Source organism: Manis javanica, chromosome 2 (assembly GCF_040802235.1).
Source record: "Manis javanica isolate MJ-LG chromosome 2, MJ_LKY, whole genome shotgun sequence".
Classification (NCBI taxonomy): domain Eukaryota; kingdom Metazoa; phylum Chordata; class Mammalia; order Pholidota; family Manidae; genus Manis; species Manis javanica.
Window position 1 is genome coordinate 139,907,029 of NC_133157.1, and position 72,089 is coordinate 139,979,117.

The following is a 72,089-nucleotide window of genomic DNA, read 5'->3' on the forward strand; positions in this document are numbered from 1 at the left end:
GAGGGGTATTATGATTAGTACACATGGTGTGGGGGGATCATGGGGAAGACAGTGTAGCACAGAGAAGACAAGTAGTGACTGTGGCATCTTACTACACTGATGGACAGTGACTGCAATGGGGTATGAGGGGGACTTGATAGTATGGGTGAATGTTGAAACTACGTTTTTCATGTGAAACCTTCATAAGAGTGTATATCAGTGACACCTGAATAATAATAATAAAAAAGGCTGCAGGCTTATGATGGGGATTATGTTGAATCTACAGCTGATCTAGGGAGAACCGAAATCCAGTTGAATTTTGGAATCCCTGAACATGCCACCTCTCTTCATTTATTCTTCTTTAATTTTTCTCAGGAATTAAAAAAATGTTTGTTATTAATAACAATGTTATGAAGGATTCACATAAGCAACATTGCGGTTACTATATTCACCCATGTTATCAAGTCCCCGCAACACACACACACACACCCCTTTACAGTCACTGTTTGTCAGACTAGTTAGATGCTGCAGTGTCACCACTTGTCTTCTCTGTGCTATGCTGTCTTCCCCGTGACCGCCCTACATTATGTTGTGTTAATCGTGTTGCCCTTTAATTCCCTTCTCCCACCCTCCCCATCCACGCTTCCTCAGTAATGTTTTATGGTTGGTTCAAACCACCCTCTCCCTAGCAACAAGGTTCCCGCCATAGAGCGAGCGGCTCTGGGTGTAAGGAAGGTGGTGCCTTAAAGCCGTGAGTGTCATTAGCCAGGGTTGGTGCGGAGAGAAGCGGAGGAAGTGGCTCGAACATTCGGGCGGCCGCAGGAGGAGCAGACGGATTCCCCCAGGTGTGAGCGCAGACTGCAGGCGAGCCCGCGGCGCAGTAACGGTGAGTAGCGGGAGGGACCGGGTAGCGGCGGAGTCCGGCAGCCGGGGCGACCCGGGGGTTATGGGGGCGAGGCGGCCGGAGCCGGGACGGCCAAGTGGGTCGTAGCGCTCTCTGCCCGCCTCCGCCGCCGCAGCTGCCCGACCCGCGCCGCGGCCCCTCCGCTCGTCCTGACCCGTTAAGTCTGACCTGGTTTCTCTCCCGCCGGCCGCTCCTGCCGCCGCTGCCGCCCCCCCCCCCCCCACCACCCCCCGGGACGGTTCGCCGCCGACGCCGCATCCCCGGCGCTGGGCGAGCGGCTGGGACGCGGCCGGCCAGCTTTCTGGTGTGGGTGGAGCGGCTTGTTGCTTCTCTCCGCGCGTTTCCCCACTCTGCTGCCCCTCGGCGCCTCCTCGTCTCCTCATCCCCGTCCGTGTTAGCCTCCCTCAGCGCGGAGGCCCCCGGGAGCCGGGGAAGTAACTTGTGCCTGGCGCGGACCCTGCAAAGTGCTTGCCGCGCGCCGCGGCCCCGGCCGTCGTGGTCGCTGTCACTCGGCCCCGCGTCTTGGGCCTGCCGGGGCTGCGGGCGCGCGGCGTGTGGCGGCGGATTGCGGGCTGCGTTTCGGCCGGGCGCGCGGGGGCGCGGGTCCCCGCCGGGTGTCAGTTAGGAACTGAAGCAATTGGTAGGAGACTGTAGAGTATGGAGTCGTGGGAAAAGCTTCAACGTCTGTTTTGCAGTACCAACTACATGTGTGCTGGAATTACTAGTTACAGATGCTTGTGACCACTTAATTCCCTCTCCCCTCCCTCTCTTTCCCCATCCATACTTAAAATTAAATGTGAATGGAAGATAAACGTGGGAATTAGGTCAATTTCTTATTTTTATTGCTGTATTCTAAGACTGTTCAAAGATCTTTCTCTTTTAAAGTATTCTAATTTCGAATTTTCAGATAAGTTTATTCCAATTTTGGTTTTTAGATATCTTAAATAATCCAGTTTCAAATTTCTTTTTGTAAAATGTGATACTGTTGTTATTTAGATAGCTCAGTTACTATTCGTGGTCATCAATGGACAATATATCCTAATTTTCCTAATCTAAGATCTTTATATCTATTCAGTCTACATTCTAATTGAATGTTTGGGTTTTTTGTTAAATGCTCAGTGTGAAGAGTTTTGATTAGAAAATTCATGATTCTCTTGGAATCTTACATTTTTAATATGGAAGGCATCCTCAGAGGTCCGTCCCTTTTTATCTGAAAACTGATACAGATAAGCTCAAATTTAGGGTCTTTCAAGTTAGAAGCTGCTTAAGAGGCTTTCACATGGCTTTGAGGAGGAGTCATAGTCACGTGTGGGACAGGGCACAGTGATACTCTTCAAAGAATAGATGGTGCTAACTTGGGCTCAGGATAAACTTACTCTGCCTTAGATCTTGAAAAGGCTGTACAAAATCACTGTTTCTCTTTAATGTTTTCTCCTTTCCACCCTAAAAAACTAAGTCGGAATTAGTTTTGTAATAAAGTTGCTATTACTGATGTAATAAACATTCGTTTTTTAACCTCCATCAAGGTTAAAATCTAGACATGCTCATACCATACTGAAGTTTCTTGTCAAAACTGATGTCCCGATAATGCTTCCTGTAGGAACTAAGTTCCTATTCCTTCATTTCTTTTTTAGCCCTCTTTTGATACTCTTGCTTTTTGCTTCTTTTTTTTGTGGGGGTTGCTGGGGGGATAGTTGGAGGAGAGAAAGTAATTGCATATTAATAAATATTGATTAAGAAAATTAATGAAATAATTTTGGAGCTGTAAGAATTTGGATAATAAACCAAATCCATTTTTGCAGGTAAGAAAACAGATTGAAGACATAAAAGGACTGCTCAAGTGCTAGTACTACTTAGTATATATAGTAAGTACTAGGTTATAGCTTTTCATATTCGGAGCTCAGTATTCCTCTTATTAGACTGTTTGTAACAGCTGAGAACTAGATGCCATGGATTTTCAAATTTATCATAGTTCAGACCAAGATGTTTAGAATGCTTAGTCATTTCAGGTAGAAGTATTTCTAACCACTTGCCAAAATTGTATCAAATTTAGTAGTTGGTGTGACTAACAAAATATTTGAGTTGTAGAGAGTATTGCTTATAGGCATATTCCTATTTGGATTACAATTTTTACTTTTCCCATTCTCAACTGCCATTCACTCTGTCCATCCCAATCCTCACTTGTACCCCATCTAATGTGTTTTATATATGTTCTTGGTTATGTCTCTGTCCTTGTAAAATTATCTAGTTCTTTTGTGTGTTTTGCATCTGCAAAGCTGCCATTTTGCTATATATTTTACTTTGTTCACTCAGCATTCTTTGAGATCTGGTCATGTATGTACATCTAGGTCATTGCTACTAACTGCAATATTTCATGGTTTACTTTATCATAAATGCACAAATGGTCACAGTGACCTCTTTTTCCAAAGGTGAATTGATAGAATCATAAAATAAAGTCAAAGTTTAACAGTAGCAAGTAGAAGTTTTGGAAAGCAATCTTTGATTCAGGGATGTTGACATGACACTTTGGGGAAATTCTATAGACTGTGAGGAGAATGTTGGATAATTTTAAGTGATTTATGAAGAAGGTAGTAGTACTATTCAAGAGTAGGCACCAGGGGTAAAGAGAGAAGACTTAGATCTTTCAGAGCAGTTGTTCTTCATCCCCTGAGGACCACATTCTTTTGAGACTCTGATGTTAGCTTACAGAAATTTCCATATAAATTCTACAGTTTCACAACTACATGAAAGTCTTTCTATGTATGGGTCAATGCCTAACCCTTTTCCCACTTAGAACCTGTACTTTAGAGGTTCTTGAGAGGTTTTATCCTGTAGCTGTATGCTCATGATAAATGTCTCTAAGATAATTTCAGCTGTTGTTTTATTAGCTACTTCAAGTAGTTTAACTTTCAGTGGCACTTGGTTTTATCAGGCAAAACAGAGGACTGTTACTGATTTTTACTTTAGAGCTGAAACTATGTATATGGCCTAATTCACTTTCAGAGATCCTTCAAAGAGACAGTATTCCGTCCTTAATTTACTTGAGTGGCCTGTTTTTCTTTTGTAAAACTAATAAGTACGTATGTTACTTGCTTTGTTTGTTTTGTGGTTGTTTTTGCACTTTTTAAAAATTTTGGTATCATTAATATAAAATTACATGAGCAACATTGTGGCTACTAGATTCTGCCCATTATCAAGTTCCCACCACATACCCCATTACAGTCACTGTCCGTCAGCATAGTAAGATGTTATGGAGTCACTAGTTGTCTTCTCTGTGTTATGCTGCCTTCCTCATGCACCACCCTACGTTATGTGTGCTAATCATAATGCCCCTTATTCCTCTTCTCCCTCCCTCCCTTCCCACCCACTCTCCCCTGTCCCTTTCCCTTTGGTAACTGTTAGTCCATTCTTGGGTTCTGTGAGTCTGCTGCTGTTTTGTTCCTTCATTTTTTTGCTTTCTTCTTATGGTCCACAGATGAGTGAAATCATTTGGTGCTTGTCTTTCTCCACCTGGTTTATTTCATGTATGTTACTTTTAAATAAGAAAAGCTCTTGCAGCTGAATAAAGACATTTATTTTTTAAGGATATGTATAAATGTATAGCAGTTTACAGCTTTGACCATCAGATAATTTGGGATGTTAACAAAGAATTCTGGGTAATTATGACAGGTCCCACCCACTTCTCTGCTAGGGAGACTAGGTCATGTAACATATGGTATTTTAAATTGTTCTGGATTAATCCATCTCAACAGCACAGGAGAGTAAAGTATACCGTGGTAGATATTGTGGTATAACCTTCATAAAGTGTTTCACAGAAAATAAGTATTTCTTGATTATATTTTTGAAAATAATGCAAAATTGCTGTGTTACTATGTAATTCACTTGTGTGTGTTAGTGTGAGGACCGTAAGAATCTGAACTTTTTCCACTTCAAAATTGGGCCAAATGAGTCCTCTCGGGTGATTACATTATTTTATCTGTGTCTTGAAGTTCCCAAGTTCCTCCCTTCCCCTACCAAGCATATCTTTCTTTCAGAAGTCAAAACAGGGGGATTCATTTTATGAATTATTAACTTATTCTTTTGGTACACACAGGAAACCATTTGTATGATAAACTATAGCAATTTAAAGTTTGGTTTTTGTCGATGGAGCTGCAGCTAATCTTTAAGACCCACTGATAATGTTTTAGTAATAGCAGTTAACATTCCGAAAGGAACAGTAAATCACCTTACTTTTCATTTTCAGATTTGTATAATTTTACAATTTGGTACTCGATGACATTCTTTGTAGAAGATGAGATAGTATAATGTATCAAACATTAAATGATTGCCTAATGTGTTGTAGGACTCCTAAGTGCTAGGGATACAATGGTGGAAAAAACTGGTTTTGCACATATGGAGCTCATGGTCAAATGGCGGATAGAGACATAGAGACAGATACTGTTAATACAGTACAGTCACTAAAATATAGAGAAATGGAAAGAATGGTCAAAGAAAACATTACCTGGAGAGATAATGTCCAAACTGAACATTAAAGGATCAGAGAGAGAGAAGGTGTGTGTGTATGTGTATGTAAGAATCGAAGTGAGGGGCACAGGGGGATGGAAGCACAGGACCAACCGAGAGGAGAACAGGAGCAAAAGCACATTGCAAATAAGGGGCAGAGAGTGATGGAGAGGTATTGAGGCAGACTGTGGAGGGTTCTTTATGCCATGTTTAGAAACTTAGACTTCATCTCTGATTCTATGGTTTTGGGAAGCCATCAAAGAGTTTTAAGCAGGAGCCTGATCTGATTGTAGTTAGGTTTAACAGATTACTCTGGTAGCTGTTGTGGATTATAAATTTGAAGGGAAAAAGATTTGAGGCAGGGAAGCCATTTGGAAGATAGTGGACTTAATGAGAACTGATGAGGGTTTAGATTCACGCTCAGTTCATAGAAATGGAGAAGAGGGACAAACTTCAGATTATTTACCTTTGTTGTTGGTAAGTAAGAAATTCAGTAGGACTTGATGCTTGCAAGTAGTCAGTGGAGAAGTAAACAAGCTTAACTCCAAACTGGGTTCTAGCTGGGGTGACCGCATGGAAGGTAATGACACCAAACTTAGAGAGAATTTGTATGGATCAATTTAGAAGCTCAGGAAGTCAGTTTGGGATGTTGTGAGTTTGAGATGGTAGTGAAATATCCAGTGCAGGGTGTCTAACAGGGCATTTGGCCTTTTGAATTTGATACTGTGGGATGTGACGGGCTCTGGGCTGGAAAAATCAGTGTCTGAAACCATGGGACCATATAGGGCGTGTATGTGGGCTCAGGAGAAAAAAGAGAGCAGAAGACAGCAGCTTGGGGACCATCAGTGTTTCAGAGTCAAGCAGAGGAAGGGAAGTCCCACAAAGGAGAGAAAGTGCTAACCAAGGACAAGTGAAGTAATGAGTGATCACTATTGGATCAAAGTGAGAAGAGAAACTATGCATTGTTAATGAAACAGGTTGGTACAGTTGTGATTTCTTTAGTTGCCCTCTGTAGCCTAAATGAGTGATGGAGATCAGGAGGTAGCATTCATCTAAGGACTGAGGTTTTACCAGGCTGGTACAGTGAAAAATGATGTGTAGGGAAGCTAAGGTATTGATTTAGAGCAGTTTAGACGATCCATTGTAGCAAATGTTGCATATTATGTTCTGTGTATTATTCTGTATAAATATTAACCTATTTAATCCTCGCAACAACTGTAGTTGTCACAGAAGATTGTAGAATGTAAATTCCATGAGGGCAAGGAGGTATTTTTTTATTTGTGTATTCCCAGTGCCTGGCATAAAGAATGGGCTCGAATACTTGTTAATGAGTAGATACGAAGTGTACATATTATCCCATTTTACAGGTGTGGAAGATGTAACTTATGCTACTTAATGGCAGAGCTAGTAGGGGGAAGGAAGTGAGTCTAGGAGAGGGAGCTGGGATTCTAGGACTGGAGATCTCTACGAGGTGTCCTAGAAATGGAAGGTAAGAGAGATAAGAGGAGGAAGTATGGTCAGAGAGCGCAGTGTTGGATTCTACCTTTTTGAGGTGGAGTTGTTCTGGGTGATGACAAAGGGACAAGTTTTAGGACTGGAGTAGAACAGAGGATATTTCATTGTTGAAGCTCAATGGGACAATACGTAGATGTTGAGAGATTCCTAGGGTTTAAAATAAAAGTTTAGGTAGAGAGGAAGATTATGAGCAGTCCTCAGTAAGTGGGGAGCTATTACATGGAAATGTATAGGTGAGGAACAATAGAGAATAGTTGTGGGATTTGCATATAAATCAAGTATAAAAATCAAATGAATAATTATATCTGACTTGATTGTTTATAGTTCATGATGTGTGAACAAACCCAAAAGATTCTATGATATGCCTGCCCTTGCATTTTCCACCATGAAAGAACTTGTTCGTTATACTTCAGAAGATTGGAGACTGTTGAGAGTTAAGGTTTAGGGTTGATTAATGATTGTGTATTGAGTCCCCTATACAGAATTTTGTTGTTGTTAACAACCATTTGATCAATAAATATGAAAGGTGCCCTCTCAGCACCACTCTTGCACAGTTAAGCCTCGAGTCCCCTGGTTTGTCCTTTCAGATCTTCGATATCTCATCGAGTCTCTTCCATTATCTGCGGGTCAGAGGCAGGGAGGGATTCAACAAATAGAATAGATGAATGTCTATTTCTTTGAATCCAGGTTTTTAACATAGGTTGGGCTTAGATCTGGTTTGCTGAAAAGACTGGAATAAGCTGAGCTTGCTGAATATGATTTAGTTTTCCCTCCTGGATATGGATTATCCTTTTGGAAGACTTCAAAACTACTCAGAATATAAATATGAAAGTTTATAAGTTTGCCCGATACTCCAGCCATACTTAAGGTATGAATTCTAAATGTTACATTTTCCCCTTCAAAAATCCTACCTCACTCTTTTTATATAGTAGTAGAGAGAATTTTGTGTCTGTATCTGCAGCATGGCCCACCTCTGTGTTCGGAAATGGTTGGGTACACATCCCAAGGATAGTAAAAACAGAATACATGTGCTCTTCTAAATCTTCAGCCACTGCCCAGTGGATCCTCATTTGTTCCCTTGCTGACCCTTTTACCCTCCTTCTCCTCCAAGTATCTTTTTGAATCCTTTTGTTTCAAGAAGCTCTTGAGAGCTCTCTTTCTACATACATTGTGTGACAGAAGAAAAGTAAAAATTCATTTCAACAGTAACTGATACTTAATATTAAGTTGAACACTTTCAGAATGTTTCAGTAAACCTAAGCAATTAATCCTGGTTCATTTTTAAGATTACTGAATCTCATATTTCACTTGCTTGGAAAGGCTCTCGTGTAATTTCATAGATTTCAATAGCATTGTAATTTCTGTCCTGATTTATTTCCTTTCAGAAAAATATGAAAACCCAGTGATTTATTATAGGTTTATATTAAACCTAATTTCATTATTTATTGTATTGATTTAAAGCACTGATTAAAGTACCTGATTTATGGAATTTATCATTTTGTGGTTGAATACTTATGCCTGCTTGTCCTTTTGTTTGTGTATGTATGTGTGTCTTTCCCACAAATTAGTGAGTGCTCTTAGGAAATCACAAGTTAATCAAATGTGGTATGAAATATGTTTGTATAATTAAAAGTTTGGAGGAGATGATTTTCAAAGATGCCTTTTAGAGCAGATATACCATCATTTTGTGGTTCTCTGTGCTCTGTCCACTTCACTCTTCGTAGGCAGCAGCTGCAATACTACTAAAGGACCTTTGACACAGAGCCCATGAATACCCCAAGTATGATTTTACTTCCACCTCCCTCTTTGGAGACCTAAATGTTTGTCAAATCAGATGTGTGTTGAGGAGGAGAACAAATCATGGGGTCAACTTGGCATAATCCCCACATTTATCTTTATTATAGAGGTCTATTGGGGGATGGGGTGACAGTTCTTTCTGAGGAAAAAGTGCAAGTGAATGTAGGTGGACTTGCTGTCATCTTCATAATTTTCCCTGCAGCCTCACCAGCCTGGTGATTTCCATACATTAACATAGAGTAGAGTAGGTGGTATCTCTAGTCTCCATTTGATCCAAGTACTGTTACAGGAATATTACTTGACAAATTAAGGCACTGTATTTGGAAGTATTTAGCTTTCCCCCTATCAGTAGACTAGATTAGATTACCTCACATTAGTTATTATCATGAGGCCTTTTATTTGTTCAGGTATGTGTATAGTATGTATTAAAATATTTTGTGTGTAAATTTTTGTGAGTCTGGTAACTTTACCAATTCTGAAGTATAAAATATTTAAATATAAACATACTTCAATAAGTACTTAATACCTAATGGGAATTAAATTTTATACTAATAAAAATGGAAAATTCTTGAACTTTCTTTTATCCTTTAAACTTTCTGAATTAGGTTCTGATAATCTGTTTGAAAATTAGGAATATGCTTAGACTCACATGACTTTTACTGGCAGAAGCTACTGTGTCTTTACTGATTATAATCGATTAGAAGCTGCAAACAACAATCGCTAATTGTTAAACTGTATGAACATTGCAGAGAACCATATGACCAAAGTAGTTAGCTTTACAGTTTGTTCACTGTACCCTATACTCTTTGTTTCAGAAGAAAGGCTCTATTCAGTGTCTTGTGAGAAGACCCTTACTCCCTTTAGACAAGGATTGTGGGAAATTGCAACTAATTCATTTTTTTCTTGTTTTGCTGAATCAATAGTCTTGTGACTAAAACTTTTGCTGTTTTAACAGATTTAATAAAGAAATATTAATTTGAAACTCAATAAGTGTTACGTAGAGTCCAGTACTTTTGACTTTGGAGATCATAGAAATCAAGGTATTTAAATATTGGTTCAGATAGTAAGTTTGGAGTAGAAGGAAATATTTTCTACCAGAGGAACTGGTTTTGATATTAACAACTTGGGGTCGAGAGGAGTAAATTGGGGAGGTGGTTTAGCCCAGATTAACCACTAACATGCTAAAAATCCAAATTCATAGGCATTATACTATTTATATTTTCAACATTTTCATTGACTAGTCTTTTTATTTCAGGCCTCCCAACTTTATCCGTAACTCCATTTACAGCTTTATCCGTAACTACATTTAGCTGAAGATGAAGGCATAGATTTTGGGGGAGTTGTTTTATACAATGTAAAAATTCTTTCACAGCTATTTAAAATAGAAACATTAATTTCAGCTTCAGAATTTACTTAAAGGTCAACTGATAACCTAAAACTCATATTTTTTCTCTAAGTTTGTCACATTTTTCAGGAAATGTGGTGACTGGAGATCCTATGTGCTATTGTCCAGCTGTACAAAACTACTTTCCAGAAGTCTTGATGTTTCCCATAAAGGTATATAGACAAATCAAAATCTTAACACTTTCTATGGGTTATGAGACTCATCTTGACTAAGAAGAATATCTTTGGGACCACGAGTCTAAAGGGAGAATGTTAGCAGAAAAAGGAAGCTGTTACCACAGACAGTGTCATTAACCTTTAGGAATCATCATGCTACAAGGGAAATCAGCTCCTCTATATTGTAAGGAGGGTTTTGAACATGCTGGAAGAGCTCAGAAATCTTTGCTGTGCGGGCTTCAGAAAAAGACAAGCACATATTCTTTCACTCTTTAGTGCCCTAATCACTTTTGAAAGGGATTTGAAAAAGTCTGAGGGAAATGAAATAGTAGATTTTTAGGTTGGAAACAAATTTTAAGGAATCAATCTGATCTGGTCATTTTATAGGTAAGAACTGAGAGCCTTAAAAAGTTGTGTGATTTGGTGAAGATTATAGAGCTAGTTTGAATTAAAAGCTGTAATTCCCCTACTAGGTTTGGTTGGTTAAAAGTGTGAAGTCACTTTTAAAATGTAAGGTTATGTGGGACCATATGACAGAACTACTAGCCAATTTTACAGTTTGTTCACTGTACCTCCTCATCTACTTTGTTTCAGAAGAAAAACTGTTCAGTGACATGGGTGAAAGACTATGACCTTCGCACAAATTAAAATTGCTGGAGAGTTCTTGCTAACTTGATATTTCAACTACTTCAGGGTTATTTCTAGGACCTAGATAGTTATACTTCAGAATCCTGGTTGAGGGGAGATGTAATAGCAAATGAGTTTAAGAGTCATTGATATATGGAAACCATAGACCCAAATTAAAGAATGATGTGAGTTTAGTACTTAACATTTGAATGCAACAATACTTTTTTGAGATGTTTTATCAGTTGCCCTTACCAATTTATCTTAAAACTAGATTGGCTTGAGGGTAATGATAATTCTTTTGGCAAGAAGTACATAAATGGATCTTATATACGTATCCATTTTTACTTTTTTTCATGTGGATAAGGCATTCTGATGTTCTTAGCAAGTATGTCTTGATAAGTCAGGCATAGACCACTTGTTGAAGAGAATAATGAAATGATAACTAAAGTAGAAAAAATCCCATTAGAAAAAATAAAAATTCTTTTCACTGTGTTTTTATCTGGTTATTCTTTATTGTATAAAGGCAACTTAAACAATCTTGTCAACCTTCACATTTCTTCCTGCCTTAGAGATATAACCATACATGTTCAGTGATGTCAGTTATCAGGTCTTCTGTCACTATCTGGCGGGAGCCATGCTACTCAGCTGTGTAGCAAAGCTCAGGCTGGAGGAAGACCCTTGCAAAGCAGGGGCCTTCATAGCTGGTTCCCCCTATTACCACCTTGATTTTGTTATTCTCCATTATACTATTGGCTTTGCTTTTGCTTGCATTTTTGCCAAAGACGAAGCTAACCTTTGATAAGCAGCATGGAAAGGAGGAGAACATAAACTTCCCCAAAGCTTTTCAGGACAGTGCTCCTTTCAGGACAGATGGCTATCTTGGCATAGAATACCAAAACCTGCAGTTAGTCAGTCAAACATTGACTACCCCATCTCCACTTAAGTGGGAATGCCTCCCTCATTTGCAATGCTAGTGAAATTAGTGATGAAGAGTTTTATAGGAAAATTAGAGAAATAGAGTTATGAGAGATTACTGAATAGAATAACCCTGTCTGACACTTAATCCATCTTCTCATGTTTTCTTCTATTTGCTACTTCTACAACTTTTCTTCCTTTGTCATTACAGCCATTTACTAAAATTCATGCCTTATATATGAAATTACCAAGTACCATAATTTTCCAAGAAGTAAAGATACCTCAAGACAAGTGCAGGGCCGGGAAGCCACAGGGCATAAATCTTCAAAGAAGTAAAAAGCTAACATTTTCAAAGAACATTACTTCTCTCTCAGTCACCAGCTTTACATCTCCCTGTATGGCCCCGGAAGATGGCTGGTTAGCCAGAGACGGGTAAGATTCCTCAAGGGAGGAACAACCTAAGACACGCACAGTCGCAGGGGGGCCATCAGGTGAGAAAATGGGGGCCAACAGAGGTGAGGCTTAGAGCCACACACCCCCAGTTTTGAGAGAAATTGTCTACACCCGTGGATGTTTTGTTGCCCTTGTCTGGCTTGGATTAATACCTAGTCTATAGGCACAGACCTGATCATCTACACTTGCCGTCTTACAGCACTAAATCATGCTTTCCATCTATATCTTGCATCTACCTACATCAACATTTTATTAGAAATGTAAAGGAGAAAATGTGAGATTCACATATAAAGTATAAAAATCAAATGAATAATGATACATGATATTTGACTTGATTGTTTATAGTTTAAGATTTGTAGTTAAAACAGAAACAGTTTCTATGACATGAATGCCCTTGCATTGTTCACCATGTAAAAACTTGTTTAGACCCTGCAGTAGTGGAGTCATGGAGACCTGTATATTATATGTCAGGGAGATTTTGGTATCCACACAGAAGAAAGAGAAATGTAGATAAGAAGGGGAAATTTAGTTTGCTGCTTACTGTGCCCTATAAAGGGGTGTATAATGAAGATATGAGTTTATGATTTTAGATTGATTATAAATTAATTAAAGCCTCTAAGAATATTTTTGTGGGAAAGAATCATAGCCAACTGTGGCAGTAGGTGACCTGTATTTCACCCTGAGCTGATAGACTCCATAGTCACTGCTACATACTGCACGCTCCTATGGTCACATGCACTACTTAGAAACTGTGTTGCATAGAAATGTAAACCATGAAAGACTACATGTTGCTAGGAAAAGTTTTGGTCAAGGAACAGAAAATGATCACCTAACACTTGACCAACCATGAATAGATTAGAAAGAAGAAAGATGCCTATACCTATTAATGAACTGCCCATACCAATTAATCAACAGAACAATAAAAAATAATCATATCCTTGTGCAAAATGGTATAAATAAAGCTGTCATTGACACTTTGTCGAGAGATCACTTCCATCTGACTCTCTGTCCTGTCTCTCCATGCACCGACACCGTCTCATCCTTTTGGGTTTCACACACACCCCTGGACTCCGGCAACTATCGGTTACAAAGTAAATAAATATTTAAATCTTAAATCTTTAAATGAAGAGACATGGCACTTTTTTTTGCACCACTTGATAATACTTGCACAAAATACTTGTCTATCCTCAGACAGTACTTCTGCTAACTCAGCCCTTTCCTTGGGGTTAAGATTAGACAGGATTTACACAGCTTTAAGAGTGTGATTTTTTAAGAAATTCAGATGACCAGCAGGCACATGAAAAGATGCTCCATATCGCCAATCATCAGAGAAATGCAAATTAAAACCACAATGGGATATCACCTCACACCAGTTAGGATGGCCAACAGCCAAAAGACAAACAACAAATGCTGGTGAGGATGTGGAAAAAGGGGAACCCACCTTCACTGCTGGTGGGAATGTATATTAGTTCAACCATTGTGGAAAGCAGTATGGAGGTTCCTCAAAAAAACTAAAAAAAGAAATATCATTTGACCCAGGAATGCCGCTTCTAGGAATTTATCCTAAGAAAACAGGCTCACAGTTTCAAGAAGACATATGCATCCCTATGTTTATTGCAGCACTGTTTACAATGGCGGAGCTATGGGCAACCTATGTGTCCATCAGTAGATGAATGGATAAGGATGTGGTACATATACACAATGGAATACTATTCAGCCATAAGAAGAAAACAAATCCTACCATTTGCAACAACATGGATGGAGCTAGGGGGAATTATGGTCAGTGAAATAAGCCAGGTGGAGAAAGACAAGTACCATATGATTTCCCTCATCTGTGGAGTACAACAACAAAGCAAAAACTGCAGGAACAAAAGAGCAGCAGACTCACAGAACCCAAGAATGGACTAGGTATGGTGGGTGGGAAGGGAGGGATAAGGGGATTAAGGGGCATCATGATTATTGTCACACAAAATATAGGGGGGGCATGAGGAAGGCAGTATATATAGCACACAGAAGACAAGCAGTGACTCTATAGCATTTGACTATGCTGATGGACAGTGACTGTAATGGGGTATGTGGTGGGGACTTGATAATAAGGGGAAGGTAGTAGCCACAATATTTCTCATGTAAAACCAGAGCATAAGATTGTATATCAGTGATACAATAAATACATAAATAAATAAATAATTTTTTAAAATGGCATAGAGGTCATAAAAGGCCTCAGGAAAAAAAAAAGTGTGCTTTTTGAAAGGCCTCTAGCTATTGAGGACCATTTGAAGCCTTGATAAGCGATATTTAGTGCTTTAAATGAAGAATTAAAAAAAACTCTCTCAAAAGACTTGTAAGATCTTTATTCCAATTCTAAGTAAAACCCAAATCAGCTTTAGATAAGGAGCATTATGAAGTGTGGTTTTTTTTTTGTCTTGGAATAATTTCTGGTTTCATACCTTTGTGGTCTGAGAAGCTGGTTGGCATGTTTTTAATCTTCTCAATTTACTGAGGCTCTTTTTGTGGCCTAGTATGTGATCTGTTCTGGAAAGTGTTCCATGTGCACTTGAGAAAGCTGTGTATCCTGCTGCTTTTGGGTGGAGTGTCCTTAGATGTCTGTTAGGCCCAGCTGTTAGGTCCATCTGTTCTGATGTGTTCAGTGCCTCTGTCTCCTCACTTATTTTCTGTCTGGTTGATCTGTCCTTTGGAGTGAGTGGAGTGTTGAAATCTTCTAAAATGAATGCATTGCATTCTATTTCAGCCTCTAATTCTGTTAGGAACATCCAAATACATGAAACAAATACTATGTTGAGTACATAGATATCTGTAGTGGTTATATCTTATTGTTGGACTGACTTCTTTGTCATTACATAATGTCTGTCTTTGTCTCTTGTTACTTTTTTTGTTTTTGAAGTCTATTTTTCTGATACAAGTACTGCAACTCATGCTTTTTTCTCCCTATTATTTTCATGAAATATCTTTTTCCATCCCTTCACTTTTAGTCTGTGTGTGTCTTTGGGTTTGAAGCGAGTCTCTTGTAGGTAGCATATAGACGGGTCTTGCTTGTTTATCCATTCTGTAACTCTGTGTCTTTTGATTGGTGCAGTCAATTTACATTTAGGGTTATTATCAATAGATATGTACTTATTGCCACTGCAGTTACCGAAGGTTCAAGGGCAGCTTCTTTACTGTCTAACAGTCTAAGTTTAACTTGCTCATTACAGTAGTTCAAACATAATCTAAAGGTTCTTTTATTCCCCCCTCTTTTTCATCCTCCTCCACTCTGTTTATTTTAGGTGTCATATCCTGTATTCTTTGTGTATCCCTTGACTGACCTTTTGGGTAACTGATATAATTTTGCATTTGCTTAGTGATTACTTGGTCTACTACCTTTACTATGGTTTTATTTTCTCTCGTGACAGCTATTTAGCCTTTGGAGCAGTCCCTTTAAAATACTCTGTAGAGATGGTTTGTGGAAGGTAAATTCCCTCAACTTTTTCTTATCTGAATATTGTTTAATCCCTGCTTCAAATTTAAGTGATAATCTTTCCAAGGAGAGTATTCTTGGTTGGAGGCCTTGTTTCATTTCATTAAATATGTCATGCCACTCCTTTCTGGCGTGTAAGTTTGCTGCTGAGACGTCTGCTGATATCCTGATGGGCCTTCCTTTGTATGTGATCTTTTTTCTCTCTCTGGCTTCTTTTAATACTCTGTCCATGTCCTTGATCTTTGCCATTTTAATTATTATATGGCTTGGTGGTGTCTTCCTAGGGTCCCTTGAGTTGGGAGATCTTCGCACTTGCATGGCTTGAGCGACTCTTTCCTTTCCTAGACTGGGAAAGTTTTCAGTATTTCCTCAAAGCTGCATTTTCTTCTTTTCTCTTCTTCTTCTTTTGATACCCCTGTAATGTGAATATTATTCCACTGGGATTGGTTGCAGAGTTGTCTTATTATTCTTTCATTCCTAGAACCTTTTTTCTCTCTGTGCCTCAACTTCTTTATATTCCTGTTCTCTAATTCCTGTTCCATTGACCATCTCCTCTTCTAATCTGCTTTTAAATCCCTCAAGTGTGTGTTTTATTTCAGTTACTGTATTTTTCATATTTCGCTCTCTCTTGAAGTTGTCCCTGAGATCTTGAATATTTTTCTGTAGCTATGTGAACATGTTTATGATTTTTATTTTGAAATCTTTATCAAGAAGATTGGTGACTTCAGTTTCACTGAGCCCTCTTTCAGGTGTTTGAGGTATCCTGGTTTGTACAAAATTCTTTTGCTGTTTCATCATTCTGATGATGACTATGGAACAATACCTTTGTGTAGGTGGCACCCTCTAGTGCCCAGCTCTACTCTCTGGAGCCATCCAACACCTGGAGGGTTGGTGGGGTCACAGGTGCGCAGCGCTGGTGCCTGCCAGGAGGAAAAGTTCTTTTGGTAGCATGAAAATGCTACCTGGCTGCAGTGTCTGTATCCACTGCCAGGTCCAGTAGGCCGAGAATGGAGGTAGGAACCTCTGTGTTATGTCCCTGTAGGTACCCTAGGTGGGGCTGCCCTCCACGTGACCTGGTGCAATGGTGGTAGCATCAGCTGTGCGGACTCATGCCTGCTGGGAAGAATGAGTGGCAGGCTGCATATCACAGTGAGGGGGGTCTCAGCACTGCACTGCCAGCCAGGGGAATGGAGCATCTGATGGTCCTGAATGTTCCTAAGCTGCTGGGCTGAGTTTGCTACTTTACCCTTTTTTTTAAGGTCTTTTCTTTTCCGCAGAGGTAGGCAGTGTGTTGCGGTCTTCTGGGTCACTCTTTTAGGGTTACTGGTATTTGCTGTATTTTCATTACATGTGGTTTTGGGAGGTGGTTTCTGCCTCAGTTCTCTCACTGTCAGCCATCTTTTTCCCCTCCATGAGACAAGTACATTTTACATTTCTTTCAGATCATATAGTTTTTCCTCAAAATCTGTGCATATTCCTGTGACGTCTTCAAAAGTAGAGCTTGAGTTGGAGTTAACCCATCCATAGATCCTAGAGGAGCAGCTATAGAGGATTCAAATTCAAATTTAGCAGCATCTGGAAAGAAACAGAAACAATTATACTCTTCATATAAAATACTTTAGAGTTAACATGTATGAGTTAATAAAAAGAAGTTGGGGCCTTTAAGAGTGTTAAAAATGAAAAAAATCTCTACACAACTGCGGTACAAAATACAAGACTACTAGGAAATATAACTTGCCCATAGTTACACACAATTAATTCCAATTGTGGCTATGTATCAGAGCTTCTGGTTTTCTTATTACAAGATGGAACTATAGAAGATAAAGATGACACAGTTCACCGTGACAACCATATTCTGTAAACGGGAAAAACAGACCGACAGCCAGTTCCCACACAGTCAGGTATACCATGACAGGTATAAAACAGGGTGCTGTTAGAAAACACAGAGGGGACATCCAAACTGATATTGCAGGAAAAGGGAAAGATGTGCCAGATAGAGGGAAGAAGCATCTGCAAAGAGCTGGAGGTGAGGAAGAACATTTGTGGAACTGTAAGTAGTCTAGTTCAGTGAAATGCTAGAGCAAATGTGCAGAGTAGGGTAAGTAGCAAGAGATGAGACTGAAGGACTTGGCAAGCACCAAATTTTATTTGGGTGTTTTTATTCCTTGCTAAGGTATTTGTAATTTTTCGTGAGAGTAGAAAGATAAAACCAATGACCAAGTCAATGGCTAGAGATTTAAATGTCATCCTTCAAGTGACACTTAAAATTGCCTATTAGTAGGTGTGTCTTGGTTTTTTGGCCTTAAATCACTACCAGAAACATGAGAAGCTGACAAAGCCCATGTGTTCTGAGAAGTGTAGGATAAGAGTTCTAAAGGAATAGCAGAAGTAAAAGAAAAGGTATAGCCAAAAATAAGAACAGACTGATGGATGTGTTGAGATTTTAAAAAATCTATGGAACATGCTGAATAAATGAGGAAGAAGTATATTCTTCACTATGAATGGCTGTGCCCTCACATTTTCTTATTAGATATGTATAAGAAACAAATATTTACATAATACCTATTATCTGAACAATGGAAAGAGTTGCTATTTACTATTCAGAGTTCATTTCAGAAAGCAGTGACATCTAAATTTAATTAATACATTTTGGCAACATACCTTCTTTTTGTGCTCTAGTTATATTTTTGTCAAATTCTTGCTCCATCTGAAATAAGTCAAATATTATTTGTCATTTTTAAGTTAAGCAAGACATTATCATGTGAGTGACACATAGCTGATGAAGTATGGCCTTTAACTAATAGTTTTAGAGACTAGACTTACCTTAGGGATTGCTTACACAGAAAAATAATCACATGAATAAAATAAATTCCTACTTAATTTTAGATAACATATCTGCAATGTTATTTTGATTAATCTGATAAAAAGTACAATATTGGTGTGTGTTAAATACATGATTTCAGAAAGGTAATATTTGATCTTACTATTAAGAAGAAATTTAAACAAGTCAAGTCATATTATACACTGACTGCATTACTTTGCAAGACTTAGAAAAACTATCCTGTATACAAGCTTTATCAGTTTTTTTACTCTAATGAATTTTTCCTTCAAAAGGGCTTTCTATTATTGTACTTTTAGATAAGGTATAATCTGTGCTATTAATTTTTCAGCACAGGATCTAAAATACATAAAATGAAGAAAGTGGGAGTGTCATAACAATGTCATGTAAAAATTCCTGCAAAAAGTTAAGTGAAATCATTTTTCTATCTGTACTATGACTACAAAATCTCTCTCTACTGCATATGGACGCAAAGATTTCAGAATATCTGCTTGAAGACAGGAAAAATAGAGGCTAGAGCCAGTTTTCAAACTTAATTTCTGATTCATAACTTTCTAGAATTAGAAACAAGGCAAATAATACTCAATTCTTTAATGACGATTTTGTTGCCTTTCTGGAAAGTAGGAGTTTTGATGCATCTTTTTCAATATGCAGCTTTTCACGAAATTTAAAATGTGTCAGTTTAGTTTCACTTACTGAATAGAGTTAAGATTAGGTATCTCTTGAAAATGAGAAATCCAACAACTTTAAAAAATAAAATTTCTGTCTCCTTTCTCAGAAGCACAAATAATTATGACTTTTAAATAGTGAGCACTAATCAGTTAAACAACTAGAATTTCAACAAATTAAGAACAAGAATTACATCACAAATTTGAAACCTGGGGGAAAAAGGATAGTATAACTAACCTTGGCAAAGAATGTGTCCATTTCCTTCTCTCTATGTTTGCTATTGATCTCTGCTAACTTCACAGTAATCCTGTGGAGAGTGGTGTAAACAAATGCTTATTATTTCATTTTTCCCTAAGTGATACCTAAATGCCTTGCATTAAAAAGTTACCACAATAGTAAATTGAATTTCTTACAAAACAGTGTTTCAGCATTGAAAATCTGCTGAAGATCTATTGTATACAATTAAGTACATGTTTTTCTAGGGTGACTAGTAGCTAACAAGTAATTCAAAGTAGGGAAGGCAGAGAAACGGCTATTCATGATATAGAGGGCTTACAAGTAGACCTTCCTGCCTTCTGGAATGGCTGTATTTACAAGATTCATGAGGAGACACTTAAACCTATTTAGTAAACCAGTTTAGAGATAAAAGATAAAGCATCCATCAAAGACATTTTCAAGCATTTGCTTTTACCACCCTTTATGTCTCACTCATTATCTCAGAGAAATTAGGCATTAGGCACTGAGGCATAATTGAGAGCAACAATCTCTAGGGGAGGAAAAACGGTGTGGGTGACCAAAGAATAAAATAGCTCTGGAGGCAGTTAGCATGTAACATCGTCACCAAGGTATCCATCCTTTCTGTTTTCCACGTACTCCCTCAGGCAGACCACAGTGTTGTTATTATTTTTTTATTTTGGTATCATTAATCTGCAATTACATGAGGAACATTATGTTTACTAGGAACCCCCTGCACCAAGTACCCCCCACAAACCCCATTACAGTCACTGTCCATCAGCATAGTAAGATGCTGTAGAAACACTGCTTTTCTTCTCTGTGATGCATAGCCCTCCTTGTGCGTCCCCTACATTATACATGCTAATTGTAATGTCCCCTTTCTTTTCCCGCTCCTTATCCCTCCCTTCCCACCCATCCTCCCCAGTCCCTTTCCCTTGGGAACTGTTAGTCCATTCTTGGGTTCTGTGATTCTGTTGCTGTTTTTCTCCTTCAGATTTTTTTTTGTTCTTTTACTCCACATATGGGTGAAATCATTTGGTACTTGTCTTTCTCCACCTGGCTTATTTCTCTGAGCATAATACCCTCTAGCTCCATCCATGTTGCTGCAAATGGTAGGATTTTTTTTCTTCTTATGGCTGAATAATATTCCATTGTGTATACGCACCACATCTTCTTTATCCATTCATCTACTGATGGACAGTTGGGTTGTTTCCATTTCTTGGCTATTCTAAAGAGTGCTGTGATAAACACAGGGGTGCATCTGTATTTTTCAAACTGGACTACTGTGTTTTAGGGTAAATTCCTAGGAGTGGAATTCTTGGGTCAAATGGTATTTCTATTTTGAGCATTTTGAGGAACCTCCATACTGCTTTCCACAATGGTTGAATTAATTTACATTCCCACCAACAGTGTAGGAGGGTTCCCCTTTTCTCTACAACCTTGCCAACATTTGTTGTTGTTTGTCTTTTGGATGGTGGAGATCCTTACTGGTGTGAGGTGATATCTCATAGTGGTTTTAATTTGCATTTCTCTGATGACTAGCGATGTGGAGCATCTTTTCATGTGTCTGTTGGTCATTTGAACTTCTTCTTTGGAGAAGTGTCTATTCAGCTCCTCTGCCCATTTTTTAATTGGATTATTTGCTTTTTGTTTGTAGAGGTGTGTGAGCTCTTTAGATATTTTGGATGTCAACCCTTTATCAGATCTGTCCTATATGAACTTCTCCCATACTGTAGGATGCCTTTTTGTTCTATTGATGGTGTCCTTTGCTGTACAGCAGCTATTCAGCTTTATATAGTCCCACTTTTTCATTTTTGCTTTAGTTTCCTTTGCCTGGGGACATATGTTCATGAAGACGTTGCTCACGTTTATATCCAAGAGATTTTTGCCTATGATTTTTTCTAAGAGCTTTATGGTTTCATGACTTACATTCGCGTCTGTGATCCATTTTGAATTTACTTTTGTGCATGGGGTTTGACAATGATCCGGTTTCATTTTCTTACATGTAGCTGTCCAGTTTTGCTAATACCAGGTGTTGAAGAGGCTGTCGTTTTTCCATTCTGTGTCCATGGCTCCTTTATCATATATTAATGGACCATATATGTTTATGTTAATATCTGGAGTTTCTATTCTGTTCCACTGGTCTGTGGCTCTGAACTTGTGCTGTTACCAAATTGTATTGTTTATGTGGCTTTGTAGTAGAGCTTGAAGTTGGGGAGTGAGATCCCCCACACTTTATTTTTCCTCGTCAGTATTGCTTTGGCCATTTGGTGTCTTACGTGGCACCATATGTATTTTAGAACTATTTGTTCCAGTTTGTTGAAGAATGCTGTTGGTATTTTGATAGGGATTACATTGAATCTATAGATTGCTTTGGGCAAGATGGCCATTTTGACAATATTAATTCTTCCTAGCCAAGAGCATTGCACGAGTTTACATTTGTTAGTGTCTTCTTTAAGTTCTTGTAAGAGTGTCTTGTAGTTTTCAGGGTATAGGTCTTTTATACTTCCTTGGTTAGGTTTATTCTTAGGTATTTTATTCTGTTTGATGCAACTGTGAATGGAATTGTTTTCCTGATTTCTCTTTCTGTTAGTTCATTGTCAATGTATAGGAAAGCCACAGATTTCTGCATATTAATTTTGTATCCTGCAACTTTGCTGAATTGTGATGTCAGTTCTTGTAGTTTTGGAGTGGAGTCTTTAGGGTTTTTTATGTACAGTATCATGTCATCTGCAAATAGTGACAGCTTAAGTTCTTCTTTACCAATTTGGATTGGTTGTATTTTGTTGTTTTGTCTAATTGCCATGCCTAGGACCTCCAGTACTATGTTGAATAACAGTGGGGAGAGTGGGCATCCCTGTCTTGTTCCTGATCTCAGAGGAAAAGCTTTCAGCTTCTTGCTTTTCAGTATGATGTTGGCTGTGGGCTTATCATATATGGCCTTTATTATGTTGAGGTACTTGCCCTCTATACCCATTTTGCTGAGAGTTGTTATCATGAATGGATGTTGAATTCTGTCAAATGCTTTTGCAGCATGTATGGTGATTATCATGTGGTTTTTGTCTTTCTTTTTATTTATGTGGTGGATTATGTTGATGGATTTTCAGATGTTGTACCATCCTTGCATCCCTGGGATGAATCCCACTTGGTCATGGTGTATGATCCTCTTGACATATTTCTGAATTCGATTTGCTAATATTTTGTTGAGTATTTTTGCATCTATGTTCCATCCCTTGATATTGGTGTGTAATTTTCTTTTTTGGTGGGGTCTTTTCCTGGTTTTGGTATTAGGGTGATGCTGGCTTCATAGAATGAGTTTGGGAGTATTCCTTCCACTCAATTTTTTTTAGAAATCTTTAAGGAGAATGGGTATTATATCTTCTCTGTATGTCTGATAAAATTCCGTGGTAAATCCATCTGGCCCGGGGGTTTTGCCCTTGGGTAGTTTTTTGATTACCACCTCAATTTTGTTGCTGGTAATAGGTCTGTTTAGATTTTCTGTTTCTTCCTTGGTCAGTCTTGGAAGGTTGTATTTTTCTAGGAAGTAGTCCATTTTCTCTAGGTTTTCCAGCTTGTTCGCATATTGGTTTTCACAGTATTCTCTAATAATTCTTTGTATTGCTGTGGGGGTCCGTTGTGATTTTTCCTTTCTCGTTTCTGATTCTGTTAATGGGTGTTGATTCTCTTTTTCTCTTAATAAGTCTGGCTAGGGGCTTATCTATTTTGTTTATTTTCTCAGAGAATCAGCTCTTGGTTTCATTGATATTTTCTATTGTTTTATTCTTCTCAGTTTTATTGATTTCTTCTCTTACCTTTATTATGTCCCTCCTTCTACTGACCTTAGGCCTCATGTGTTCTTTTTTTTCCAATTTCAATAATTGTCACTTTACACTATTCATTTGGGATTGTTCTTTAAATATGCCTGGATTGCTATATACTTTCCTTTTAGAATTTATAATGGTTATATTCTCTTGTACTGACCCCTTTATCATTCTGTAATGTCCTTCTTTATCTCTTGTTACTTTGTTTTGAATTCTGTTTTGTCTGATACTAAAACTGCAATACCTGCTTTTTTCTCCCTGTTGTTTGCATGAAATGTCTTTTTCCATCCCTCTACTTTTAGTCTGTGCATGTCTTTGGGTTTGAGGCAAGTCTCTTGTAAGCAGCATATAGATGGGTCTTGCTTTTTTATCCATTGTATTACTCTGTTTCTTTTGATTGGTGCATTCAGTCCATTGACATTTAGGGGTGATTATTGAAATATATGTACTTATTGCCATTGCAGGCTTTAGATTCATGGTTACCAAAGGTTCAAGGTTAGCTTCTTTACTATCTTACCATCTAACTTAACTCACTTATTGAGCTATTATAAACACTGTCTGATGTTTCTGTATTTTTCTACCTTCTTATTCCTCCTACTCCATTCTTTATATGTTGGCTGTTTTATTCTGTGCTCTTTTGTGTTTCCTTTGATTGCTTTTGTGAGTAGTTGATTTTATTTTTTGCCTTTAGTTAGTATTTGGTTGGTCTGCTTTCTTCGCTGTGATTTTATTTTCTCTGGTGACATCTAATTAGTCTTTGGAGTACTTCCATCTAGAGCAGTCCCTCTAAAATACCCTGTAGAGGTGGTTTGTGGGAAGCAAATTCCCTCAACTGTTGCTTGTCTGGGCATTGTTTAATCCCTCCTTCATATTTAAATGATAATCCTGCTGGATACAGTATTCTTGGTTCAAAGCCTTTCTGTTTAATTACATTAAATATATCATGCCATTCTCTTCTGTGCTGTAAGGTTTCTGTTGAGGTCTGATAATAGCCTGCTGGGTTTTCCTTTGTAGGTGACCTTTTTTCCCTCTCTGGCTGCCTTTAATAGTCTGTCCTTGTCCTTGATCTTTGCCATTTTAATTATTGTGTGTCTTGGTGTTGTCCTTCTTGGGTCCCTTCTGCCGGGTGTTCTGTGGGCTTCCGTCATCTGAGAGACTATTTCCTCCCCCAGTTTGAGGAAGTTTTCAGCAATTATTTCTTCAAAGACAGTTTCTATTCCTTTTTCTCTCTCTTCTTTTTCTGGTACCCTTCTAATGCGAATATTGTTCCATTTGTATTGGTCACACAGTTCTCTTCATTATCTTTCATTCCTGGAGATCCTTTTATCTCTCTCTGCATCAACTTCTCTGTGTTGCTGTTCTCTGATTCTGATTATATTAATGGCCTCTTGCACCTCATCCAGTCTGCTCTTAAGTCCTTCCCGAGATCGTTTTATTTCTGTATTCTGCTTCCCAACCTTATCCATTAGCTCCTGCACATTTCTCTGTAGCTCCATCAGCATGGTTATGACCTTTATTTTGAATTCTTTTTTAGGAAGATTGGTTAAATCTATGTCGCCAGGTTCCCTCTTGGGGGATGTCAGGGTTATTCTTGTCTGGATCAAATTCTTCTGCCTTTTCATGGCGATAGAAGTAGTCTTGGGCAGTTGGTGTGTATTTCAGCTGGGAGAACAAAGTCCTTTCACCTTCCTTTCCTGTGAGAACAGCGACCCCTAGCAGCTTGTGCTGGGCAGTTGTGCACAGATGGTGCCTCTGAGTCTTCCCCTGATGGCTGCAGAGTAGGCTCTGGGCAGTTGCTGTGGGTTTGGCCTCTCCCAAGCTACTCGCTGCCATGGCGGGGCTGCACCGGAGGGGGGATGGACGGGAGGCTGTTTATCGCCGTGAGGGGCCTTAGAGCTGTGCTGCCTTACAGGGGGTAGGGCACCCAGAGTTCTCTGGGGTTCCCAGCTGCTGAGCTGAGTGTGCCAGGATCCTTCCATCCAGCTGTGAGGCCCCTGTCCCTTTAAGACTTTTGAAAAAGCACTCACTTTTCTTTTGTCCAATGGGCACTGTTTGCGGGGACCTGCTCGCAGATTTTACTGTTCCGTTTCCCTAATTTCCAGTGCACTACGTACCGTGTGTTTTCACTCCTGGTGTGGATGACTAGGGCTGCTTGTTTAGCAGTCCTGGGCTCCCACTCCTTCCCCGTTACAACTCCTTTTCTCCCACTCGGGAGCTGGGATTGTGGGCTTGCTCGGGTCCCACCGGGCTGCAGCTTGTATCTTAACCCTCTTCGTGAGATGCTGAGTTCTCACAAATGTAGATGCAGCCTGGCTGTTGTACTGTATCTTCTGGTCTCTCTTTTATGAATAGTTGTATTTGTTTTTATTTTAAAAAATATGTATGGTTTTGGGAGGAGATTTCCACTGCCTTACTCACGCTGTCATCATGTCTCCCCCTCCCCCCACAGTGTTATTTTTAACCACTTTGTGAATTATAGTGCTGTTCATCCCTATGTCAGTCTTTATTTCACACGAATGCCTTTATGTAGAGTAGAAAAATTATGATAGTTTGTTCCATGAAGCCCTCTAGTGATAACACCAAAGATTACAATCAGGAAAACAAAACTTCCGTGCAGCGGATGTGCTAATGTGAGGAAAAGGGAAGTTACTATTGCCAGGATCCTCACCAGAACCTAAACTGGTCAATTTAATTGTCCTGCTGCTAGGCCACTGCTTCCACACCCATAGGCAATAAGCTATTAATGGCTGAGTCATTATATAAAGAACCCTTCCCAGAGGCAGAGATGTGGATTACGGACCTGCAGAGTGTTGGGTGCATGTGATTCTAGTGTCCAACTACTGATGGGAGAATAAAGCCAGGTAGAAACCTTTTAACCCCAGGAACGTTCCCTTGTCATTTCTCCATCTCACTGAATTCATAGTGAACTTGCCTGGGGCTGAAGCCCTCAGGCAAGACAGCTGAGTAGTAGTACTTGGCCCTTTGAGTTTAAGATGTAATCTTCCAAAAAACAGTTAAACTCATTAATATTTCTATTTAGTGGAATTCTTTAGGAAGTCATTTTATAATAATATCACTGTCTAAGTTAGAAAGCTTCAAAAACAATGAGCTTCAAGACTAGTAGATCAGGTTAACTATGAAAATATTAAAAGGAAAAAATAAAGTCATTTAAAACCAAGAAAGGGGAGAGGGGTACAAAAACTGTCTTGAAGGAACATTTTAAATGTAAGTTCATTTACAAATATCATTTTCCAGAATATACTACCCAGTTAGCTTTCAGTCCTACTAATCTTATAAACCTGGCTCCATAGAAATAATGCTTTAGAGGCAAACTAATGAGCTTAATTTATTTTCTATGATTCTGTTTTGACTTACTTGTCTAGTTGCTTTGCCAATGACAGGGTGGTATTTACTTCTTCTTGGTGTAATTGTTTATATTTCTCCAATTCAGCTCTAATGGAATCTTCTTGAGAAATTTTTTTGGAGAGTTGAAGTTCCAGATCTTTAATTCTGAGTTCCATTTGCATTCTAAATGAAGAATTATCCTTCTCTCTCCACTGCTGTAATCTCTTTTGTGATTCATCCTTTAAAACAAATTAAAAGAATGCGTTTTTTAAGTAAGTATCATCTGAATAATTATAGCATATTTGTTTCCCTTAGTTTTGACTCAGTGTTTCAGAAAGCAATTTTAAATGTGAAAAAAAAGACTTGAAGTTTAATATATTTACCTTAACCTCATCTGAATTAAATGTGCATTATAAAAATAAGGTTGAATCATTCTTATTTTAGTACTCATATAATCTGACATTTCAAAGAATAACAATCTATAGTTAAAATATTTAAACAATATAATCCAAGAATATGGTATACTTTTTAAATCACAATTTCCTTTTCCTCTTGTCAACCAGTCTTAAAAGTTCTAAGTGATTGTCTAATGAGAATGATTCTGAAAGATGGATTTTGTGATAATGATGGAAACTGAAATATTTAGGAGAAACACATGCTCCCATGCTCCCAGAAATCTATGAAACCAACTGGCATAAAAGTAGAGGAAACAGAGATAAATGTATACATCAAAAATGTAATCTGCAGGGAGATGAATTAAGGCACATTACAGATTAATAAATTAACCTGTAAAAACCAATCGACTTCTTTTAATTTTTCTACTGCTTTCTGTCTTGCTCTTTCTTCAGTGTCCCGTCTGTACTGTTCCATCTTACTGTGTTCTAGTGACATCCTTGCCATGTGAGTTTTAAGGTTTCTGACTTCTGAAGATGAAAGTTCCAGTTTCCTTGAAAGATCAACAACCTACATGAACGAAATAAGTGAATTTTGTAATGAAGGTAGACTGAGAATAGCCCAAGTCAAAGCCAGTATCAATTAAAATAAATTAAGTTATAATAAAATGTTACTCATACCATAGTAGAATCTTAGAACACTGAACCTTGAATTACTCAGACAATCAAGAACAAAATTAAAATCACCAGGAGTCAAAATAATACACCCTTTGCTGTCATTTTTGCCATTACAACATTTGCACTTGGTTTTATGCTCTTATTCCCATGTTGTTTCTCCATAAAGTTATTATATGTCACCTCTCAGTAGGAAAGGTCCCCCATCCTAACACTTCATAATTAAAAAAAAGTTTCAGAACTATCACATTGAGTTATTTAGCCCTAAGTCAATAAATGCCTCCCAAAATAAGACTCTAATGATCTATAAATATGTATTCTAATGCCATAAGCCTTTTTCTCAACTACAAATGTTTTATGCTAATTCAAATCAGTTTCCAAGGAAAGGGTTGTCACAGTTAAGGAGAATTCATATCTCGCAATATGGAATTTTAGTGACATGATCCATACATTTTTTTGAACAATACCACAACTCCATAGTGCTATCTTGTTATCTTTTGTTTCTTACCACCAAATAAGAAAACATAATTAACAAAAAGAAAACCTGTTGTAATTTCAGCGATACCGAGCTGGGAAGAACTACTTTTGTTTAGATACAGTGATTATTTGGTAAGACAAGGTGAGTGGATGTGGTTTTTACAAATTCTTACAAATTTTACATTTCCTGTGAAATTCCCTCCCCTTTCATATGTGTGGCCTTACTACCTGGTTTCTAGTGAAGAGCATATGGTGGAACTGCTGTGTGAACCCAAGGCTTGGTTAGAAAGTGTAAATACAGCTTCCATCTGATATTCTCTCTCTAGGGGGGCTTACCCTAGGAACCCAGCCCCCTTGCTGTGAAGCACCCAGGGCACCTAGTGAATCCTCACAGAGATGTGCCAACTGAGACTGATGTAGCTTCTGTGCCAGCCAAAAGCTGACTTCAACTGCCAAACAAGTGCATGTGGCACCTTTAGGTGATGCTAGTCCCCAGTGGTGTATCATCCCAGATGATGCCAAGTGGAGAAGAAAGAAGCTCGCCTCACTGAGCCTTGCCTAAACTGTAGATTTGTGAACAAAATAAGTACTGTTTTGAGCCACTAGGTTTTGAGGTGGTTCATCATGCAGCAATAAATAACTGGCACAGATACTGATATTAAAAATGGGGTGCTGCCATTAAAAAACAAAACAAAACAACTAAAACACAAAAAGAGTGCCTTTGAACAGGGCAATAGATGGAACCTCGAAGGAGGTGGAGAAGAGTCAGAATGAAAACCAGCAGGGCCTCCGGGAGCATGTTAGTGGAAGCCTGACGGCCCCTGAAGAGGCTGACAGCAAGGGCTTCTAGGCAGGGAAAGACAGTGACACTGGAACCTGGAGGAAAGGGGACTCTTGCTCCAAAGCAGCTGGAAGTAAAGATCAGTGAGCAAGATAAGCTGAAGAATTTTACACATAAAGGAACTAGGGCTTACTAGGGTCAGATATCTGTTTCCCAAAATTACAGCCTTTCCTCATGTCTAATTGCCAAATAATTCTAAAAGAAATGACTTCTGAACTGAGATAAAAGCCAGGGTGCTGCCAGGAGAAAACACAACCTAACGTTGCAGCCAAGACTGTAAAATCCTTTGTTAGGATCTCAGAAAGATTTATGGTGGTGCCTCAACTTCTTCTAAGGATCTTCAGAGTTTATACATTTTAAGGCACCATCCTACAACAGCTTCACAGGAAGCCCAAAGTGAAGAGCTTATCTCAAAATGACTCATGAGGGTCCCTTTCCTATTGGCATGAACCCCAATAAAATTCACAGGAAACTGTTTAAAAACAGTATTAGCAAAAACACTGCCTGGTAGCCTGGACTGAGAGATGGAGAGAATACAAATGAAAAGAGGCCTTTGGGTCTTAGAAGTTCTACAGGGAGGAAGCAGGCTGAAAAAACAGATGCAAACACAGGTCCTCTCTTATGAACAAGACAGAACTGAGAGCTCAGAGGCACAGCAAAGGGCCACGGAGAGGCATTCCCATGATTAGGACTAAGTCTTCCTCAGAGAACTTTCAGAATTGCTATGGACTAATGTGTCTCCCATTTTCCATTCTGAATGAGAGTCTTGAGCAGGTCAGCAGAATGTTGGCTCTGTGGGTGGTGGTAGATGACTTGGCTCTTCAGTTCTCAATCTTTGTATTGAGAGGAATTGTACTCCAAGGGCTAAACTGTAGAAACCACAGCCCAGGCTCCTGTCCCATCTGCACCTGATGAAGATGTAAGATCTCAGACTCCAGCCTGAACTGGATGCCATCGTCACTGAGGCTTGGCATGCAGGTATAGGGTACGGGTGAGTGTGTGTTTTTTGCCTTTTCCTTTTTTATGGAAATGTTTTATATATCTTGACCAGTGTTTTGGCTACATGGATATATACTTTGTTGTTGTCTCTTTGGCTTTTTTATTTTAAGTATAGGTGACATATGATATTACACTGGTTTCAAGTATATAACATAGTGATTGGAGTATGTTTTTCATGTGGGAGGGTAATGAAAAATTGTGCTTTTTAAATGTGTCTCCACTTTTAAAACATCCATTAATTTATTTTAAAAAGGAAGGTTATGGGCCAACCTTACTGACTTTCTCCCAGTGAACAGAATATGGTGAAGGTGATGCTGTATGAATTCCAAGGCTGGTTGGCCTGGATAGGCCAGGTGTTCCAGCTGCCCAGCCCAACTAAAGTCCCAGCCAGGGCCTGGCACCAACAATCGGACATGTGAGTGAACTAGCCTTCAAATGATTCCAGCCTCAGCCTTCGAGCTGTCCCAGCTAAAGCTGAAGGAAGCAGAGACAAGCTGTCCTGGCCACACTTTCCTGATGGAGGTTTGTGAATAAGATAATGTTATTTAAGCTACTGAACCTGGGAGTTTATTAGGGTAAAACAGATAAGCAGAAAAGTGGTGAAAAAAGGGATAATATGAAAACTAACTTATTTGTGGTGAACTGATTTTCAACAAGGGTGCCAAACAGTAGAAATGAGTCCCCTTTAAAATGGGTTATAATAAATGTTGAGATTAATTTATTAATGGAAAACAATGCTAATGAGAAGAAGCAGATGACTAGAAGACCTAAGAAGTTTTTCTAGGGTTCCTTTCAATTACAAATTCTTACCCCTAGGCATACATGCCTCTTCAGAATTTTTCCTCAAGTTAGGGGATAGGGAAGACTGGTAAGCAAGGAGAGACATAGGATTTAAAGAATAACAACTGAAATACTTTCGTAGCCAAAAATGACGCCTTTTGTCCGATTTTAATTAACTGAAATTCTAATAGACAGCATGGAGTATTTATTAGTCAGTCTAGCACTCAATCTTCATTTTACTTTCCTCAGTGAGGAAATAAAGAGAACATTAAGGAATCATTTTTAATCTCAGTAGTAAAATAAATGCAGTGTCCTTTGGACTATTTAAGTACAATTTCTCCTTTATCTTACCTCAAGGTTGTCAGTATGGGGAGGTAAGACCATCTCATCTTTATGTTGCACCGTAGTACTTCTGCCTATCATACAATTTAGCTTTGAAATTCTGATTAAGTCAATTGTTTATTCAATGACTTGGTTGAATAATTACCTCACTTTTAAGAATTGTACTCTTGACGTTTTTTTTTTTTCTAGGGATAGGAAGAAATAGGATTCTGTCAATTATGCACTGAGCTATAAAGTATAGCTATCCATCTCTTTCGATTTAAGTAAAAGGAGGTGGATACAGAGAACTGAGGTTTCTGAGAACATAGGATCAGCACCAAGAACAAGGTTGGCCTCAGGATTACACACAAGAACCAGGTCAAAAGAAGATTTAATTGTGAATTGCAAGATGACAGATTAGCAAGACTTCCAAAGAGAAAGCCAAAAGCCCAGACTTCATCTCTTCCTTCCTAGATGGTGAAATCTATGGATCAGTCTATGCCCTATAGTGAGTCACCGAAACATAATGAACTACACAGACTGAGTCAGCAGATCCTGCGACCCAGACATGCAAATGGGAGTGAGGTGGAGGAACACTGGTGAGAGACTAAAGGTGTGAATGGAGAAAAGAAAGAGAATGGGCTCTACCTTTGTTGTTAGCCTGACTTCCCATCATGGCACAGCCAGCAGGGCACAAGCTGGACAAAGGCTCTCTGAAGCTGAAAGTGTCTGCATGAGCTGAGAGAAGCAACTGGTAATATTCAAGATGACCGTGAAAGAGTCCTCACAATATTTGATTTGGTACTGGCATAAGGATAGACATGCTGCAACCGTATTAGAATTGGGAATACAAAATAAACTCTGGTGAACTGATTTTCAACGAGGGTGCCAAAAGGTTAAATGGGTCAAGAATAATCTTTTTAACCCATGGTACTAGGGGCCACTGAATATCCATATACAGAAGAATAAAATCAGACCTCTACTTTGTAGCATATATACAAAGTCAACTCAACATGTAAGCGCAAAAATTATAAAACCCAAAGGAAAAAACAAAGGTGTGTATCGTTGTGACTGGATTTGGCAATGGTTACTTAGATGACACCAAAGGAGATAAGCAGATTAACTGGATTCATCAGGACAGTGAAAAGGCAAGCTATAGAATAGGAGAAAATACTTGAAAACCCTTTATCTGACAAGGGATCTGTATCTAGAATATAGAAATAACTCTTTTAATTCACTTATAAGAAGACAGTCCAATATTAAAATAGGCAAAGGAATTGAACAGCCAGTTCTTCAAAGAAGATAACTGAATGGATAATAAGCATAGGAAAAGATGCTCAAAAACATTATTCATCAGAAAAATGCAAATCAAAACCACAGTGAGATGCCATTTCATACCCACTATAGGATGGCTACAATAAAAAAGACAGATGATGACAGATATGGTAAGAATGTAGAAAAGCATCAGAACCCTCAAGTACCACTTGGGAAAGAGTAAGATAAGAATCTTACTTAACTTCCTGCCTTTTACTATGCTGTTTACAGCTGGGCCTGCATGCTAAATTAGTTGCCTGGGTTGCAAGTTATTTGATTAGTGGTGAAGGAGAAACAGACCAGCAGATAGGTAAAGTGAAAAAATAAATTGGGCCTGCATAATTAACACAATAAAGACATGGGCTATGCTGAGGTACCCTCCTTTATCTGGGGAATATTCAAACATTCCAGGCCAAGTTGTTCCTGGCCTTTTGAGCGTTAACTGATTAACTCTGGGTCTTTTTCAGTGGGCTTTTTCCTGTCCTTACTCTTTTTCCACCTCACTCATATCTATTTTTCTGACTAACAGCTGGATGTAGATAATTTTCTTAATTCTCTATGTTTGGATACATACTATACATGATCTGAATCTTTCCACATTTTTACGGAATATGTAAAGAGGAAGGAAATGATGGAAGTATCTCATTTCAACTGGTTTATATAATGACCTTTTGTACAATTAACCTGAAATCCACAAAATAAATGTATTCTACATCTGCAACAGTGAAGGTAACAAAAATTACAACTTTCTGAAACATTCCATTAAACATTATGCTGTGATTTTATTTGGATTGCCTCATCATGGCAAAAGAGAGATCTATAAAAAAAAAACAATGGTTGGTACTAACAAATAAAGCGTCAACTGATGTGAAGAGTGATGCATAATTCTGTTTTCCTAAGGATAAATATTGTAAGAAAAAATGCATAATATAAATGGCAGAACTAAAGTCAGAGTTTAATAAGTGCATTGTAAAGACAGAATTGTAATAAATTTGTTGTAATGAAAATATAAAAGCTGTCCACAGAAATTAATATTCTAAAACACTGTGTATTATTTCATTAGCTATAGATTAACTGTTGGTATGTTAAATTTCACACATACCTGACTTAGGGCTTGATTTAATCTCTTCTTTAAGTCCTGTCTCTCATTGGTATAGTAGGAGGCAGCTTCTAGCAAACTCTCTGACTCAAATCGTTGTATTTCCACGTCAGCCCATTCTTGTTGGAGTTTGTGTCTCACAAGTACCTAATAACATATTTGTTGTTAATATGTAACTCTAACATACGTGTTTTGAAAAATGTTACTGCATTCATCAATTCACCTTTTCCTCATGCATACACATTCCTGTTTACTGAATTTTGTGTGATCCTCCTGCCTAATCAGTATTGTATACTTAAAACAATGAATTCGGCCCCACTATCCACTCCCCCTAAGAATTTGCAGAGCTTTACCACCTAGGGAAGTCTCAAAAAAAAAAAAAAAACCATTTACGTGAGACTTGGAGGTGGTAAATTATATGTTGTGAAAGGTTTTCCCTCTTTTTTCCTAGTAACTTAAACTGACTTCAGAGTTCCTCACATACTGAATCCTCTGTGTGAGTCCTTGCAACAGATCCCCATCTGAGAATAAATGTGAAGTCATGTCAGTGGGACTCAGGCCCTAGGTAACCAGGCCTCTACCTGCCTCCCTGACCTTGGCTCCTATAATGCACTCCATTCCTGCTATAGACAAATCCTGCTGCCACTGCACATTAGTCTGAAAAAGAGCTCCAATCACAGACAGTTACAGTTCTCTTTGTACTGGACACACTTATTATATCCAGTAAGTTTGTTATGTACTAACCTACATTTCTCCTTGAAATGAGAATTGTGAGCAAACTATTTGTAAATAAGTTTGAAGTAGATTTTAAATAGCAATGGGAAAAATCAAATATGTTTTTTTGCTATATGTCACCACATTTGTCTTAAAATATGATGTTTTGGAGAGCAGATGCCTTTGAAAAGGTCATAATACACGATTTGAGACTAAAATGTTTCCAAATTTAATTCAAATTGACATGAATCACAATAAAATTACACCAACTGAAAATGTATAAAAGCTACTGAAGGAAAAGGACTGTGACATACAGCATCGGCCCTTCATCTCATCTGGGAAATCTGGAATAACTGTCAAGGTGATCCACTTGATTGAATCTAGAGGTTCATTTTAAGTATGAGCATTTCCACTTATCTGCTTCATCACGGTATTAAAATGTGATGACACAAAGACTAAAATTATTATTTAAGCAGTGTAAGACTAAATTATAAATGAACATAGTCAACACAAATGTCTTTCTTCAAAACAAAGCACCTGCCAAATTAATTTTTTTGCTGGCTACAAGCATGCCTTTAAGATATTTATAGTCTATATCCTTTTTATATTCAATAGACTCAACACTTTTCCATAATCAAATATTACTTTGAATTTTCTTTCAGGAATTTTGAAAAATGTTTATTTTCCTGGATACTTACTTCTAGTTCTCTTTTCTCATTTTCACCTTGTTTCATTCTTTCTTTGAGACGATTAAAATCATCGAGTAATTCTTTATTCCTTCCTTCTAGGGTAAGACATTTTTCCCTTTCAGTTTGGAGTTCATTTTTAGCTTTGTTCTGAGCAGTATTCAGTTGCTGTCGGAGCAACTCATTTTCACTTTGTAGTTGAGATAATCTGTTTTCTAAGAACTCCTGCTTTCTGATGTATTTATTCAGTTTATCTTGTTTGTTCTCATACTTGTGTTCACTGTTCTTCTTTTGACAGGGTATGTGGCTTAGGTCTGTTTGCACACTTTCTAAGTCCAAAGTCTTTTCTCTAAGGGCATCTCTGGTGTGACTCAGCTCAATTTCCAGGCTACTGACTTTACCTTCAGCTTTAGAAAGCTGTCGAGAAAGAATGCTCATGTTTTCTTCCTGACTAGACAGAAACCACTCTTTTCTTGCTCTAAGACTATGGAAAGCAAATCCTAGTTCTCTTTCTGATGCCTGACTTTGCTCATGATCACGGGTAGCAGTAGACAGTCTAGAATTGTCTGATACAACTTCTGTCTCCAATCTTTCTTTGCTTGCTTTTTCATTCTGCAACTTAGAATGTAGCATTGTATTCTCAGATGTCAGGAAGTCAAGCCGTCCACCATACTGGAACATTACTTTTGTAGATGTTTCCTTAATCACTGTTTTCTTTTGAAGATCATCTTTTTCTTTTATAATTTCAGTGTCCTCAAGATATTTCTTTTCTTTCTGATTTTTCATTGCTTGTGTTTCTGGTTTTAGCATGGCAATTTTATCCTGCAACATGTAGATTTTAAGCAATAGATGTTCATGACTATCAGAAATCTAAGTAAAAGGAGACTTTCAGCTAGTACTCAATTAAAAGACTTATCATGATTTCCTCTGAAAATAGGGGACAACCTGAATGTTTATACAATGAAAAATTTTGTGATTAATGGATATCCAACTGAAAAAAAACTAAGTTGGATCCAAATCTCAAACTTTACTCAAAATTTAACTGAAGAATTATGACTCAGAAGGCATAAAATAGAATAATAATGAATCTAGCTACACTTAAAAATTGACTTCAAAGTCTGAAATCTAACCAATTCAGTTACCCTAGAGTAAGAGCCTTAGATCAGCATATATTTGGGCATATTTTATTTCCTAAAATTCTTTTTCCTAAAGATCACCAAACTTCTGCTTTAACTCATTTGTGATGAGTTTTAAATTATTTTTTTTACTGAATTTGCCTAGTTTGATCCACATTTCCTCACACTTTTGCATGAGGAAGACCTGAATATATAGATGTATTCTATGACATTTCTCATTCATTTTTGCAAGTAGTAAAATTTTAGACTCCCTATGAAGTGATCTATTCACTCTGAAGGACTAGTTGAAAAGGTAATTTCATTTAAACTATGTTACAACATTAAAGAATAGTCAACAATATTAAACCAGAAATTAAAATTTTTTATATACCTGTTGGTGGTGATAGTCACTTCCATCAGGCCGTTCTTTCTTTGACATCATTATGACGTCTTGTTCTGCTGACAAATTGATATATTCAGTTAAATTGAACTACAACAGAATGGTTCAATAAAAGCCATACTCTTAAAAAAAGAGAAAATAACATTTTATCAATTGAGAGTTTAAATTAAGCTTAATCTTTATCTGAATACTTATTTAGGAAATATTTCTAACTTATGTACAACTTCAACAAACACTTGGGAAATACTAGAAATTGCCAGGATAAATGCATACAAACATGTAAAAGCCTCATTCAAAAATCCATCCATCTAACATCAAACAAAATAATCAGAAAAAAAACCAAAATTTAAAAATGCAGAAGAAACATATAAAGCCACAAGATACTCTCTTTTCTACCTCAAAAGTGTACGATCTTAACAACATGCTAGGCTTCAGCTACATTATTCAGGAACCAAAATTATTACTTTCTATGACTTTATTGGGGTATACACCACCCCTCCTTTACCTGAAATGTTTGGCTGCACTATTATTGACAAACTCCTCTTCCTCTTACAAGATTCAGACTGCTGTACAAAGCCCTCCCTTACTATGGCTGTCTTTCCCCCTATGAATAGGTGTTTCTTTGGGCCTACCTTAGTGTTTTATACATTTCTCTTGTATGTCTTTACCATAAGAGCCATAAATTATCATCTACGTGTTTGTCCCCTTTGCTCCGAAACTATAGGGGACAGTCTTGTAAATCATCTTTGTATAAATAGTCATTAGTTACTTTACTCAATTGTTATTTATTGAGTTCTAGCTAAATACTTAAAGGTTTAAAGAAGACTGCGGACAACAGGAATCAGGAACGGGTTTTTAGAGACAATGCCTGTGCTGACTTAAACAGTGAGGTTAGCCAGAACCAAATGGGTAGAGGGCAGAAATGCGGAGAGCATGCAGGACCACTGCAAGACAGGCAGAGCAGCACATAATGGAGTGACTATCTGACTGAAATACAGGGATTGGTTAGGCTGGCATGCCCAGCAGTTCAGAATGCCAGAGAAGAGGGTGGGCAGTAGAAAAGGCTGATGGTAGGGAGTTAGGTAGGACTCAGATTACCAAAGCCTTCCTTATATGTAATTTTGGATGCCTGGACGTAAATGTGTTTTAGGGTGCTTCAAGGTTGTTACTTGTAGCTGAGATAGGTCACTCTAAGAACTGAGGGGAGGGATGAATATGGGTGGAGAGCAAGTGAATAAATGGAAGCAGACATATTATAAAGCAGTAATGTAAAATAAAGATGATACAGGCCTGAACTGAGAAGATTCTGGAAATATATTTAGGATACAAAATTACCAGGGCTAATCATAAAATTAAGGTCCCTGGAAAACTAACTCTGCTCATTACTTTGTAAAAGGTATTAGCTAAGAAGAGCAATGGTCCACATGAACTGGTCTAAGTTGCTTATATTTAAATCTGTAGTATTTCTATCTCACATCTTCCAATGCAGCAGGAACTTGTGTAGGTGTTTTGTTTTAAATGTCCTGCTTTTTGGGTCTGCCCAACTTGCGAGGAAATAGAGCAAACGAGTCAGTTGTACAGGTAAATAACTGGGCTGACAGCTCAATGTCATCACTACTCTCAGATATAACTAAAAATCTTTTCTAAACTACACTGTTAATTCTAAAGGTAAAAAGAAAAAGAAGATAAAACTATAGGGGTAGGAAGAATATTATATAATATTTTAGTACATACCTGAGCCTATGACTGATAAAGAGCACTGAATTAACTGGTGCATAACGTTAGAATACACATTACATGTGGTTAATCAGCAGACACATTACATATGGTTAATAACAGGCTGTTATCCTAGCAGTATTAAAATTGGTTTTCTGTATTTTAGTTTTAAATGATTCATTCCTCAAAATAACCAACACTCCTTGTGAATTATTTATTCATTAAAAAATTGTAAGACAAGTTGACAGACTATGTGTACATATCGGAGGCGGCACGGCACTGTGTAGTAAATTCCCAATAATTCCCATTACTTCTGGGAAAGCCAACTCTAAATTACATAAAGTCATAGAAAATACAAGGAATATTTTAATTTTTGGCTTTGGAAGGTGCTCTTTTAGTTACACTTAATGTAGCTGTAACTAATACTTGTGAATTCAGGGCTATAAAAATAAAGCTAGGAGACTACGTTTGGTCTGAGTAGGCAATCTTTACCTATCTACCTAGTTTCCCAAACAGTCCCTAAACTCTAAACTCAATCCTGTTACACACTCTTAAGTATATGCTCAATACTAGCCTAGAAGAAATTACTCTTTCTCCTAATTCTCTGTTATTTATATGTTGTTTTGGGAGAGAAAGAATGCCAATTTTTGCTAAAAGATATTGTGTTTGCTTGTAGGTTGCCACAAAGATTTTGTCACAAAATGATTTTTGAAAAATCAAAACTACACGAAGCCATGCAGAGGTGATCAGGGGTTGAATTCCCTGTGCTTTTTTTCTTACCTTCTGTGCTTTCTCTGTCTTCTGGAAGCTGTGATTCACAAAGGTCAGAGTTTATAATCCTCTAACAGAAACACAGCTCCAATATTAATCTTTCCTTTATCTCTGTGAGTCATCTGTCCAAATTCTGTGGTTGCTGACTGATTTTTGTTCCTTGACAGTGACACAAATGGACACTTACCTTCAGTTTTCAGATCCCGAGGTGTTTGACTGGACACATCACTGACCGTGATACCAGGAGAGTTCGAACCTGAAAAATCGGAAAACAAGGTTTCCACGTGTTAGTCTGTAAGTAATGATACAAATTTGGCTAACTTATGCAACGTGTTTATCAGAGAAGCTCTCCCACATCCTCCCCTCCCCACTGAGACACACTGCTCCCTCACCGCTTACATGGGCATTTTATATGCTCTGTATTGCCATTCACGAAGGCAAGCCTAATTAACCACGGTCTGTCATTTTTTCTACTTTTATGTTTTCTACTATCACTTTGACTTGCTCATCAATCTCTATTACCTATTCTATATTCTGTAGAGCTTTGTTTATCAGGAATTAAGACTCTTCAAGGTATGAATTTTGTTCGTATTAATGAAATTTATGGGTAACCACTTATTTTAAACATGCATAAAAGGTACTGGGTGCTCCTGAGACATAGATTTCAAAAAAGCTTCAGTGAATGGCATCACTTTAATTACATACAGTATGTACCAGTATTTTCAGAATTCACTTGTTAACCTAGGTAAACACAGTCAATTTATGTGAGAAAAGAGCCTTGAGTGACCTGTTTCCATGTTAAAAGAGGGCTAGTCGAGGCCAGAGTGCCATGAGATAGGAAATGAATAACAACACTTTCTTTTTAAGACAAAATCATCAAATTTAAACTTTTCTAAACAAGTGAGCAAAGAAAAAGAAATTTGGATGGAAACTTTGAAGCCCTTCCATCACAAGGACTGCTAAAAGTTTCATCCATAGGCCCAGCCTGGCTTAAAGTGGTGGTTGTGAAGCATCACCTGGGAGTCCCTGGAGTCCCAAGATCCATCTGCTCATGGGGTCCAAGAGGTCCAAGTATGTTTGCTATAAAGTTCAATGTTACTGGCCATTTCCATTCTCATTCTCTTTACAAGCACACAGTGTAATGCTCCAGAGAAATGGTATGGTATGTGAAACATCAGAGCTCTAATGGCTAATGTGATGTATGATCATGTACATTTGTATTTAAACATTTTCAGTTTTAACTTCTAATGTTGTTACTATCAATAGATACAACCCATTTAACTAAAAGTTCCTAGGAATTCTCAGTAATTTTTAATAATGCAGAGGAGTCCTAAGACCAAAACATTTCAGAATTACTGTTTTAAAAATCTACCAAATATTTATTAGGGTATAATTACACTGTCCATTTTTAATAATCAAAGACTTCTCTCTCTCTCACACACACACACATACTGCTAATTGGAACGTCTGGGTTTCTTAATATCATTAGTGTTAAGATGTGATAAAAACAATTGAGATGTAAGAAAGAAGTTTTACTCTAGGTACATGAAGCATAGAATTCAAATAAGCTTTCTAAAACACTGGAAAACTCTCAGAGTCTAATAATTAACCTCTGGGAATTCCCTAAGATATACAGGGATTTTAAACTGGGAATGTCAGGGTATCAAAACATAAAAGTAGAAACTTCTGAATTAAAGGTTTTATTTTAGAGGCGCAGCCAGGATGGCGGCGTAAGTAAAGCAGTGGAAATCTCCTCCCAAAAACACATAGATCTATGAAAATATAACAAAGAAAACTCTTCCTAAAATAGAGACCAGAGGACACAGGACAACATCCAGACCACATCCACACCTGCAAGACCCAGCGCCTTGCGAAGGGGGTAAGATACAAAGCCCCGGCCCGGCGGGACCCGAGAGCCCCTCCCCCCGGATACCGGTCGGTGGAAAGAAACCGGAGAGGCTTTTATTTTTGGCAAGTGCTTTTTGTAAGCCTTAAAGGGACAGGGACCCCAGTGCTAGGGAGGCAGGGCAGCAGGACCGGTGAGCAGGTGTCTGGGACCGGCGCCTGAGGACAAAGAATATCGTGCATTTTTCCCTTTATTTTTTTTTGGCGAGTGCTTTTTGGAAGCCTTAAAGGGATGGGGACCCGGATGCCAGGGAGGCAGGGTGGCGGGACCGGTGGGCGGGTGACTGAGACTGGCACCTGGGGACGAAGTAAATCGCGCATTTTTCCCAATACTAGGTAGGCAGTGTGGCGGGACTGGTGGGTGGGGGCCAGGCGCCGGCGCCTGAGGACAAAGAAAATCGCGCGTTTCTCCCTTTTTTTTCTTTTTGGCGAGTGCTTTTTGGAGCCCTTAGTGGTACAGGGATCCCAGTGCCAGTGGTTTTTGGAGGCCCTGCAGGGATGGGGATCCCAGTGCCAGTGAGGCAGGGTGGCATGGCCGGTGAGTGGGTGCCTGGGACCAGCGCCTGGGGACGGAGAGGGTCGCGCGCTTTTCGCTTTTTTTTTGGTGAGTGGTTTTTGGAGGCCCTGCAGGGATGGGGACCCCGGTGCTAGGGAGGCAGGGCAGCAGGGCTGGTGAGCAGGTGCCTGGGACCAGCGCCTGGGGACGGACAGGGTCACGCGCTTTTCGCTTTGAGTGGTTTTTGGAGGCCTTGCAGTGACCCCGGTGCTAGCGAGGCAGGGCAGCAGGACCGGTGAGCGGGTGCCTGGGACTGGCGCCTGAGGACAAAGTAAATCGCGCGTTTTTTTCCTTTTTTTTTTTTCTCTTTTCTTTTTCCTCTTTCGTTGTTGCTGTTTTTGTTTTGGTTTGGAGAGTGCTTTTTGGAAGTCTTAAAGGGGCAGGACAGGACACTTAGACCAGAGGCAGGGAATCTGGGGATCTCTGGGCACTCTAACCCCCTGGGCAACAGAGAGCACAGAGGCCCCTTACGGAGATAAATAGCCTCCCGGCCGCTCCCCCTCCAACGGGGCTCCACCATTTTGGAGGAGCAGCCCCAGCCAGGCCACGCCCACAGCAACAGTGGAATAAACTCCATAGCAAATGGTCAGGTAGCAGAAGCCCTGTCTGCGCACAGCTGCCAAGCATAAGCCACTAGAGGTCGCTATTAACCCAGGAGAGGAAGGCCACAAACCAACAAGAAGGGAAGCTCTTCCAGCAGTCACTCGTACCAGCTCTGCAAACTATCTCTATCACCATGAAAAGGCAAAACTACAGGCAGACAAAGATCACAGAGACAACACCTGAGGAGACAGACCTAACCAGTCCTCCTGAAAAAGAATTCAAAATAAAAATTATGAACATGCTGACAGAGATGCAGAGAAAAATGCAAGAGCAATGGGATGAGATGCAGAGAAAAATGCAAGAGCAATGGGATGAAGTCCAGAGGGAGATCACAGATGTCAGGAAGGAGATCACAGAAGTGAAACAAGCCCTGGTAGGATTTATAAGCAGAATGGATAAGATGCAAGAGGCCATTGAAGGAATAGAAACCAGAGAACAGGAACGTATAGAAGCTGACAAAGAGAGAGATAAAAGGATCTCCAGGAATGAAACAACACCAAGAGAACTATGTGACCAATCCAAAAGGAATAATATTCGTATTATATGGGTACCAGAAGAAGAAGAAAGAGGAAAAGGGATAGAAAGTCTCTTTGAAGAAATAGTTGCTGAAAACTTCCCCAAACTGGGAGAGGAAATAATCGAACAGACCACGGAATTACACAGAACCCCCAACAGAAAGGATCCAAGGAGGACAACACCAAGACACATAATAATTAAAATGGCAAGGATCAAGGACAAGGAAAGAGTTTTAAAGGTAGCTAGAGAGAAAAAGGTCACCTATAGAGGAAAACCCATCAGGCCAACATCAGACTTCTCGATAGAAACCCTACAGGCCAGAAGAGAATGGCATGATTTATTTAATGCAATGAAACAGAAGGGCCTTGAACTAAGGATACTGTATCCAGCACGACTATCATTTAAATATGATGGCGGGATTAAACAATTCCCAGACAAGCAAAAGCTGAGGGAATTTGCTTCCCACAAACCACCTCTACAGGGCACCCTACAGGGACTGCTCTAGATGGGAGCACTCCTAAAAAGAGCACAGAACAAAACACACAACATATGAAGAATGGAGGAGGAGGAATAAGAAGGGAGAGAAGAAAAGAATCTCCAGACAGTGTATATAACAGCTCAATAAGTGAGCTAAGTTAGGCAGTAAGATACTAAAGAAGCTAACCTTGAACCTTTGGTAACCACGAATCTAAAGCCTGCAATGGCAATAAGTACATATCTCTCAATAGTCACCATAAATGTAAATGGACTTAATGCACCAATCAAAACACACAGAGTAATAGAATGGATAAAAAAGCAAGACACATCTATATGCTGCTTACAAGAAACTCACCTTAAACCCAAAGACAAGCACAGACGAAAAGTCAAGGGATGGAAAAACATATTTCAGGCAAACAACAGTGAGAAGAAAGCAGGGGTTGCAGTACTAATATCAGACAAAGTAGACTTCAAAACAAAGAAAGTAACAAGAGATAAAGAAGGACACTACATAATGATCAAGGGCTCAGTCCAACAAGAGGATATAACCATTCTAAATATATATGCACCCAATACAGGAGCACCAGCATATGTGAAAAAAATACTAACAGAACTAAAGAGGGAAATAGACTGCAATGCATTCATTTTAGGAGACTTCAACACATCAGTCAACCCAAAGGATAGATCCACCGGGCAGAAAATAAGTAAGGACACACAGGCACTGAACAACACACTAGAACAGGTGGACCTAATAGACATCTATAGAACTCTACATCCAAAAGCAACAGGATATACATTCTTCTCAAGTGCACATTGAACCTTCTCCAGAATAGACCACATACTAGCTCACAAAAAGAGCCTCAGTAAATTCCACAATATTGAAATTCTACCAACCAATTTTTCAGACCGCAAAGGTATGAAAGTAGAAATAAATTCTACAAAGAAAACAAAAAGGCTCACAAACACATGGAGGCTTAACAACATGCTACTAAATAATCAATGGATCAATGAACAAATCAAAATAGAGATCAAGGATTATATAGAAACAAATGACAACAACAACACAAAGCTCCAACTTCTGTGGGACACAGCCAAAGCAGTCTTAAGAGGAAAGTATATAGCGATCCAGGCACACTTGAAGAAGGAAGAACAATCCCAAATGAATAGTCTAACATCACAATGATCGAAACTGGAAAAAGAAGAACAAATGAGGCCTAAAGTCAGCAGAAGGAGGGACATAATAAAGATCAGAGAAGAAATAAACAAAATTGAGAAGAATAAAACAATAGCAAAAATCAACGAAACCAAGAGCTGGTTCATTGAGAAAATAAACAAAATAGGTAAGCCTCCAGCCAAACTTATTAAGAGAAAAAGAAAATCAACACAAATCAACATAATCAGAAATGAGAATGGAAAAATCACGACAGACTCCACAGAAATACAAAGAATTATTAAAGACTACTATGAAAACCTATATGCCAACAAGCTGGAAAACCTAGAAGAAATGGACAACTTCCTAGAAGAATACAACCTCCCAAGACTGACCAAGGAAGAAACACAAAAGTTAAACAAACCAATTACGAGCAAAGAAATTGAAACGGTAATCAAAAAACTACCCAAGAACAAAACCCCGGGGCCGGACGGATTTACCTCGGAATTTTATCAGACACACAGAGAAGACATAATACCCATTCTCCTTAAAGTGTTCCAAAAAATAGAAGAGGAGGGAATACTCCCAAACTCATTCTATGAAGCCAACATCACCCTAATACCAAAACCAGGCAAAGACCCCACCAAAAAAGAAAATTACAGACCAATATCCCTGATGAATGTAGATGCAAAAATACTCAATAAAATATTAGCAAACAGATTTCAACAGTATATCAAAAGGATCATACACCATGACCAAGTGGGATTCATCCCAGGGATGCAAGGATGGTACAGCATTCGAAAATGCATCAACATCATCCACCACATCAACAAAAGGCAGACAAAAACCACATGATCATCTCCATAGATGCTGAAAAAGCATTTGACAAAATTCAACATCCATTCATGATAAAAACTCTCAGCAAAATGGGAATAGAGGGCAAGTACCTCAACATAATAAAGGCCATATATGATAAACCCATAGCCAGCATTATACTGAACAGCGAGAAGCTGAAAGCATTTCCTCTGAGATCGGAAACCAGACAGGGATGCCCACTCTCCCCACTGTTATTTAACATAGTACTGGAGGTCCTAGCCACGGCAATCAGACAAAACAAAGAAATACAAGGAATCCAGATTGGTAAAGAAGAAGTTAAAATGTCACTATTTGCAGATGACATGATACTGTACATAAAAAACCCTAACGACTCCACTCCAAAACTACTAGAACTGATATCGGAATACAGCAAAGTTGCAGGATACAAAATTAACACACAGAAATCTGTAGCTTTCCTATACACTAGCAATGAACCAATAGAAAGAGAAATCAGGAAAACAATTCCATTCACCATTGCAGCAAAAAGAATAAAATACCTAGGAATAAACCTAACCAAAGTGAAAGACTTATACTCTGAAAACTACAAGTCACTCTTAAGAGAAATTAAAGGGGACACTAATAAATGGAACCTCAACCTATGCTCATGTCTAGGAAGAATTAATATCGTCAAAATGGCCATCCTGCCCAAAGCAATGTACAGATTTGATGCAATCCCTCCAAAATTACCAGCAACATTTTTCAATGAATTGGAACAAATAATTCAAAAATTCATATGGAAACACCAAAGACCCCGAATAGCCAAAGCAATTCTGAAAATGAAGAATAAAGTGGGGGGGGATCTAACTCCCCAACTTCAAGCTCTACTACAGAGCCATAGTAATCAAGACAATTTGGTACTGGCACAAGAACAGAGCCACAGTCCAGTGGAACCGATTAGAGACTCCAGAAATTAACCCAAACATATATGGTCAATTAATATTTGATAAGGGAGCCATGGACATACAATGGCAAAATGACAGTCTCTTCAACAGATGGTGCTGGCAAAAATGGACAGCTACATGTAGGAGAATGAAACTGGACCATTGTCTAACCCCATATACAAAGGTAAACTCAAAATGGATCAAAGACCTGAATGTAAGTCATGAAACCATTAAACTCTTGGAAAAAAACATAGGCAAAAACCTCTTAGACATAAACATGAGTGACCTCTTCTTGAACATATCTCCCCGGGCAAGGGAAACAACAGCAAAAATGAGCAAGTGGGACTACATGAAGCTGAAAAGCTTCTGTATAGCGTAGGACACCATCAATAGAACAAAAAGGAACCCTACAGTATGGGAGAATATATTTGAAAATGACAGATCCGATAAAGGCTTGACGTCCAGAATATATAAAGAGCTCACACGCCTCAACAAAGAAAAAACAAATAACCCAATTAAAAAATGGGCAGAGGAACTGAACAGACAGTTCTCTAAAAAAGAAATACAGATGGCCAACAGACACATGAAAAGATGCTCCACATCGCTAATTATCAGAGAAATGCAAATTAAAACTACAATGAGGTATCACCTCACTCCAGTAAGGATAGCTGCCATCCAAAAGACAAACAACAACAAATGTTGGCGAGGCTGTGGAGAAAGGGGAACCCTCCTACACTGCTGGTGGGAATATAAATTAGTCTAACCATTGTGGAAAGCAGTATGGAGGTTCATTAAAATGCTCAAAACGGACCTACCATTTGACCCAGGAATTCCACTCCTAGGAATTTATCCTAAGAACGCAGCAATTAAGTCTGAGAAAGACCGATGCACCCCTATGTTTACCGCAGCACTATTTACAATAGCCAAGAATTGGAAGCAACCTAAATGTCCATCGGTAGATGAATGGATAAAGAAGATGTGGTACATATACACAATGGACTACTACTCAGCCATAAGAAGTGGAAAAATCCAACCATTTGCAGCAACATGGATGGAGCTGGAGAGTATTATGCTCAGTGAAATAAGCCAAGCGGAGAAAGAGAAATACCAAATGATTTCACTCATCTGAGGAGTATAAGAACAACGGAAAAACTGAAGGAAGAAAACAGCAGTGGAATTACAGAACCGAAAAATGGACTAACAGGTACCAAAGGGAAAGGAACTGGGGAGGATGGGTGGGCAGGGAGGGATAAGGGGTGGAAGAAGAAAGGGGGTATTAAGATTAGCATGCATGGGGGGGTAGGGAGAAAGGGGAGGGTGGGCTGTACAACACAGAGAGGACAAGTAGTGATTCTACAACATTTTGCTAAGCTGATGGACAGTAACCGTAATGTGGTTTTTAGGGGGGACCTGATATAGGGGAGAGCATAGTAAACATAGTATTCTTCATGTAAGTGTAGATTAAAGATTTAAAAAAAATTTTAAAAAATTAAAAAAAAAGAAAGAAAGAAAAGGGGGATTACTCCTTGATAGGATAAAACTATTGGCAAATCAAAGATCAACGCATGCTTCAAATATCCTTAATGTTGATCACTTAAAGGGTGTCAGATGATCAGCTATGGAGGTACTCTTTTCTGATAATATTCCTTTCTCTTAATTAAAAAAAAAAAAAGCAGTTCCTGTGTGCTGACCTCCAATGATTTGTACACAGTGGTATAGAGGGCATGTCAAAGTGTGGGCAAAGGGTCTGTTTGTATGCAGAAGATCTAGGCCTAGCTTGGCTACCCAGGAAATGAACTAAGATACGATATGAGGAGGAGCTTTCGGCATCAGCACTCTCTGGAGGACTTGTGCCGGGGGATGATCATCAAAAAGCCTCCACAGGGATCCGGGCGATGCTGCGGTTGTGGCTGCGTCCACCCCACCATTTCCTGGACTTGCCATTGGAATGAGGAGGGAGATGTCTAGGCTGGCATGTGCATACAGTGAGACAAGGAATTTGACCGGATCTGTACTGTTGGAACTCAACCAGGAGTTGGGAGGGGTGCAAGTTGTAGCACTCCAAAGTCTTATGACTATAGACTATCTACGGTTAAAAGAACATATGGGATGTGAACAGATCCCAGAAATGGGTTGCTTTAATTTGTCTGATTTCTCTCAGACTGTTCAAGTACAGTTGGACAATATCCATCATATCATAGACAAATTTTCACAAATGCCTAGGGTGCCAAAATGGTTTTCTTGGCTTCACTGGAGATGGATGGTAATTATAGATGTGCTTTGTTTATGTCACCGTATTCCTATTATGTTAATATGTGAGCACAAGTTAGTTAGTAGTTTAAAACCTATACATGCTTAAGGTACTCTACAAGAAGATATGTCAAAGAATCAATCCTCCCATGTTTTCTTCCATATGCTACCTCTACAGCTATTCTTCTTCCTTCCTAATTACAACCCTTAAATAGAATTCGTGCCTCATATCGAATTTACCGAGTATCATAATTCCTCCAGGTGGTAAAGATACCTCGAGACAAGTGCTGGGCATAGAAGCCACAGGGCATAAATCTGCAAAGAAGTAAAAAGCTAACCTTTTCAAACAATATGGCTTCTCTCTTACTTACCAACTTTACATTTCCCTGTATGGCCCCGGAAGATGACTGGTTAGCCAGAGATGGGTAAGATTCCTCAAGGGAGGAACAACCTAAGACAGGCACAGTCGCAGGGGTGCCATCAGGTGAGAAATTGGGGATCAACAGAGGTGAGGCTCAGAACCTCACCCACCCCCCTGTTTTGAGAGAAATCTTCTGCATCCGTGGATGTTTTGCTGCCCTTGTCTAGCTTGGATTAATACTTAGTCCATAGGCACAGACCTGATCATCTACATTTGCCCTCTTACAGCACTAAACTATGTTTTCCACCTTTATCTTGCATCTACCTACCACTTCAGCATTTTATTAAAAAAAAAAAAAAAATAATAATAATAATAAAGGGAGAAATGTGGGATCCACATATAAATCAAGTATAAAAATCAAACAAATATTCATCTTTGACCTGATTGTTTATAGTTCATAATGCGTGATCAAAACCGAAAGTTTCTGTGATGAATGCCCTTGTACTGTTCACCATGTAAGAATTTATTCACTATGTAAGAATTCGTTCACCATATAAAAACTTGTTCGTTATGCTTCAGAAGATTGGAGACTGATGAGAATTAGGCTTGAGATGGATTAATGATTGTGCATTGAGCATTGACCCCCCTATACAGAATTTTATTGTTGTTAACAACCATTTGATCAATAAATATGAGAGATGCCCTCTCACAAAAAAAATTTCCTTTTCAAATGGTTATAAGCCTTTTTTTTGAAACACGGATACCAACAATAACATCTGCCATATTTATGTACAGCCCTTCAATTAAACTTAAAAAAAAAGAAACAATTAGGAATAAGAACACTGTGAGCATTTCAAATATTTTAGTGTACTTCTTTTCAGAGTTAAACATGTATTACAAACTTTACCGGCTCTGGATGTTTGTGTTGCCTTCTCTGCTACTCTTTTATGGCCGACAGAGTCTTTTGCTTCCGTGGCAGGCTGAATGGGTTTTGAAACAAGGTGAGTAATAAATAACTTACATTTCATACAATCTGTGGTTATTAAATCAAGATAAAAATATGTAAATTTTACCTCAATGTGATATTTTTCATGAGAACCTAAAAAGCAAAAGGGATATGTAATTAATGATACATTAACAAGAAAGCCAACTATATATTCATGGCAGATATAGTGCTAAGCTGAATCATCATGCTTGGCTATGAAAATTATTACATTAGGATTTGGTGCTTTGTGCTATTTGAGTGTTTAGGACAGCAATAAGATAGAAATATGAATCCAGTGTAAATGCTGAAGAAAAACATAGGACTATATAGGTTTAACAAAACATGCAGTTAAGATTTCAAAAGTAAAACTATGTTTCACATGAGTATAACTAACACAGAAAAATGCACATACGTGAAAGTGAACATGCTGACTGATGGAAATAAAGGTGATCATTAGTCAGAGGAACAAATCATGACCCTGAGGGGATAAATGTGAAAAGCTGATGGTAGAATGCAATGATGTGTCTTCAATGCAATACAGCTGAATCATTTGTAGGGTTATGATCCAAGTATTTGTAAATTTCTTCCATTTGTTCTGAAATTCAGGAAGTACAGAGTTGTGATGGAAATTCAGGGATTGGATGTCTTTCTCATCAGAGAGAGTGTCATGAATTGATCAGTTGGATATACAGGTTGTAGTGTAATAGTTTAAAAAATACTCTCTTTTTTTAAAAATACCTGTGTGGCCTACTGATATGCCTACATTTCTTGCATCCTCTAGTTTAGCCATCTTTAAATTTCTTGATCCGCTCATGTGAGAAGGTATATAAAAAACACTTCTAAGAGATAATGTATAATGTATAATAAGGTCTCAATATGAAATATGGCTACTGAAAAGGAAGAAAGAAATTTAATTGCCACTGAATTTTTAGATATCAAAAATTTTTATATTTCAAAATCAGTGTAACATTTGCTAAAAATCAGAATTTTAGTATTTAGAGAATGAACTCCCTCATTTCTCATTTCCCAAGTTAGTTTGGCTTGGTGTACAATGATAGCCCTTAAAGAATTTTTGTGAAGCAACTATCTTACCAAAAAGATTATCTTAAGAAAAGACAGCCAGTGCTTCCCTTTCAAATTACTTAAATAACCTGATTAAAAAATGGGCAGAGGATCTGAACAGACCCTTCTCCAAAGAAGAAATTTAGATGGCCAATAGGCACATGAAAAGATGCTACTCACCGCTAATTATCAGGGAAGTGCAAATTAAAACCACAATGAGATATCACCTTATGCCAGTTAGGATGGCCCACATCGAAAAGACAAGGAACAACAAATGCTGGAGGATGCGGAGAAAGGGCAACCCTCCTACACTGCTGGTGGAAATGTACATTTGTTCAACCATTGTGGAATGCAATATGGAGGTTCCTCAAAAAACAAAAAGTAGAAATATCATTTGACCCAGGGATTCCACTCCTAGGAATTTACCCAAAGAAAATGGGTTTTTGGATTCAAAAAGACATATGCACCCCTATGTTTTTCGAAACACTGTTTACAATAGGCAAGATACAGAAGCAACATAAGTGTCCATCAGTAGGTGGATGGATAAAGAAGATGCGGTACTTATACACAATGCGGCTTCTTCTCAGCCATAAGAAGAGAACAAATCCTAACCATTTGCAACAACATGGATGGAGCCAGAGGGAATTATTCTCAGTGAAATAAGCCAGGTGGAGAAAGACAAGTTCCAAATGATTTCACTCACTTGTGGAGTGTAACAATGAAGCAAAACTGAAGGAACAAAACAGCAGCAGGCTCACAGACTCCAAGAAAGGACTAGTAGTTACCAAAGGGGAGGGGTGGGTAGGAGTGGAGAGCGAGGGAGAAGGGGATTGAGGGGTATTATGATTAGCACATATGGTGTGTGTGGAGTCACGGGAAACAGCACAGCACAGAGAAGACTAGCAACTCAGTGGCATCTTACTACACTGATGGACAGTGACTTCAATGCGGTATTGGGGGGAACTTGATAATATGGGTGAATGTAGTAACCACATTGTTTTTCATGTGAAACCTTCAGAAGAGTGTATATCAATGATAACAGAAAAAGGGGACACATGTGGAGGGGGGAGGTAAAGGATTCAGACTGCTATGTAAAGTACTCCCTTAGTATGGCTGTCTTTCCTCCCCAGATGATTAGGTGTCTCTTTCTTTGGGCCTACCTTAGTTCTTTAAAGATTTTTCTTGTATGTCTTTACCATACGAGCTATGAATTATCATCAACTGTTTATCCCCTTTTGCTCTGAAACTAGGCGACAGTCTCCTATATCATCTTTGTAAAAATAGTCATTAGTTACTTTACTCAATTGTTATTTATTGAGTTCCAGCAAAATACTTAAAGGTTTAAAGAAGACCGCGGACAACAGGAATCAGGAACGGGTTTTTAGAGACAATGCCTGTGCTGACTTAAACAGTGAGGTTAGCCAGAACCAAATCGGTAGTGGGCAGGAATGTGGAGGGCATGCAGGACCATTGCAAGACAGGCAGAGCAGCACATGATGGGGTGACTATCTGACTGAAATACACGGATTGGTTAGGCTGGCATGCCCAGCAGTTCAGAATGCCAGAGAAGAGGGTTGGCAGTAGAAAAGGCTGATGGTAGGGAGTTAGGTAGGAGTCAGATTACCAAAGCCTTCCTTATATGTAATTTTGGATGCCTGGACATAAATGTGTTTTAGGGTGCTTCATGGTTGTTATTTATAGCTGCGATAGGTCACTCTAAGTACTGAGGGGAAGGATGAATATGGGTGGGAGAGCAAGCAAATAAATGGAAGCAGACATATTATAAAGCAGTAATGTAAAATAGAGATGATACAGGCCTGAACTGAGAAGATTCTGGAAATATATTTAGGATGCAAAATTACCAGGGCTCATCATAAAATTAAGGTCCCTAGAAAACTAACTCTGCTCATTACTTTGTAAAAGGTATTAGCTAAGAAGAGCAATGGTCCACATGAACTGGTCTAAGTTGCTTATATTTAAATCTGTAGTATTTCTATCTCACATCTTCCCATGCAGCAGGAACTTCTGTAGCTGTTTTGTTTTAAATGTCCTGCTCTTTGGCTCTGCCCAACTTGTGAGGAAACAGAGCAAACAAGTCAGTTGTACAGGTAAATAACTGGGCTGACCGCTCAATGTCATCACTACTCTAGGATATAACTGAAAATCTTTTGTGAACTACATTGCTAATTCTAAAGGTAAAAAGAAAAAGAAGATAAAACTAAAGGGTGTGAAAAATATTATATAACATTTTAGTGGATACCTGAGCCTATGACTTATAAAGGGCACTGAATTAACTGGTGCATAAAGTTAGAATACACATTACATGTGGTTAATCAGCAGACATATTACATATGGTTAATAACAGGCTGTTATCCTAGCAGTATTAAAATTGGTTTTCTGTATTTTAGTTTTAAATGATACAATCCTCAAAATAACCAACACTCCTTGTGAATTATTTATTCATTAAAAAATTGTAAGACAAGTTGACAGACTATGTGTACATATCGGAGGCAGCACTGTGTAGTAAATTCCCAATAATTCCCATTACTCCTGGGAAAGCTAACTCTAAATTACATAAAGTGATAGAAAATACAAGGAATATTTTAATTTTTGGCTTTGGAAGGTGCTCTTTTAGTTACACTTAATGTAGCTGTAACTAATACTTGTGAATTCAGGGCTATAAAAATAAAGCTAGGAGACTACGTTTGGTCTGAGTAGGCAACCTTTAGCTATCTACCTAGTTTCCCAAACAGTCCCTAAACTCTAAACTGAATCCTGTTACACACTCTTAAGTATATTCTCAATACTAGCCTAGAAGAAATTACTCTTTCTCCTAATTCTGTTATTTATATATTGTTTTGGGAGAGACAGAATGCCAATCATTGCTAAAAGGTATTATGTTTGCATGTAGGTTGCATAGAAAGAGTAACCACAAAGATTTTGTCACAAAATGACTTTTGAAAAATCAAAACTACATGAAGCCATGCAGAGGTGATCAGGGGTTGAATTCCCTGTGCTTTTTTCTTAACTTCTGTGCTCTCTCTGTCCTCTGGAAGCTGTGATTCACAAAGGTCAGAGTTTATAATCCTCTAACAGAAACACAGCTCCAATATTAATCTTTCCTTTATCTCTGTAGGTCATCTGTCCAAATTCTGTGGATGCTGACTGATTTTTGTTCATTGACAGTGACACAAATGCACACTTACCTTCAGTTTTCAGATCTCCAGGTGTCTGATTGGACACATCACTGACAGTGATACCAGGCGAGACCGAACCTGAGAAATTGGAAAACAAGATTTCCATGTGTTAGTCTGTAAGTAGTGATACAAATATGGCTAACTTATGCAACGTGTTTATCAGAGAAGCACTCCCACGTCCTCCCCTCCCCCACTGAGACACACTGCTCCCTCACCGCTTAAATGCCCTGTACTGCCATTCACGTAGGTAAGCCTAATTAACTAACCCCGTCTTCGCACAGTTGTCCAGCACAAGCCACTAGTGGTTGCCATTCTCCCAGGAGACAAAGGCCACCTACCAGCAAGAAGGGATGTTCTCGCAGCCACCACATGTGCCAGTTCCCCACAACTACCTCTATCGCCATGAAAAGGCAGAAGAATTTGACACAGGTAAGTCCAACCCAGACATCCTCCCCTGTGAAGGAATCTGGGGAGATAGACCTAACTAATCTCTCTGAAAAAGAATTCAAAATAAAGTTTATAACCGTGCTAATGGAGCTGCAGAGAAACATGCAGGAGCTAAGGGATGATGTCTGGAAGGAGATAACACAAATGAAACAATCTCTGGAAGGATTTATTAGCAGAATGGAAAAGATGCAAGAGGCCATTGATGGAATACAAACCAGAGAACAGGAATGCATAGAAGCTGATGCAGAGAGAGATAAAATGATCTCCAGGAATGAAACAATATTAAGAGAGCTGTGTAACCAATCCAAAAGGAACAATATCCACATTATTCGGATACCAGAAGAAGAGAGAAAAATGGATAGAAAGTGTATTTGAAGAAATAATTGCTGATAACTTACCCAAACTGGGGGAGGAAATAATCATTCAGAGCACAGAAGTACCCAGAACTTCCAACAGAAGGCACCCAAGGAGGACAACAGCAAGACACATAATAAATAAAATGGCAAAGATGAAGGACAAGGACAGAGTTTTAAAAGCAGCTAGAGAGAGGAAAAAGGTCACCTACAAAGGAAAAACCATTAGGTTAACATCAGACTTCTCAACAGAAACCTTACAGTCCAGAAGAGAATGGCACAACATATTTAATGCAATGAGACAGAAGGGCTTTGAACCAAGGGTACTGTATCCAGCAAGATTTTCATTTAAATATGAAGGTGGGATTAAAAAATTCCCAAACAAGCAAAAGTTTAGGGAATTTGCCTCACACAAACCACCTCTAAAGGGTATTTTAGAGGGACTGCTCTAGAAGGAAGCACTCCTAAGGCTAAACAGATGTCACCAGAGAAAATAAAATCAGAGCTAAGAAAGCAGAACTATCAAATATTAACTAAAGGCAAAAAATGAAATCAACTACCCCCAAAAGCAGTCAAATGAAACAAAAAAGAGCACACAAATAAACCACCTAACGTACAAAGAATGGAGGAGGAGGAATAAGAAGGGAGAGAAATAAAGAATCATTAGACTGTGTTTATAATAGCTCAATAAGTGAGTGAAGTTAGACAGTAAGATAGTAAAGAACGTAACCATGAACCCTTGGTAACCACGAACCTAAAGCCTGCAATAGCAGTAAGTACATATCTTTCAATAATCACCATACATGCAAATGGAATGAATGCACCAATCAAAAGACACAGAGTAATAGAATGGATAAAAAAGCAAGACCCATCTACATGTTGCTTACAAGAGACTCACCTCAAACCCAAACACATGCACAGACTAAAACTCAAGGGATGGAAAAAGATATTTCATGCAAACAACACAGAGAAAAAAGTAGGTGTTGCAGTACTAGTATCAGAAAAAATAGACTTCAAAACACGGAAAGTCACAAGAGATAAAGAAGGACATTATATAATGATAAATGGGTCATTCCAACAAGAGGACATAACCATTATAAATATATATGCAACCAATACAGGAGCACCAACATATGCGAAACAAATATAGAATTAAAGGAGGAAATAGAATGCAATGCATTTATTTTAAGAGACTTCAACACACCACTGAGTCCCAAGGACAGATCTACCAGAGAGAAATTAAGTATGGACACAGAGGCATTGAACAACACACTAGAAAAGATGGACTGAATAGACATCTATAGAACTCAACACCCAAAAAGGACAGGATACACATTCTTCTCAAGTGCACATGGAACATTCTCCAAAATAGACCATATACTAGGCCACAAAAAGAGCCTCAGTAAATTAAAAATGATTGAAATTCTACCAACCAATTACTCAGACCCAAAGGTATAAAACTAGAAATAAATTGTACAAAGAAAGCAAAACAGCTCATAAACACATGGAGGCTAAACAACAAGCTCCTAAATAATCAGTGGATCAATGACCAAATCAAAATACAGATCAAGAAATATATGGGAAGAATTGACAACAACACAAAGCCCCAACTTCTGTGGGAAAGCAGTTTTAAGAGGAAATTATATAGCAACCTAGGCATATTTAAAGAAGGAAGAACAATCCCAAATGAATAGTCTAAGGACACAATTATCAAAATTGGAAAAAGAGGAAGAGATGAGACTTAAAGTTAGCAGAAGGAGGGACATACTAAAGATCAGAGAAGAAATAAATAAAATTGAGAAGAATAAAACAATAGCAAAAGTCAATGAAACCAAGAGCTGGTTCTTTGAGAAAATAAACAAAATAGATACACCTCTAGCCAGACTTATTAAGAGAAAAAGAGAATCAACACACATCAACAGAATCAGAAACGAGAAAGGAAAACTCACGACGGAGCCCACAGAAATACAAAGAATTATTAGAGCATACTATGAAAATGTATGCGCTAATAAGCTGGAAAACCTAGGAGAAATGGACAATTTCCTAGAGATACACAACCTTCCAAGAGTGACCAAGGAAGAAACACCAAATCTAAACAAACCAATTACCAGCAATTTAATTGAAGTGTTAATCAAAAAACTACCCAGGAACAAAACCCCCAGCCCAGATGGATTTACCTCAGAATTTTATCAGACATACAGAGAAGACATAATACCCATTCTCCTTAAAGTTTTCCAGAAAATAGAAGAGGAGTGAATACTTCCAAACTCATTCTATGAAGCCAAAGACCCCACCAAAAAAAAAAAAAATTACAGACCAATATCCCTGATGAGCACAGATGCAAAAATACTCAACAAAATATTTGCAAACCGAATTGAAAAATACATCAAAAGGATCATACACCATGACTAAGTGGGATTCATCCCAGAGATGCAAGGATGGTACAACATCTGAAAATCCATCAACATTATCCACCACATAAATAAAAAGAAAGACAAAAACCACACGATCATCTCCATAGGTACTGTAAAAGCATTCGACATAATTCGACATCCATTTATGATAAAAACTCTCAGCAAAATGGGTATAGAGGGCAAGTACCTCAACACAATAAAGGCCATATATGATAAGCCCACAGCCAACATCATACTGAACAGCGAGAAGCTGAAAGCTTTTCCTCTGAGATCGGGAACAAGAAAGGGATGCCCACTCTCCCCACTGTTATTCAACATAGCAGTGGAGGTTCCAGCCACGGCAATTAGACAAAACAACGAAATACAACCAATCCAAATTGGTAAAGAAGAACTTAAGCTGTCACTATTTGCAGATAACATGATACTGTACATAAAAAACCCTAATGACTCCACTGCAAAATTAACACACAGAAATCTGTAGCTTTCCTATACAGTAACAATGAACTAATAGAAAGAGAAATCAGGAAAACATTTCCATTTACAATTGCATCAAAAAAAATAAAATACCTAGGAATAAACCTAACCAAGTAAGTGAAAGACCTATACCTTGAAAACTACAAGACACTCTTAAGAGAAATTAAAGGGGACACTAACAAATTGAAACTCATCCCATGCTCTTGGCTAGGAAGAATTAATATCATCAAAATGGCCATCCTGCACAAAGCAATATACAGATTTGATGCAATCCCTATCAAATTACCAAAAGCATACTTCAACGAACTGGACCAAATAGTTCAAAAATTCATATGGAATACCCAAAGACCCCGAATAGCCAAAGGAATCCTGAGAAGGAAGAATGAATTGGGGGGGCATCTCACTCCCCAACTTCAAGCTCTACTACAAAGCCACAGTAATCAACATAATTTGGTACTGGCACAAGAACAGAGCCACAGACCAGTGGAACAGAATAGAGACTCCAGACATTAACCCAAACTTATATGGTCAATTAATATATGATAAAGGAGCCATGGACATACAATGGGGAAATGGCATTCTCTTCAAAAGATGGTGCTGGCAAAACTGGACAACTAGATGTAAGAGAATGAAACTGGTCACTGTCTAACCCCATACACACAAGTAAATTAGAAATGGATCAAAGACCTGAATGTAAGTCATGAAATCATAAAACTCCTAGAAAAAACATTGGCAAAAATCTCTTGGACGTAAACATGAGCAACATCTTCATGGACATATCTCCCCAGGGAAGGGAAACAAAAGTAAAAATGAATAAGTGGGACTATATCAAGCTGAAAAGCTTCTGTACAGCAAAGGACACCATCAATAGAACAAAAAGGTACCCTACAGTATGGGAAAATATATTCATAAATGACAGTTCCGATAAAGGGTTGACATCCAAAATACATAAAGAGCTCATGCACCTCAACAAACAAAAGGCAAATAATTCAATTAACAAATGGTCAGAGGAGCTGAATAGACAGTTCTCCAAAGAAATTCAGATGGCCAACAGAAACATGAAAAGATGCTCCACATCGCTAGTCATCAGAGAAATGCGAATTAAAACCACAATGAGATATCACCTCACACCAGTAAGGATCGTCACCATCCAAAAGACAAACAACAACAAATGTTGGCAAGGTTGTGGAGAAAGATGAACCCTCCTACACTGCTGGTGGAAATGTAAATTAGTACAACCATTGTGGAAAGCAGTATGGAGGTTCCTCAAAAAGCTCAAAATAGACATACCACTTGACCCAGGAATTCCACTTCTAGGAATTTACCCTAAAAATGCAGTAGACCAGTTTGAAAAAGACAGATGCACCCCTGTGTTTATCGCAGCACTATTTAGAATAGCCAAGAAATGGAAACAACCTAACTGTCCATCAGTAGATGAATGGATAAGGAAGACGTGGTACACAATGGAATATTATTCAGCCATAAGAAGAAAACAACTCCTACCATTTAGAATAACATGGATGGAACTAGAGCATATTATTCCCAGTGAAATAAGCCAGGTGGAGAAAGACAAGTATCAAATGATTTCACTCATATGTGGAGTATAAGAACAAAGAAAAACTGAAGGAACAAAACAGCAGCAGAATCACAGAACCCAAGAATGGACTAACAGTTACCAAAGGGAAAGGGATTAGGAAGGATGTGTGGGAAGGGAGGGATAAGTGTGGGGATAAAGAAAGGGGGCCTTACGATTAGCATGTATAATGTAGGGCGGGCATGCGGACGGCTGTGCAACACAGTGAAGACAAGTAGTGATTCTATAGCATCTTACTATGCTGGTGGACTGACTGTAATGGGGTATGGGGAGGGGTGTCTTGGTGAAGGGGGGCGCCTAGTAAACATAATGTTCTTCATGTAATTGTAGATTAATGATAAGAAAAAAAGTGTAAGACAAGTTGATAGACTGTGTACATATCAGAGGCGGCACTGTGTAGTCAATCCCAATATTTTCCATTACTCCTGGTCGAGCCAACTCTAAATTACATAAAGTCATAGAAAATACAAGGAGTGTTTTAATTTTTGGCTTTGGAAGGTGCTCTTTTAGTTACACTTAATGTAGCTGTAACTAATACTTGTGAATTCAGGGCTATAAAAAATAAAACTAGGAGACTAAGTTTGGTCTTTGGCTATCTACCTAGTTTCCCGAACAGTCTCTAAACTCTAAACACAATCCTGCTATACACTCTTAGGTATATTCTCAATACTAGCCTAGAAGAAATTACTCTTTCTCCTAATTCCCATTTTACATGCCCTGTACTGCTATCCACGTAGGGAAGCCTAATTAACCACGGTCCCTCATTTTTTCTACTTTTATATTTTCTACTATCACTTACTTTGACTTGCTCATCAATCTCTATTACCTATTCTATATTCTGTAGAGCTTAATGAGGAATTAAGATTCTTCAAGGTATGAATTTTATTATTAATGAAATTTATGGGTAACCACTTATTTTACGTTTAAGCGTGCATACTGGTTATTGGGTGCTGTAAAGACATAGGTTTCATAAAAGTTGTCAGTGAGTGGCATCACTTTAATTACAGTATGCACCAGGATCTTCAGAATTCACTTGTTAAACCTGGAATAAGCACAGTCAGTTATGTGAGAAAAGACAGCCTTGAGTGGCCTGTTTCCAAGTTAAAAGAGGGCAAGTTGACTCCAGAGTATAGAGTGCCATGAGTTAGGAAATGAATATATAACAAAATTATTTTCTTTAAGACAAAATCATCAGATTTAAACTCTAAATTTTAAGCAAGTGAGCAAAAAAAACCCCGAAATTTGGATGGAAACTTTGAAGCCCTTCCATCACAAGGACTGCTAAAAGTTTCATCCATGAGCCCCGCCTGGCTTAAAGTGGTGGTTGTGAAACATCACCTGGGAGTCCCTGGAGTCCCAAGATCCATCTGCTCATGGGGTCCAAGAGGTCCAAGTATTTTTGCTATAAAGCTCAATGTTACTTGCCATTTCCATTCTCATTCTCTTTACAAGCATACAGTGTAATGTTCCAGAGATATGGTATGTGATAACATCAGAGCTCTAATAGTTAATGCGATGTATGATCATGTACATTTGTATTTAGAATGTTTCAGTTTTAACTTCTAATGTCATGACTATCAATAGATACAACCCATTTAACTAAAACTTCCTAGGAATTCTCAGCAATTTTTAATAATACAGAGGAATCCTAAGACCACAACATTTCAGAATTACTGTTTTAAAAGTCTACCAATATTTATCAGGGTATAATTACTTTTCGCATTTTTAATAGTCAAAGACCTCTCTCCCTCTCTCTCTCTCTCTGTCACAAATGGCCAACATTGGAAGTTGAATAAATTGAGCACCCGGACTGTGTTCATTTCAGTACCATTGGGTGAACACCTCAAGATGGGCTGATATGAGTCCAAAGAAACAAAAACTTCCTTTGGCTGTGTCACCTTCTGTGTTTTCCTTCACTGTGTCCTCTATATGAAGGGTCATCAAGCTGTGGCCCACAGGCCAAATCCAGTCTGCCATCTGGCTTCGAAACAGTCGTCTGGGAGTAGTCATGCTTATTATTCACTTATGTCTTGTCTACGACTGCTTTCAAACTATTATGGCCCCACTTAGCAGATGTGACAGCACCTGGCCTCTCTCATTCAGGTTTGACTTAATGAGGTATGAAGCTGGTAACAGGCCATGTTAGTGTAACAGTATGTAAAATAAGCTGTGTTTCTCAACGAGGCATGGCTTTTCTGACTCCTGTACTTCCAGCAGGAGTCTTTAAGAGCCTGTCTCAGCAGTACTGCTGCACACCAGTGAAGTTCTGAGTGTCTGCCATTTATGTATGGTTCTTCCAGGAAGGTATTGCTGTGTTCCCAGTTTTAAAGACAGTTATTTTTATTAGTGAGATAAATCAGTATGTAATAAGAAACATTCATGTACTAAATGTAATTCACTGTTATAAAAATATTCTATTTTTATTTATCATATTTTACCTTATTTTCTACTTTATTATGACAAATTCAATTTGTTATAATGTGATTATAGAGGAAAGATACAACATTTAACTTAAAAATCTTTTATGTACACAAAGATATATGTGATTTTAGGGGTCATGACTAAATGAATTCCTTTTCAGACTATTGAAATAAACACCATCTCAAATTTTAAGTTACTTACATTAGCTTTAAAAATAATTCTGAATATTGAACTATTAAGAAAGAAATTAAGAAAGAAAAAATATACATGCAACTTATACACCGTTTTTCTTCATTGGTCTTTCATTATCAAAACTCCCTTATTCTTACTTTATCTATGGTAGACCACCAAGGGCAATTCAGTATCTCAACTCTTACCTGGAGAAGAGTTTCGATTATTTTGAGAAGAATTTTTAATTCCCTTGTCCACTTTGTACATATCAATTAGTTGGCAAATGCTATGTGTAAAGAAAGGTTACAAATAATATTACTACTTTAGTACTGATTTGAAAAACATTTATCAAATAACATTCCTAAGAATATTTTGGATAATAACAGCTAATACAAAGCCTTAATTAGCCCATATACTCCAAATTTCTAAGTGTTACAAACTTTTTATCAAGCAAATAATTAAATATGACAAGCGGTAAGATAGTAAGGTGGACCAGTCATGAACTGAGGGCACTATAGCTCAGTAAATGAGTCAGACTTAGCGTGTCATAATGGATGGATGTGTCTTGAACTCAGAAGGCCTAGCTCTATAACCAACAGCTTTTTGTTATTGGACAAGCTGCTTCTCTTCAATTCAAAGTCTTGCTCTAGAAATTAGGGATCTTGCTCTAGAAAGTAGGGATCTTGCCGCCTCATTTTACAAAGTTGTTGCAAGGGTTTCATAAGCTACTATACCCCCAAAATGCTCACAGGAACACTCAAGGAATGGAATGATTTGCTCTTCAACTTGAAACTATTTTGGAATACCAAATAAAACCCAGTGGGTTTTCACATGTTCTAACAAGTTGGCTGCCGTGTTCAGAAGACGTAATTATTTTCGGTTAACTGTCCTTTCTTTGTGGTAATTTAGGTGATAAGTAACTTATAAATATACTACCTCATTAAGTTGGATGACAGCATTGTCCCCTATCATTGTAGCTAATCACATCGACGGCACAAAACAATAGAAGTCAAAACCTGGCGCCGACTGCTACTTTTTCCTCTCCATCTACTCAAACTTTGAACTAGCAGGTCTTTATCTGAATGATGTTTCATCTCCATGTCATCTCCAGTTGACTTGAAAGACTTACCCCTACTCTTGTACATGTGGACATGGATGGGGCTTAGCTCTCCTAATGCCAAGTAACCTACTTGAGATTCAGAGATTCCTGTTGAGTGGCTGGCTTTCTTGTGAGGCAGAATCTGAAAGTATTTTGAAACCTGAACTCCACTCAAGGCACTTTGGAAATTTTCATCATTATGGAAAACAGACCACTTAAGGGGTGAACCTTAATTATGGAATCTCAGGCAAATTGGTCCCACTATTTAGGTCAGGGCAATATGGGGTGTTCCATAACCTAAGAAACCTGCTACCCTGTGGGTACAGAACATCCTACGAGAAGGCAAGTCTAATCTCTTCCTGCAGCCTTATCTGAACCTCTCTGCTAATATCTGCAGCTAATGGTCCCACCTAATATCGGCAAACAGGACAGACAATATCCTCAAAGGGTGAGTCATTGTGAGGGTCTCAGGCTAGGGTGCAGGCTCTCCATAAGGCTTTTGAGGGTGTGCAGAAAAGTGTGTTGCTGAAGCTAGCAGGCCCAGCTGCCAGAACAGGGAGCTCATGCTCTGGAATAGTGGCTGAACGTACAAGCATATGTATGTGAACTGAGAAAAGGTGTGGCTTTTCCAGTCTAGTGTGGATCACCATGAAGACAGGAATCTAGAAAGGCAAGGACATCCTGGGAGCAAAGGTCAATCAGGACTGCCTATAGGGCCATTTCAGTAGCAATGCTGCAGCAGTACAAGCAGTGGAAACAACAGAACATAGAGTGTCCTTTCCCGCCCCCTCCAAGGGACTTATGAAAGAGCACTGTCTCTTTGGTCTTAGGGAAACCCTTGGGTTCTTGGAAAATTCAGGGGGGAGAGTATAGGGGTAGTACCCAGGGAAAAAAGCAGGATTTTCTGCTATTGTGAACATGTCCAGGTAACAGTAGAAAATTCGGAGATGTGACATTATTTGTGCCTCATGCATAGCTGATATACATCGAATTAAATGGATAATGTTATATCTTAAAAAAAGTCCTGTGATAAAGAACTGGGCACCATTGCTACCAGTCTAGCTTTTTGCAGGGTTTCTGGCTGATGATGTGCCCTATGTGTAGTGCCAGTCCAAAACTGACTGAACCAAACTATGAAATCACCTGTTACATATTGAGTAACAGTTATTTTAAACATTAGTTCAGTGGTAGCTAGCATTTTAATGTAAATACTTACGTATTCAAACCTCTCTTATAAGCATAATTTTCTGCAGTCCATCCAAGGGTATCTTCCGAAAAGACATCAATATCTTGCTGAAGAAGCAGCCTGGCTATAACTGTTGATCCATTATCTATAGCAAGCATGAGTGTTGTTCTAAAATGACAGAGAAATAACTTCACCCTTAGGAACTTTGTTACTTAAATAGCTAACTTGATACACTTTACCAAGTTAAAATCTTGCCTGTCTGTGTAGAACTGACCATTCTCATGGTCAAGGGTTCATCTTTGTAAATTACCTCCAAGACTAAAAGGAATGGACAAAAAGGAAGCCTTTTGTCCCACTTGGCTGTTATGTAGTAGAAGTTGCTACTTTCAAGTCCTCTGGTGGACAAGAAACTATAGTGAGGTCACTTTTCTGAAATAGGTGAAGATTTAAATGAAGAATCCCCCATTTCTTCCTTAGTCCAGTATATTATACTTGAAAAAGACTGAAGTCTGATACATTAAAGCTATTTGCAGGCTTATAACAATATTAGTAATAATGGTAGTACTCATAGTTGCAGTTAGGATGCTAAGTATGTGCTAGGCACTAAACTAAATGATGTATCTATAATCTTATACACAACCATTCTTGAAGGATATATTATAATCCTATTTTATATCAAACATATTGGTGCTGATAAGTAATGTTCCCAAGGTCACACGCCTAACAAGCAGGAAAGTGAGGTATCACACTCAGTCTTGTGAGAACCTAAAGCCCACCTCCTTTCTCTTTATCACCCACCTATGACTCGTCTTCAGTAAATGGAAAGTTTGTTCAACTAAAGCTATCTTTCTTCCTTCTACCATACCAATGAAAAATAAAAACATCAAAATATATTAGAAGTGAAAAAGGATAAAAACTCATGAGCCCATAGTATCTGGTAATAGTCATTAACATTCACTTAGGAATAATGTAGTAACATCATTATTCTTTAAAGAAAGCAACTTAAAGCAAAGACACTTCCAAAAGACAAAAATCAATTCCTTTTTAAGCTCAAGAAGCATCTTTTAGGAAAAAATGTATGTAAATTAGAGGTAAAAAAAATACTATAAAAGCATTAAGAAGTCCAAAATTGTGTCCTTAAAAAGCCTGTATTTTATAAAAACAAATATGAAACCCACTCTTTAGCTAATCTAAAAATCATGAGCAAAAAAGTCAGATTGCAAATGTCATCAGCTAATATTGTAAAAGAACCCTGCTGTACAGACTGTTGCCTAGTCAGAATCATTGCTTTTCTACTAATGATGTGTTGATATTTTCCACTACGTAATTATCAATTAATCCTACACTTAATCTTCTGATGTGTTTATCACGACGCTAGAGAAATATAAGGTTTAAGAAAACAATACTGTACCTTTTTTTCTTATCAACAGCATGTACATTTGCTCCTTTAGTTAACAAATACTTTGTCATTTCACACTTTCTTTGCCTTATAGCAAGCAAAAGTGGTGTGAAGCCTTCCTGTAAATCAGCAAAAACAATTTACAATTTAGAAAATCATATATTTCTAAACTGAATAAAAAAGTTATGAAAGATCCTCTGCCCTTAAACATATAATATAGAAGGAAAATAAAAAGTGGCCCCTTTCTTCTCAGCCCTCAGTTTTCACCTGCTGCTCCTTCTCTGGCAATGCCCTTCCTCTACACCTCTTCGACAGACTACCTGCAAAGGCATTCTCCACAACTCACTGCAAATACTGAAGTCTTCCAGGAAGTCTTTGCTTCCCTTCACAGTATTGACCATGGTGTGCTGTACTTGCCTTACTGCTTCCCATATAAACCAAGAGTTTCTTGAGGACAGGGGCTATTTCTTAATCTCTCTGTATCTCCAAGCTTTAAGATGTAGTAGGAAGTGCTTTAACTATTTTTACTGAGTTAACCGAAGTGAGTCTCTCTAGGGTACTGTTTCTTACAACAATTATTCCAAAGAATATGTACTTTACCAAAAGTTAATGACTATGCCACAGTGAGAATTCCATGTTCTGTATTTGAGAAATATTTTAAAGCTGTGCTTTATATGTCTAGTACTAAGGAAATCTGTTTAACTATGCTTACTCCCTATCTGTCCAATACTTCTTTGTTGCAAACATTAACATTTGAGGAATTAAGTGTTTCAGGGATAGTTCTGACAGCTTTCCAGTAAAAATGAGGGTTTTTCCCATGTGTACAAAATTGCTTGATTCTTCTATCAATGGTGTCAGGTTCCAAGATGTCAATGTCAGGCACTACTGCTTCGAATGGGTCACTAGAAAATGGACTCTGAATTAAAAGCGACACGCTTCGAATGAAAGGATTGCTTATAACCAAATGGTCCATGGGTTTTGCCCTATAAGAAGACAGTTTTGTTTTACCTTTGCTGTTAGTAAGCTCAATATGAAATTTTAATCCCAACTGTAATGATAACCCTGGGCCCACTAAAAAATCTTTTTATTTAGGATTCCATTTTAATTGCCACTTAAAATTGTATTCCATGCAAAATATGAATCAAATAAAAATATAATGGCTTATCAATAAAACTTCTAATACTGATCTACATGGATTATTTGTAGCATAATGGAAGTTAACTAAATCACTTGCATTTTTAAGGAACAATGCTGAGGGAAAAGATATAATATTGTCTACACTAAACAGATAACCTAACTGACTGTAACCATGATCAACCTCATTAGGTTTATAGACATTCCAGTGGGGATAGGATTACCAATAATACATGTAAAAAAAAGTCATTTAAAAAGCCACTTATAGAAAAGATGGCAGCATAAGAGGTGAGACAGAGAACTCCTAAAATGACACATAATATGAAAATATAATTAATACAACTAATCCTGAAAGAGCAACAGGAAAGAAGGCTGCACCAGACTGCATACACATGGAGAAAAGAGCAGACCTCACAGAATATGGTAACATACCTGACCCGGTGGGACCCAACCCCTTCCCCTACCCCAGCCCAGCAGAAGAGGAAGAAACAGAGCAGGGAGTGAGTGGACGCCTGGGACTTCTGAACACCTAGCCCTGGAGATCTGCTCTGGGAGCACAAACCTACATTGCACGCTGCTCTGATTTAGTGCGGTTGGAAAGCTAAGACAGGCTGAATAACTGCAGAGATGGAAATTCCAGCTGCTTGTGGAAAACAGGGATTCATATCTGGCTGATGTGGGTGGGCACTCTGAGAGACTTCCTAAAAGTGAGAGGGCTGCTAAAGGGACAAGGATTGTGCAGAGCTTACTGCTCAGGAGAATGGACAGGTAGCCAAAATTGTCTGGGTGCACTCTTCCCAGCAGGTTGGGAGCTTAAACTATCTTTAGGCACTCCATCCCCCTGGCTACATACACAGCTCCAAGGCCCCCCCCCACCACCATGATACACAGCCTGCTGTGTCTTACTCCCGCCTGGCTAGCCTGCAGCTGGCTCAGGATCACAAACCAGCAAAACTTGCCCTGCCATCAGGCCAGCCAGAGGGAAGCTCCGCCTACGGCAGCTACAAACACACAGCATAGAGGCTTACACCTGTGTGTTTGGCCCACCGGTTTGGGCAGTGGAGACAGGCATAGCAGCCCGGAAGCAGGAAACAGCTCTTTCCTCCACCAAGGCACCAACACAGCTCTGCTGCGACCCCCGACATTGCTCCAGGCGCTAAACAGCTCCAGAGAGTAGAGCTTCTGGGCACTACAGGGCACCACAGACAAACTATGAACTGTCAAAGGAACTTGGTTGAAAGCAAAATGATGAATACACTTGAGAAAGATTGAAATGAAATCGACCTCATGAATCTTCCTGAAAGATATTTCTAAATAAAAATCATTGACATACTCATGGAGGTATAGAAAAATATTCAAGATCTCAGGAATGAATTTAGGACAGAGATCAAATAGTTGAAGAACACAATGGAGGGTATTAAAAGCAGATTAGATACAGTGGAGACAATAAATGAAATAGAAATTAGGGATATGGAAGAGAAATTCAAAGAAGCTGAGGCACAAAGACTGGAAGAATACTGAGAGAACTGTGTGATCAACACAAATGGAACAATATTTGATTATAGGGGTACCAGAAGAAAAAGATAGAAGGTGTCTTTTAGGAAGTAATTGCTGAAAACTTCCCCAATCTGGGGAAGGAGATAGTCTCTCAGGCCATGGAGGTGCACAGATCTCCCAACACAGGGACCCAAGGACAAAAACACCAAAACATATAATAATTAAAATGGCAAAGATCAAGGATAAGGACAGACTAGTAAAAGAAGCCACAGACAGAAATAAGATAATATACAAAGGAAAACCCATCAGGATTTCATCAGATTTCTCAGCAGAAACCTTACATGCCAGAAATGAGTGGAATGATATATTTAATGCAATGAAGAAGAAGGGCCTCAAACCAAGAAAACTTTATCCAGCAAGATTATCTTTTCAATTTGAAGGAGGGATCAAAGAATATCCAGGTAAGGAAAAGTGGAGAGAATTTAGCTCCCAGAAACCATCTCTACAGTGTATTTTGGAGGGACTGCTACAGATGGAAGTGCTCCTAAGGTTTAATAGCTGTCACCAGAGGTAATAAAAAGGGATAGACAAAAAGTACAGAATCTGATATATAATATATAAGGAATGGAGGAGGAAGAAAAGGAGGGAAAAAGAAAAAAAAGAACCTTTAGATTGTATTTGTAATAGCATACTAAGTGAGTTAAGTTAGAGTCTTAGATAGTAAGAAAGTTACCCTTGAACATTTGGTAAACACAGATCTAAACCCTGCAATGGCAATAAGTACATACCTATTGATAATCACCCTTAAAGAAAATGGTCTGAAAGCACGAATCAAAAGACATAGTCACTGAACGGACAAAAAACAAGACCCATCTATATGCTGCCTACAAGAGACTCACTTCAAAATCAAAGACATGCACAGACTAAATGTGAAGGGATGGAAAAAGGTAGTTCATGCAACTAATAGGGAGAAAAAATCAGGTGTTGTAGTACTAGTATCAGACAAAATAGACTTTAAAGAAAGTCACAAGAAAAAAGAAGGACATTACATAATGATAAAGGGATCAATCCAACAACAATATATAACCATTATAAATATCTATGCTCTGAACACAGAAGCACCTACATATGTGAAAGAAATACTAACTGAATTAAAAGGGAAAATAGAATGCAATGCATTCATTCTAGGCGACTTCAACACACCACTCACTCTGAAGGACAGATTAATCAGACAGAAAGTAAGTAAGGACACAGAGGCATGAATAAAACATTAGAATAGATGGACCTAATGGACATCTACACTACTCTACACCCAAAAGCAGCAGGACACACATTGTTTTCAAGTGCACATGGAACATTTTCCAGAATAGACCACATACTAGGCCACAAAAAGAGACTCAGTAAATTAAAAAAGATAGAAATTGTGCCAACCAACTTTTCATATCATAAGGGTATAAAACTAGAAACAAACTGTACAAAGAAAACTAAAAGGCTCACAAATACATGGAGGTTTAACAACATGCTCCTAATCAATCAATGGATCAATGACTAAAGTAAAGCAGAGATCAAGCAATATATGGAGACAAATGAAAACACCACCACAACGCAACTACTTCTGTGGGATGCAGTGAAAGCAGTTCTAAAAGGGAAGTATATAGCAATTCAGGCCTATTTAAAGAAGGTAGAACAATCCAAGATGAATTGTCTAAATTCACAATTATTGAAACTGTTAAAAGAACAAATGAGTCCCAAAATCAGTAACAGGAGGGACATAATAAAGATCAGAGAAGAAATAAATAAAACTGAGGAGAATAAAACAATAGAAAAAATTAATGAAACCACTAGCTGGTTCATTGAAAAGTAAACAAAGCTGATAAACCCCTAGCAAGACTTATTAAGAAAAAAAGAGAATCTACACAAATAAACAGAATCAGAAATGAGGAAGGAAAAATCACTACAGACCCCACAGAAATACAAAGAATTATCAGAGAATGCTATGAAAATCTGTATGCTAACAAACTGGATAACCTAGAAGAAATGGACAACTTTCTAAAAAAATACAACCTGCCAAGACTGACCCAGGAAGAAACAGAAAATCTAAACAAATCAATTGCCAGCAATGAAATTGAATTGGTGATCAAAATACTACCCCAGAACAAAAGCCCCATACCAGAGGGATTCATTGCTGAATTTTATCAGACATTTAGAGAAGACATAATACCCATTTTCTCCTTAAAGTTTTCCAAAAAATAGAAGAGGAGGGAATACTTCCTAACTCATTCTATGAAGCCAGCATCACTCTAATACCAAAACAAGGCAAAGACACCACAAAAAAAAAAAAGAGAGAAAACTACAGACCAATATCCCTGATGAACACAGATGCAAAAATACATAGCAAGATATTAGGAAAGTGAATTCAAAGATACATCAAGAGGATCATACACCATGATCAAGTGGGATTCATCTCAGGAATGCAAGGACAGTACTACATTAGAAAATCCATCATCATCATCCACCAAATTAACAAAAAGAGGGACCAAAACCATACGATCTTTCTGTAGATGCTGAAAAAGGATTTAACAGTATTCAACATCCATTCATGATAAAAACTTTCAAGAAAATGGGTATAGGAGGGCGAGTTCCTCAATATAATAAAGGCCATATCTGACAAAACCACAGCCAACATCATACTTAACAGCAAGAAGCTGAAAGCTTTTCCTCTAAGATTGGGAACAAGACAAGGATTCCCACTCTCCGTGCTTTTATTCAACATAGTACTGGAGGTCCTAGCCACAGCAATCACACAACCCAAAGAAAGAAACTGCATCCAGATTGGTAAAGAAGAATTGAAACTGTCACTGTTTGCAGATGACATGATATTGTATGTAAAGAACCCTAAGGACTCCATTCCAAAACTACTAGAACTAATATCTGAATTCAGCAAAGTTGCAGGATACAAAATGAATACAGAGAAATCTGTTGCATTCCTATACGGTAATGATGAACTAGCAGAAAGAGAAATAAGGAAAACAATTCCATTCACAAAAGCAGCAAAAAGAATAAAATACCTAGGAATAAACCTAACCAAGGAAGTGAAAGACCTATACTCTGAAAACTACAAGAATCTCCTAAGGGAAATTAAAGAGGATACCTATAAATGGAAAATCATCCCACGCTCTTGGAGAGGAAGAATTAATATTGTTAAAATCGCCATCGTGCCTAATTGAATCTACAGATTTAACACAATCCCTAACAAAATACCGACAGCATTCTTCAATGAACTGGAAGAGTTCTAAAATTGATATGGAACCACAAAAGAACCCGAATAGACAAAGCAATCCTGAGAAGGAAGAATAAAGCAGGGGGACCGCGCTTCCCAACCTCAAGCTCTACCTCAAACCACAGTAATCAAGACAATTTGGTACTGGCACAAGAACAGAGCCATAGACCAATGGAACAGAATAGAGAGTCCAGATATTAACCCATGCATATGTGGTCAATTAATGTATGATAGAGGAGCCATTGATATACAATGGGGAAATGACAGCCTCTTCAACAGCTGATGTTGGAAAAACTGGACAGCTAAATGTAAGAGAATGAAACAGGATTATTGTGTAGCTCCATACACAAAAGTAAATTTGAAATGGATCAAAGACCTGAATGGAAGTCATGAAACTATAAAACTCTTAGACATAAGCAACTTCTTCATGAACATATCTCCACAGGCAAGGGAAACAAAAGCAAAAATGAACAAGTGGGACTATATCAAACTAAAAAGCTTCTGTACAGCAAAGGACACCATCAGATTAACAAAAAGGCATCCTTCCGTATGGGAGAATATATTCATAAATGACAGATCCAATAATGGGTTGACCTCCAAAATACAGAAAGAGCTCAGGCACCTCATCAAACAAAAAGGAAATAACCCAATTAAAATGTGGGCACAGGATCTGAACAGACACTTCTCTAAAGAAGAAATTCAGATGCCCAACTGGCATGTGAAAAGATGCTCCACATCACACAAATCAGAGAAATGCAAATTAAAACCTCAGTGAGATATCACCTCACACCAGTTAGGATGGCCAACATTGAAAGGACAAAACAACAACAAATGATGGTGAGGTTGTGGAGGAAAGGAAACCCTC

At 38.4% G+C, this 72,089-nt stretch overlaps 2 protein-coding genes and 2 long non-coding RNA genes across 6 annotated transcripts; 1 reads left to right on the top strand and 3 right to left on the bottom strand.

Moving 5' to 3' along the window:
• Nucleotides 1-711: 711 nt before the first annotated feature.
• On the top strand, nucleotides 712-31,439 carry LOC140847899 (uncharacterized). Of its 2 annotated transcripts, none has more exons than XR_012128164.1 (3): nucleotides 712-865; nucleotides 30,310-30,542; nucleotides 31,332-31,439. It is a non-coding gene; the product is annotated as an uncharacterized lncRNA (long non-coding RNA). The 2 variants fall into 2 exon arrangements; XR_012128163.1 differs by lacking the exon at nucleotides 712-865 and adding an exon at nucleotides 27,389-30,012.
• On the bottom strand, nucleotides 14,596-26,892 carry LOC140847898 (ankyrin repeat domain-containing protein 26-like). Its single transcript, XM_073229508.1, has 4 exons — nucleotides 26,667-26,892; nucleotides 19,474-19,543; nucleotides 18,390-18,435; nucleotides 14,596-17,303 (listed from the first exon to the last, which is right to left on the bottom strand). The coding sequence occupies exons 1-4, from the start codon at nucleotides 26,816-26,818 to the stop codon at nucleotides 17,167-17,169; spliced, it is 405 nt and encodes a 134-aa protein (XP_073085609.1). The 5' UTR covers nucleotides 26,819-26,892; the 3' UTR covers nucleotides 14,596-17,166.
• A 2,059-nt stretch (nucleotides 31,440-33,498) lies between the features above and the next one.
• On the bottom strand, nucleotides 33,499-35,753 carry LOC140847897 (ankyrin repeat domain-containing protein 26-like). Its single transcript, XM_073229507.1, has 2 exons — nucleotides 34,947-35,753; nucleotides 33,499-33,681 (listed from the first exon to the last, which is right to left on the bottom strand). Exons 1-2 carry the CDS (start codon nucleotides 35,742-35,744, stop codon nucleotides 33,499-33,501), a joined length of 981 nt encoding a protein of 326 aa, XP_073085608.1. The 5' UTR covers nucleotides 35,745-35,753.
• Nucleotides 35,754-61,745: 25,992 nt separating this feature from the next.
• On the bottom strand, nucleotides 61,746-66,446 carry LOC140845241 (uncharacterized). Of its 2 annotated transcripts, none has more exons than XR_012124032.1 (3): nucleotides 65,326-66,446; nucleotides 63,945-64,082; nucleotides 61,746-61,915 (listed from the first exon to the last, which is right to left on the bottom strand). It is a non-coding gene; the product is annotated as an uncharacterized lncRNA (long non-coding RNA). The 2 variants fall into 2 exon arrangements; XR_012124035.1 differs by having other exon boundaries at nucleotides 63,955-64,082; nucleotides 65,326-66,443.
• Nucleotides 66,447-72,089: the final 5,643 nt, after the last annotated feature.

What these genes read in the sequence shown, in the direction of transcription:
- LOC140847898 (XM_073229508.1), bottom strand. Translation starts at nt 26,818, where the DNA reads ATGCAAATGGAACTCAGAATTAAAGATCTGGAACTTCAACTCTCCAAA. An exon ending in TGGACACATTCTTTGCCAAG is followed by an intron (nt 18,436 to 19,473) that starts GTTAGTTATACT and finishes GACTTATTTCAG; the next exon opens with ATGGAGCAAGAATTTGACAA. An exon ending in AACTAGAGCACAAAAAGAAG is followed by an intron (nt 17,304 to 18,389) that starts GTATGTTGCCAA and finishes GTTTCTTTCCAG; the next exon opens with ATGCTGCTAAATTTGAATTT.
- LOC140847897 (XM_073229507.1), bottom strand. Translation starts at nt 35,744, where the DNA reads ATGCTAAAACCAGAAACACAAGCAATGAAAAATCAGAAAGAAAAGAAA. An exon ending in ATGAGAAAAGAGAACTAGAA is followed by an intron (nt 33,682 to 34,946) that starts GTAAGTATCCAG and finishes ATATGTTATTAG; the next exon opens with GTACTTGTGAGACACAAACT.